Source organism: Macaca nemestrina, chromosome 3, assembly GCF_043159975.1.
Source record: "Macaca nemestrina isolate mMacNem1 chromosome 3, mMacNem.hap1, whole genome shotgun sequence".
NCBI classification, from domain to species: domain Eukaryota; kingdom Metazoa; phylum Chordata; class Mammalia; order Primates; family Cercopithecidae; genus Macaca; species Macaca nemestrina.
In genome coordinates this window covers 122,808,970-122,881,058 of record NC_092127.1, presented here as the reverse complement: position 1 = coordinate 122,881,058, position 72,089 = coordinate 122,808,970, and the positions used below count along the sequence as shown (strand labels likewise).

The 72,089-nt window shown below is 33.9% G+C and overlaps 1 long non-coding RNA gene and 1 other non-coding gene across 2 annotated transcripts; both read right to left on the bottom strand.

Moving 5' to 3' along the window:
* Positions 1–30,662: 30,662 nt before the first annotated feature.
* LOC139362195 (uncharacterized) lies at positions 30,663–69,145 on the bottom strand. The gene is made up of 3 exons (XR_011620583.1): positions 68,968–69,145; positions 57,768–57,845; positions 30,663–31,005 (listed from the first exon to the last, which is right to left on the bottom strand). It is a non-coding gene; the product is annotated as an uncharacterized lncRNA (long non-coding RNA).
* LOC112423453 (U6 spliceosomal RNA) lies at positions 34,645–34,747 on the bottom strand. Its single transcript, XR_003013933.1, has one exon. It is a non-coding gene; the product is annotated as a U6 spliceosomal RNA (small nuclear RNA).
* Positions 69,146–72,089: the final 2,944 nt, after the last annotated feature.

The window sequence follows — 72,089 nt, the reverse complement described above, 5'->3', positions numbered from 1 at the left end:
TAATTACTTTCTTATAAGTGTCAGTGAGAATGGGGCAGGAGGTTTAGCAGCATTTTATTTATTTTATGATTTTATGTCACTCACATTGCTACTGCAAAGCATTCTGCAAAGTGTGCTACATTTTTGACACTCAGACCATCTTATGTTCTCTTCTAGGTGATATAATCTTCATATTTTATTTACTTTAACACATTGAGTAGCTCGATACACAAATATTCAGGGTTCTCAACCATCATCCTTTATCATCTACCCTCTATTCGTGCATTCTCTTTCATTTCTGACCAATCAACTTAATCTATATCTTCCAAAAATTGTCTATCTAAATGAACTATTCCCTGCATGATTTTCTACATTCATTCTCATAAATATTTTATACAAAAATACATTTTTAGCAGACAGAGAAGAGTTGACACTGTTCATATTGTATTTTAAAGAGGGCCAAAGAGGAAATAATACATGTTTGTATATGGAATTGTATGTACTGCACTGTTCAGGAATATACCCTTTGCTTCAGGTAAGTGTATACAAAATTCAGTTTTTATTCTCTCATATCATCTGAAAAAAAAAAAAAGGAATAATATAAAGAAAATAAATCTTACAATGTTAGTTTTTTTCAGAACAGTCTGTCTACACAGTTTCTTTGTGACTCTTGAAATTCTGTCTTCTGATCATTTTCCTTTATGTCTACTGTGATTTAACTCCTATATTACTATGCTTATATTGTATCTGATAAACTGTTTAAATAAAGAATACATTCTTAAAATACATTATGATTAAATGCTCAATAAATGCACATAACATTTTAATTAAAATACGTTGGAATTTATTCTAATTTCAACTAATCTTCATGCTAAATCCTTTCTCTCAAAAAAAAATGAACTATCTCATTTCTCTTAAAATACTTAATAGCTTTTTGTTACTTGAAATTCTTGTGAAGACTTTGTTAATTTTATACACCATGCTACAGAACATTAATTGATAAATTATGAAACATTATCATAAGTAATTAAAACTAAACAATAAAAGTAAAAACATAAAATCTGTTTTGTGATGGTGTTTCCTTTTTCATATTATTGCTTTTATCTTACTAATTCTAAGAATTCCTATTTTTCCATGAGACTCCTAAACATTAAAGACAATGATACACATTTCATTGCATACTTAATTATCTGACTTCAGCTCCATTTTCTTGCTACCTGCTTAATTTGTCTGCTGTTCAGTTTTTCTGACTCATTAAATGAGCCAGATAGGGTAATTAAAAAAATCTTTCCACTACTTATGAGGGTTTCTGGATACAATACTTCATTGTTACATGTGCTTTAATTTCCCCACCTACATATAATACATCCCTGTTATCATAATTGTGAATATAAAATGATCAAATCTATACTAAAATAAGTACTTATAACAGAGCTGTGAAAAAAAAAAGTAAGTCCTTAACAAGTATTTTTTCTTCTAAATATCAGAAAGAAAAATAACTTACTGAAGCATGAAGCCAGAAGATAACAGAGATAGGATTGAGACTCAAATCTGACCCTTCCATGTCCAGGTACTTTTGCTAATTCACAAATACTTACAATCAATGATGACTGTAAGTGAGGTCATAGATCAACATAGAATTATGCTTTTGTCTATTGGTTATGATGTATCTATTTACAAATACGCAAATAAGGACCTAGAAATTATTGAACTGGCTTGGTTAATGTAATTCATATCACTTAAAATCCCTATTCGTGAGTCAAATTGACCCTAGTGCTCTGACATGAAAATTGCAAAATATATGTTAGCATTTTAGGGTTCCTTTTCATTTTTTAGGCATCAGGCTTATTGTGTGCAAAGATGATCACATTTTAAATAATTGGTTTAGATCAGCTTGTTCAAAATGATAAAAATAATTGCATAGGTAGATGTGACATAGTAATATATTAAAACATCCTTCTTGTCTATTTTTCCATTTCATTCAAATAAAGAGAAGTCCTGCCAGTGTACTCTAAGAGAATCTTTATCTCAAAGATGCACAGATTTGTTACACTTGCAATAATTACATAATATAGGCCCCCACTCTAGAAATCTTAACACTTTTTTATTTATTTAAACTATAGTTCATTTATTTTAGGTGTGGACCATCTACCAAATATACAACTTTAATTTAAATATAATAAAATTATTTATTGAAAAATTGTACAGATTGTATATTTCAATTCAATTATTCAAGTGTTTTAAATGCACATCATCACATATCTGTGCACATAAATTCTTCACTATAATGGGAGGTTCAGGCTGGTTTCTGTCATAGCACTCACAATAGTTAGTCTGATCTGTTCTGTCTAGTACAGTTCCACTCCTACTTCTCAGGAACAAACATTCTGTGATCACCATCAAGTTATCGTTGCTACCAATATATGTAATTTTTATGGAAACTTAAGTCTTCAGTTCCTTTAGGATACCAACATTATTTCCATTTTCTGCTATCATAAACACATATGATTTTTAAAAATAAATTAGAGCATTACTTTTGAAACTGGTTTAATATTTAAAGTTCTACTCTAGTTGGATGATAAGCAGCTGACTTCCTTGATACAATGGCATGCTTGTCTGCCTTCCTGGAATCCAGATGATGCAGTTATTTGGCTTACTGTGGCAATACTGAATGATAATTTGGATTGTGGCTTGTTGTGAAAATAATGTGTAAACAGTGATTTGCAAGTGATCTAATTTTTTTTTTTTGTTTTTATTTCCAGCACTTTAGATGCATTAGTTTCTGTAGAATCACCTTTAACTCATAGAAATGAATAATTTATGAGCCTTTATACCCCAACCTGATTTTTAAAATAATAGCAAACATTTACTGAGCACAGCTATGTGTCTCACTTCAATTTTGATTATTTTATTGTCTTTTTTTACAATAACCCAGTGAGATACATAATGTCTTCCTTTTCAATTTGTAAATTAAACATCTGAGTGTTAAGGAGGTTAGAGAGCTTAACTAATGTCAAACAACTAGAAATTTTCAGAACCTGGATTTCTATGCAGGTAGTCTAAAAGAGGCCTCTTTCTTAATTATTTTGTAACAAGTAATCAAGTGGGACATTACTACAGCCCAAGATATCAAGGTAATAATATAATAGGTGTAGCAATTCCGTTGTATTTTATACGTGGATGTTTAGTTGCATTGTATAAAGTAGTTAATACTGTATGATTATTACTTAGTATAAACTATTAATACTTGGGTCATGTAGTTACAAAGACTCCATGAAAGAGCATTTATAAAAATAAAGTTTGTAAGAGAGCCTGTTGTCGGGTAAAATGCTGATTTTTTCCACTGGACTCATGTCTTTCCACTTTTAATATACAGTTATTCATAGAAACATCAATGGTCACTATTTATGGAGAAGTTTTAGAGAGATATTTTAGAAATGCTAAATGTCATTATAATCATTTACTCCCATTAGATTGGAGCTTTCAGAAAAAGAAGGAAAGCAAAGGTTACTTAGAGTTTATAAATGGAACAAAATGTGCTGCTTAAAATATTGGAAAAGGAAATGCTTACATTTTAAGTTTATTAAAATGACTGTGTAACTTGAAGAATACGCGTCTGAAAGTGAACTGCCATCATCACAGCTATCTTGAATCCATTTTCAAGCAATGTACACTCTATTCTAAGCATTGGGCAGAATCCATTGGAAAATGTTCTTCCTGTTATTTTCTTCTGCTTTCCAGCATTTCATTCTATCTTCAGTGTTACTGGAATTGCAGAAATTGAATATGTTGCACAGCTTTCTCTATTCTATGCTTTTAACAAAGGGTTAAATAAGACATGGGAGACAGGCAAACGGTGATAAATAACCAGACATCATTTTAATAATCTCACTGGGGAATACAGCTTACTTTATGGCTAAAGGGTTGGTTACTGCTATCTGATTCTCATGCCTCCCTTCAATCTAGACATTGGAATAACCTACCTAAACAAAAGTTTGCATCAACAGAACTAAAAAATTTAACCTAAATCACTTCCTTATCATAATTCAGAGACTAGGGAAGAGAAAAAAAAAAAAGTACAATTTCCTGAGGGTGGCCCTTTTTAATAGTGTAACTCCATCTCATTGGAGGTTGTCTAAAAATAAAATACATCCCGTTATGATTTGGATGTGTCCCCAAAAGTTCATGTAAATTTAATACTCAATGCAACAGTGTTGAGAGATGAAACATTTAATAGAAGATTAGGGTATGGTGGCTCTGCCTCCATACTAGATTTATGCTATTATCTCAAAAGTGCATTTGTTATAAAAGTAAGCTCAGTCCTTTCTTGATCTATATCTCATGTAGGCTCCTTTGCCCTTCTGCCCTCTGTATTGAATGGCACAGCATGAAGGCCCTCACGAGATGCTGACACCATGCTCTTAAACTCTCCAGCTTCCAGAATTGTAAGCCAAAAATAATTCTATTTATTCTAAATTATTCAGTCTGTGATATTCTGTTACAGCAGCATAAAATGATAAAGTCAAATGTCAAATTATAAAGAAAGAGTGAGAGAGCAGAAACAGGACACTCTGGCAGGGCAAGGTGGCTCACGCCTGTAACCCCAGTACTTTGGGAGGCTGAGGTGGGCAGATCACCTGAGGTCAGGAGTTTGAGACCAGCCTGACAAACGTGGTGAAACCCCATCTCTACTAAAAATACAAAATTAGCCAGGCATTGTGGTGCATGCCTGTAATCCCAGCTACTCGGAAGGCTGAGGCAGGAGAATAGCTTGAATCTGGGAGGTTGGGGTTGCAGTGAACCGGGATTGTGCCATTGTACTCCAGCCTGGGCAACAAGAGCAAAACTCCATCTCAAAAAGTAATAAATAAATAAACAGGACATTCGTTTTCTAAAAAAGTGCAAGGTTTTCATTCAACAAATAGAGTTGGAGGGAGTTGGTGCAGTGTGGTGAAGTTTGCTATGGTAGTACGAATGGAAGCAAATTATGTTGAATTTGTTCTCTGGAATAGGGATGAATGAATAGGCACTGGCCAAATATTTTAAAGTATATTAAGATTAATTAAAACTAAGTTATTACTTGTTTCATTAGTTATTAAGAAAAGGAAAAGTGTGAGTACCTAACATAGAAACAAATAAATGACTTTAAAACTGTCTAATATTTAACATCATACTAAGTTTGAAATATATGTTTGAACCGTCACCGATATTTTAACAAAAAAGCTCTTATGTTGAAACTATGAAAATGGGCTGAGATAGTGCAATTTATTATTATTATAACGATATAAAATAAATATTTCTCTTCAAATTAAATTTTATCTCTTTTTTTTCTTTAAAATATATCCAAATTATCTGTTTATATTATAACAAAATGATTTTATGGGAGTTGGGTGAATTGGTCAAAGTAGATCAATCCATTTTGGTAAGCAATTTTCCATTTGTGAATTTAGTTTGGTATTATGCTGTAACTGGAAGCTTCATTTATTAAGAAGGTAAAAAGCTAAAGTAATATCAAAAAGGCAGACTGGAAAAAATATATTTAAAAAATTCTTTGAAACCAGAGCAAGCTTTGTAGACCATTGAAAAGTTTAGAGTATCATGGAGAAATGTTACACAATGCGCTGGTTATTAAGAGTTTTCATCACTCAACTAAATTTAGCAGACATTTTTAAGCATTACTAAGTGTCAGACACTGGGTATTCAAAGAACGAAGTACACTGTAAGAGAAACAAATGCCTATGTCGAGGAGGAATAATGAGAAAGGGGAATAATGGAAGCAGTTAAAACCCCAGGTTTCTGATCTGAATGTGTCATGGTTTTACTATTAACGGTAACAAACAAAAGGAAATATAGAGGATTGGAAGGGTGCAATACAATGAGTTCAATTTGGACACAGCAAGTCTAAGATGCCTTTAGAGATCTGTGTTAAAATATCCAGTAGGCAGTTTTTAAATTCAAGATAAAGATCAATTATAAATATTGATCTGGAGTCATCAGCATAAGAATTAGAAGAATGGGAGAGGGTATGAATATCTAGGATTGAGAAGGGAAAGAAAATCTATGAGTACTAATTTTTAGGAGAAAGTATTCAAAAGAAAAATGCAGAGAAAATCTGGGGAGAGTGGTGTCATGAAAGTCAGAAGGAATAGTTTCAGAAAGGAAAGTTTAAGAAATTCAAGTTGAGAGGCAAGTCAAGTAAGACAAGAAAGGGGAAGAAATGTCCGTTATATTTATGAATTAATTAATTACTGGCATTGCAACTTCGAATCTGGAATCACGAAAAGGCTCTCTGTGCTGTGGTTACACTCTAGCACAGATGTTTAATTATGACTGCATTTTCCTGTGCAAATAACATCATGTTGTTTCTGTGTCCAAAATGGACAATAGAATGTTCTATATTAGAAGCAAAACACAAAACATTTTCTAACTATTTTGTAAAACTGATAGATTAGCATTTGGAATGAGGTAGGGTTTTGCTGATGATGGCATTTTATTATAATATCTGGAATAGAGGCTCAGTTTACTTCAATTGTTCTCATTGCTTTTACTTATCAAGTAGTCATGATATCTGCTCTTTTTGCTTTCTAAAAGTTTTGTGAAGATTTTAAGTGATCATAATGCAGCCGAAGAATGGCTTGTAAAGAACAACTAAAATAATTTTGAGATTTCAATGGGTAAAACCAAAAGTGATCATTTAAGGAGAGAGTGGAATAATTCAAGAATTTGTCTATTCTTTTAGAAAGAAAAAAGGATGCTAATCAACAGGATAACAATATCTAAAAACAGAAAAATATCCATCACACAAAATATTTGTTTACACAATCTTGTTATTATTACAATTACAATCTTATTATTCCATAATAAGGTTGTGCAATATGTTACCTTAAGAGGTATTTTGGAAGAAAATTAGAGGGGGAACCATGTCCATTTTAGGTGCTGTCCATTTATTTCCTGGAGTCATGTGGAAAATCCAGCACATGGCCAATGGTTAATTAGCATTTGTTGAATGAAAAGATTGTTATGCTTACTGTCCCAAGAGGGTACAACAAAGTCTATCTGTCCTGTGACAATTAGGATAAATCTTATTATACACTTTACCTTTGTCATTCCTCATTCTCTGAACTCTCATCCCCATAAGACTTCGTTTGTTTGTTTATTTATTTACTTAATTTGCAACTCAACTCCCACCTCTCCTATATTTAAAAAAAAAAAAAAATTCTACCATGCCATCTGTAACTCCGGGTATATTTTTTAGCAAAATATCTTATATATATTCAATTTATTCCCTGAAGGCTTTCTTCACCTTATTACTCTAATTGAACCATGTCTCTCCTGTGACAACATGACTTCTCATGCAGCCCTCCCAAGTAATGAATATTTTTCTTTTCACACATCTTGTTGTACTGAACCTCATTTCCACCTCTAGAATCTAGAAGTTTCCTGTTTGCTTCCTAAAATGTCCTAGGTTTGGATTTCATGGCAGCAGACTATACCACCCATTTACCCACTATAGAGGATATGCCTCTATTCTCACTGTGGCCATTCCTCCTATATCTCTAGCTCATTCTCCTTCTAGTTCATTCCATAAAACTATTTTTGGATATTACTCCAGTATTCCTCAACCATTCACTCTTATGAGCATCTTCTAGACCTGCATTGCCAAATAAATTAACCAATAGCTATAGACACGTTTTATAAATTAAGTTTATTAAATAAGTTAATTTCTTAGTTGCAGTAGCCACATATCAGAAGGACATTAGTCACATGTGGTAGTGGCTATTGTGGCTATATTAACATTTCCATTACCACGTATATTTTTATTGGAGAGTACTTCGCTAAACCTCTTTATTTCCAGTAACTACATCCCCTTCATACCTCAAATTTAATGTTCGAATCTCCAGTTATTTATTTGGTTCTATCTTATTTCTTCCAGTCACAAGACTTTTATAATATATTACTGATTGATGAAAGCAAATGTTTCTTTCTGACACACAGTATATTCTTATTTCCTTGTGAGCTTAGGTTCATCAATATAATCACACCCTTACAAGCACCATCAAATTACTCATCCTTCTCTGGCATGGTCAAACTCGTCCAGCAAAACTTCAAAGACAAATACCAGCTCTTTACAGGACTTCTGCAACTGAACATGGTTCGCTGATTAAAAAAAAAAAAAATTATACTGAATAGCCTCACATTATATACATGACTATCAACCTCAAGTGGGTCCTTTGGGCTGCCTGGTATTTATATTCTATTTTTTAAATCCTTTCAGTCTATCATTTCTTGAGATGATAATTTCTTAACTTTCCTTCTCATATCTTCCCTTTTCCCCTGTTAATATGAATGGGGACTGTTCAGGTACCCAGGCGATGTCACCCTGCATTCAATTCTCACACTGCTATGAAGAAATACTCAAGACAGGTTAATTCATAAAAGAAAGATGTTTAATTGACTCACAGTTCTGTATTGCTGAGGAGGCCTCAGGAAAATTTCCAGCATGGTGGAAGGCAAAGGAAAAACAGGCAGCTTCTTCACAGGGTGGGAGAATGGGTTGAGTGCAAATAGAAGAAATGCCAGATGCTTATAAAACCATCAGTTCTCATGAGACTTATGCACCATCATGAGAACAGCATAGGAGAAACGGCCCCCATAATTCAATTACTTCCACCCGGTTCTGCCCTTGACATGTGGGGATTATAGGGATTACAATTGGATGAGATTTGGGTGGGGACACAGAACCAAACCATATCACACACTTCTACTTATATGCCATTTCCTGAAACCAAATCAAATACATTGCTTCAGTACTTCTTATTGCTATTCTCTCTCTCCAGAGTAAAAATTATTCACATCTAAGACTACACGAAATTCAGCCATTCTTAAACAAGCAAAAACACAGCAACAAATAAAACGTGTTCTAACTTTCATTTCTCCATTCTCTTTTAAAACTTTCCATCTTTGAAAAACATTAACAACTCCTGTCTTCCAGTTTCTCCCTTTTCATTTTTTCTTGAATGTGATAAATTCTAGCTACTGTGGCCACCATTTCTAGAAACCGCTCTTCTCACACTTGTTCATCACATTGCTAAATACAAGGGTGAATTATAATGCTACTATTTCTTAGCCTATTAACAACTTTTACAACATTTCTTCAAGTTAAACACTTGCAGTATGTAAATTTTGGATCAAAAATCTCTCCTTTTTGTCTCTCCACTTCTCCTTCTCATTCTCCATTGAAGGTTTCTTCTCATCTCTCAGTCCTCAAAACTTTGAATTGCTCCAGCTCCAGTCCTTAAAGCATCTCTTTTCATTATTTCATAATTTGTTAACATATAAGTCAATGGCTTTAAATATCAAATATATAATAACAAGCCTTATACTTTATAACTTACTGAACATAGCCTCTTGCATAACTAATAGGCAACTCAAACTTAAGATACATAAAAGATGGACTACTGATCCTTTCCCCAATCCTGTTCCTCATATTATTTTTTCAGTTTTAGCAAAAATTAAGCCCACCTATTTGTGTAGCATTTTCCTCAATCTTATTTCCAGAAACCACCTCACCTCAATACTCTCAAATTCAAATGTCCACTTCTTCAGTCATTAACTTATCTTTACTTCATTTGTCTTAATGGTATGACTTCCATGAAAGGAAAATAAATCTTGGGACTTCAAAATCACTAAGCTAAAGGAAAAAGTCAGTTGGAAACTGCTTAGGGAAAACCTGCTTCCCATTCTATCAAAGGTCATCTCTCTGCTCCCTGAGATAAAAGTAAATCTGATTGCTTCTTTTGAAAAGGCTAATCAGAAACGCAAAAGAATACAACCATTTGTCTCTTGTCCACCTATGATCTGGAAGCCTCCTCCCCTTTTCGAGTTGTTCCGCCCTTCCAGACTAAACCAATGTACATCATACATCTACTGACCGATGTCTCCTGTCTCTCTAAAATGTATAAAACCAAGCTGCTCCCCGACAACCTTGGAGACATGTTGTCAGGATCTCCTGAGGCTGTGTTGCTGTGTTATGTGTGTGCATCCTTAACTTTGGCAAAATAAATTTCTAAATTGACTGAGACCTGTCTCAGATATTTGAGGCTCACAATTCTATTACATATAACTCATTGACCTAACCAAATATTTAATTGTAACATATATCATATCTTATTTTTCCTTATGAAGAGCCGCTTTCAGTTGTGCTGGCCAAATGACTGTCATTTTTGATTCCTGATTTTTTTTTTCACTTCTCACATCCAAATAGTTCATAATTTTGGCACTATTTAAAAAATATCCAGAATCAAAACAATTCTTGCTACTTCTATTACTAATATCACAAGCCAAAAGACTAAAATATCTTAACTGAATTATTGCAACAGCCTCTTAATTATATTCATTCTTACATACTTGCTTCCTATTCTACCACCAACTCCGAATCTATAAAGAACATGGAAGTCAGAATAATATGCTGCATATGTTAGGTCATTGTTACTCTGCTCTTCCTTTACACAAAATCCTAATGACCTACAAGGTTCTCATGTTATAGCTGCTGTTGACTTTTTAGCTTTATCTTCCACTACTCTTTCTCTTCCTTCACTTTTTTTCCCAGCAATGCTGGCCAACTTGCTGCTATTGAACATACCAAGATCTCTGCTTCAGAGATTTTGAATCTGCTGTACCTCTGCTTGGAAAACCATTCTCCCAGGTAACTACAAGGATTGCTGCCTAATTTACTGGAAGTTTGTTTCAATGCTGTCTTCTCAGGAGTTATCTTCCAAATATCTCATTTTAAAAATAAACTCTCCTATTTCTTTCTCATCAGCATCATTCATACTTTATTTTGTCCCAATGACTTTTTATAGTCTGACATATTATACGTTTCACTTATTTATTTTATGTATACCTCCCTTTAGAATTTAAGATTTATGAAAGCAAAGTTTTATGTTGTTTTGCTTTATTTTGTTCTCTTCACATAACATTGTACAAGGGAAAGAGAAAGTGGAGGAAGATTGCCAAATAAAACTATCCAAGAATCATCCCCCAACAGGAATACCAAATTGAACAACTATCCATATAAGAAAGCACCTTCATAAGAATCAAAAATAAGGAAAGAAATCACAGAACCTGGTTTTAACATCGTGTCAAGGAAAGAAGGACTGAAGAGGGTAGAAAGACAATCTTATATTGCCTTCATAATCCTTTGCCCATCCCTTGGCAGTGCCTCAAGGAGAGAGAATCTGTGTATTTAATGTGGAGGGAGAGCCAAATGATTCTGGGATTTTGTATTGGAACTCAGTGCTACTCTGTCACAATGGAAGGCAACATAGGGCAGAATTTCACCAGAGCCCATGGAGGGAGCATTTAAACCAGCCCTTACCAGAAGGGAATCCTCTGCCTCAGTGGAAGGAAGCTGAGTTTCAACTAACTCCACCACCAATGGACTGAAGTGCCCTAGGGTCCTGAATAAATTTGAAAGGCAGTCAAGCAACAAAGGACTGCAGTCCTTGGTGAAGTCCTCATGCTGATCTGGCCTTGGAGCCAATGGACGAGGAGTGCATATGACACAGAGACACCAGTTGTAATGGCCAAGGGAGTATTTTCATTGACCCTTTTCCAACTCCAGGAAGTACAGCTAAGGGAGAATTATTATTATTATTATTATTATTTCCACTTGGGGAAAGGAGAGGGAAAAGTACAGAGGACTTTGTGTTAAAACTTGAGTACCGGCTAAGCCATAGTAAAATAAAGCACTAAGCAGACTTCTGAACTTCTCAATTCCAGGTTCTAGCTCGTCCATGGCATTTTCTAGATAAACCCTCAGCCGGAAGGGAACTCACTGCCCTGAAGGGAAGGACCCAGTTCTCTCAGGATTCACCACCTGCTGACAAAAGAGCCTTTGGGCGGCCTTGAATAAACATTAGCAGTAGCCAGGTGGTAGTCCTCACAGGACTTAAGTGATACCCAGTACCATGGTGAACTCAGGTTGACCCATCACAGACCCAGTTGCAGTGGCCACAGAACTGCTTGCATCACTCCTTCCCTAACCCCAGACACCACGGCACATACAGAGACAAACTTCTTTTGTTTGGAGGAAAGTGAGGGAAGAAAATAAGAAGCTTTGCTTTGTAATCCAGGAAATTATCTTGGATTCCATCCAAATCCACCAAGGTAATACATCTAGGATTCTGTAAGAGTCACAGCATTACATGGCCTGGGATATCCCCTAGAGCTGATAGCGCTGCAGTGAACAAGACTTAACTCATATTGTTCAATTTCTTTTGAATATCTGGAAAGCCTTCTCAAGTAGGATGAGTACAACTAAGCCTAGACTGAGGATTACAGTAAATATCTAAAACTTCAATGCACAGACATCAATGAACATCCACTAAGCATCAAGAACATCCAAGAATAAAAAGGACCTCCACCAAATGAATTAAACCAGGCGACAGTGACCAATCCTGGAGTGATCGAGATAAGTTGCCTTTTAGACAAAGAATTTTAAATAGCTGCTTTGAGGAGGGAAGCCCAAAGAGCTTCAAGATAACATGAAGAATGAATTCAGAATCTTATTATTCAGATTTAACAGAGATTAAAACAATTTTTTAAAATCAAGCATAAATTCTGAAACTGAAAACTCAATTGGAAAAGTGAAAAATGCACAGGATTCACTCAGCAGCAGAACTAATAAAGCAGAAGAAATAATAGGTAAACTTGAAGACAGGCTATATGCAAATACACAGAGGAGAAATAAGAAAAAAGAAAAAAGTAATGAAGGATGCCTACAAGATCAAAAACGTCTTGAAAGGGCAAATCAAAGAGGTATTGGCTGTACTATTTAAAGAGTATATATATATTTATATATAATATATAATAATTCATAAATATAATATATAATTATATATTAACATATATAATATACTTATATATTATATATTCATATATTATAATATATAATATTATATATTATATATTACATATATATTTTATAGTATATTTATATATTATATATTAGTATGTTATTATATATTATATATAATATATAAATATAATATATATATGGAAAGATCGATCAGGTAAAAAAATGTATTCAAAGAAATAACAGAAAACTTTTTAGTTCTAGAGAAAGATACAAATATTTAGATACAAGAAGGTGATAGAACATCAAGAGACCTTAACACAAATAAGGCTACCTAAAGGCACTTAACTATCAAAGTCCTAAAGGTTAGGTATAAAGTAAGGATTGAAAAATGGCAATATAAAAGAACAAATGACATATGAAATAGCTCCAGTATGTTGACAACAGCCTCCTCAGTGGAAACCTCACAGTCCAGGAGAGAGTGACACGACGTATTCAACTTGTTAAATATAAGAAACAAGCAAACAAAAAACTCCACTCTTTTCTTCTATAATGTTATATCTAGAAAAAAATATATATATATATGTATCAAACATGAAAGAGAAATAGTCTTTCCCAAACTAATAAAAGCTGAGAAATTTCATTAACATCAAACCTGTCCTATAAGAAACGCTAAAGATAATGTATTAATCTAAAAGAAAAGGATGCTAATGAACAATAAGAAATCATCTAAAGAAACAAAACAGACCGGTAATAGTAAGTACTTGGAAAAATACAGAATATTGTAACATAGTAACCGTGATGTGTAAACTACTTATATCTTGAGTGGGAAGAATTAAAAAAAAAACATAAAATACAATACTGACAAGAACTTTTTCAGAGATAGAGAGTATAAAAACACAAATGGAAATAAACAAAAAGTTAAGAAGTCGGAGGAATGGAGTTGTGTAAAGTTGTTTAGTTTTTCAGTTTTCCCTTTGTTGATTCGATTGTTTGCTTTTTGTAATGAGAGTTGAGTTGTCATCAATTTAAAATAATTGGTTATAAAATGTTACTAACAATCATGGTAACTTCAAATTACAAAAAAGTACAAGAAATACACAAAAGTTAAAAAGATAGAAATTAAAACATACTGCCAGGAAAAATATATGCTTACAGAAAAGAAGACAGAAATAAAGGAAGAAAGAAACAAAGAATCAAAAAATAACCAGAGAACAATAGCAAAATGGTAGTCATAAAGCCTTACATATCGATAATAACATTGAATATAACTGAACTAAATTATCCAATCAAAAGATAAAGTGGCTGAATAAATAAGTCTATTGTATAAATTCCATGCAATGGAAACCAAAACAGCAGAAGTAACTATACTCATATCAGATAAAGATATTTCAAGATAAAAACTATCAAAAGAGACAAAGAAAGGCAGAATTATATCACTATAATAATAAAGTGGTCAACTTATCAAGAAGATATAGCAATTATAAATATATATGCACTGAACACTGGAGCACAAAGATATATAAAACAAATATTAAAATTAAAGACAGAGACATTAATACAATACTAGCTGGAGACCTGAACACCCTAATGTCTGCAGTGAAAGGTCCTCCAAACAGAAAATCAACAAATAAATATTGGACTTAATCTACACTATAGATCAAATGAACCTAACAGATACTTACAGAATACTTCTTCCAACAGCTTCAGAATATACATTGCTTTTCTCAGCACATGGATCACTCTCAAATATAGAACATACATTAGGTGATACAAAATATTCAAAAAAATAAAATTAAGATATGTGTCTTATCTGTCCACAATGGTATAATCAGTAACAAGAGGAACTTTGAAAGCTGTACAGAAACACAGACGTTACACAAAATGTTCCTGAATGACCAGTAGGTCAATCAAGAAATTATGATGGAAGCTAACAAATGTTTTGAAAAAAATAGTAATGAAAACGCAACACACCAGAACCTATGGGATACACAAAAATCAATACTAAAAAAAAAGCTTATAGCAGTAAATGCCTACATCAAAAGGGAATGAAAACTTCAAATAAATAACCTAACAATGTATCTTACAGAATTAGACAAAGAAAATCAAGCCAAAGTTAATAGCAAAAAATAAATAATAGAGATCAGAGCAGAAATAAACAAAATTCTAAAATATAAAAGATTATTGAAAAAAGTTGGTTTTTTCAAAAAATAAACAAAATAACTGAAACTTTAGCCAGACTAATAAGAGAGAAGACCAAATAAATAAACTTAGGGATGAAAAATGAGACATTATAACTGATAACCTAGAAAATCAAAAGATCATTAAAGATAAGCAATTATATGCCAAAATTGAAAAACCTAGAAGAAATGAATAAATTCTCAGTCACATACAATCTACCAGTATTGAACCATGATGAAATCTAAAAGCAAAATTAACCAACAACAAGTAACAAGACTAGAGTCATAATAAATCTTCTCCCATCAAAAACAAGTTCAGGATCCCATGACTTCACTGCTGAATTCTACCACACATTTGAAGAAGAACAAATATTAATTCCACTCAAACCATTCCAAAGTATCTAAGAGGAGAAAATATTTTGAAACTCATTCTATGAAGCCAGTATTATCCTGATACCAAAACCAGACAAAGATAAAACAACATCAATAAAAACTATAGGCCAGTATCTCTGATGGACATAGATGCAAAAATTCTCAACTGATTGCAGCAAATCAAATGCAACAATATGATAAAAAGCTCCTTTATCGTGATCAAGTGGGGTTTATCCAAGGACGTTATCACTAGAGCAGTTAGACAAGAGAAAAAAAATGAAGGTATTCAAATTGAATATAAATCAAATTATTCGTTTTTGCAGATTATATGATCTAATGTCGAGCAAAATCGAAAGACTCCTTCAAAAAACTATTTGAACTGATAAACAAATTCAGAAAAGTAGTAGGATACAAAATCAACATGCAAAAATCAGTAGTATTTCCATATGCCAAAGGAAAAATTTTTAAAAAGATTATAAAAGTAATTCAAATTTAAAAAGCTACAAATAAAATACCTAAGAATAAACTTAACCAAAGATGTAAAATATCTCTACAATGAAAACTATAAAATACTGATAAAAGGAATTGAAGAGGACACAAAAATGCAAAGATATTCTATATTCACGAATTAGAAGAATTAATATTGTTAAAATATCCATACTACCCAAAGCAATCTACATTGAAAATACCAATGATATTCTTCACAGAAATAAAGAAAAGTATCCTGAAATTCATATTGAATGACGGAAGACCCAGAATAGCCAGAGCCATCCTAAGCAAAAAGAACAAAACTGGAGGAATCACATTACCTAACTTTCAATTATACGACAGAGCTATTTTAACCGAAATAGCACAGTACTGGCGTAAACCAGACACATTGACCAATGGAACAGCATTGAAATTCCAGACATAAATCCATACCTCTACAATGAACTCCTTTTCAACAAAGGTGCCAAGAATATACATTAGGGAGAGGACAGTCTCTCCAATAAATGATGCTGAGAAAACTGGACATCCACATGCAAAAAAATGAAACTAGACTCCAAACTCTCATCATATAGAAAAATCAAATCAAATTTGATTAAGGACTTAAATCTAAAACCTGAAACTATGAAAGTATTGAAAAAAATAGTGCAGAAACTTTCAAGGACATTGGTCTGGACAAAGATTTCTTGAGTAATATCTGAAAAGCACAGGCAACAAAAATAGACATGGACAAACAGGATCTCATCAAGCTAAAAAGTTTCTCTCCAGCAGAGGATACAGTTAATAAATTGATCAGACAATCTAAAAAATGAGGGAGAATATTTGCAAACTGCCTATTTGACAAGGATTCAATAACTGGAATATACAAGGTAGTCAAACACCTCAGTAAGAAAAATAATATAATGGGCAAAATATGTGAATAGACATTTCTCAGAAGGAGACATATGGAACGGCCAACATGTATATAAAAATGTGCAATATAATTAATTATCAGATAAATGCAAATAAAAACCTACAATTAGATATTATCTTATCCCAGTTCAGATGGCTTTTATCAAAAAGGCAGGCAATAATGAATGTTGGTGAGGATGTGGAGAAAGGGGAAACTTCATACACTCTTGGTGACCATAAATTATTACAGTCACTGTAGAGAAGCAGAACGGAGGTTTCTTAAAAAACTAAAAATAGAACTACCACGTGATCCAGCAATATTACTGATAGGTATATACCCTAAAGAAAGAAAATCAGTCAATTGAAGAAGTATCTGCATTCCCATGTTTATTGTAGCACTATTCCCAATAGGCGAGATTTGGAATCAACCTAAGTTTCCGTCAACAGATGAGCAGATAAAGAAAATATGCTACATATACATACACAGTGGAATATTATTCAATCATAAAAAAATAATAAAACCACGTCATTTGCAACAGGAAGGATAGAACTGGAGGACATTATATTAAGTGAAATAAGCCTGGCAGAGAAATACAAATGTTATATAATTTCACTTACATGTGGCAGCTAAAAATTAAAACAATGGAGTCATAGAGTTGGAGAGTACAATGCTGTTGACCAGATGCTGGGAAACATAGCAAGGTGGGAGATAAAATGGGATGTTTAATGGGTACAAAATGTAGTTAGAATAAGATCTAATATTTGATAGCACCAACAAGGTAACTACAGTCAATAGTTCAGTGTATGTTTTAAAATAATGGAAGGGAAAAATTACAAAGTTCTGAACTCAAAGAAATGATAATTGCCTTAAGTGATGATACCCCAATTACCCTGATTTGATTATTACGTGTTGTATGACTGTAACAAAATGTCACATGTAATATATATGTGTGTGTGTGTGTGTATATATATATATATATATATATATCTGCTATGATAAAAATTAAACAATTAAAATTGTATCTGGTATAAAATAGGTTCCCAGCCAATGTTTATTTTAAAAGTAAATAAATTTATAAATAACAGTGGTGTAAATATGTGAGAGAAACGGAAATCTATGTAACATTTCCAAATGGATGTAAAATTATCTCTTGAGGGAAACTCACGTCTCTCAGCTTTATCACTTGATTTCTTAACCTGCAAAAAATATAAATAAGCTGCTGAAGTTCAATAGTCCTAACCTATGTCCATGTAAAAACATAATTTCTCCGCAAAACAGGACTGACGATGAGTAAATTTTCATATAATGCATATAATTTAACTCACATTCTCTTTACATTTCATTAAAAACAAACATAAATGCATAATAAGCACAATGTTGTGCAAATGTTTGCTGAAAGAGCTTTTTCTTTCTTTACTTTTTAAACTTCTATTTTCACATAAATCTATAATTCAATGTAGCAGTCACCTAATTAAGGTTTTATTGGGCACTATTTTAAACATGTTATGACAATTAAGAATGACATATAATGCATGTAATATAATCATCAGTTTGATTACTACACCGTTATTTTTCAACTTTATTAAGTTACAATTGACAAATAAACATTGTATATATTTGAAGTGTAAACATGACATTTTAATGTACATATATAATGTGAAATGATTTCCATAAATCAAGCTTATCAACCTAGCCATCACTTCACATATTTACTTTTTTGTGTGTGAGAATACTTAAAATAAATTTTTAGGCAAATTTTATACATTACTAAAAACTGTAATTAATACAGTATAGTGATAATAATTATACTATATGTTTCAATGAATTCAAACAAACATAAAACATAAGTATCTTGATTAACTTCTAAGTAAGATTTTGGAAGCTTTTTTTCTATTTTAGAATATATATGCTAACATTCCTATTTTAATGATATCCTTCTCCATTTTCACATGTGCAAATGCCAAATCCTTGAAAAATTCTTTGTTTTCTGATGATCTTCTTCTTACTGTTGCTACTGACTTTTCTGATTAAAACAAATTAACAACATTAGTTATTTCAGAATGTCCCTACAACTTTTGTAGCCTCATTCCTTCTTGTTGTTTTTGGCTTTTTAACTTTTCAAAACTAGTTGATGTCAATAAATGGGAATCAAATCATAAATGTCTTTATATCTAAACATATGAATTTCAACATACATTGAGTGTAAAATTTTACATGTAATTATAAGTGCCACATGTCACCACTAGATATGTGCCTTTTGAACTAAGTAGCTAATCACAAAATCTCCTACTTAATAAAGATAATCACTGCCAGTTATTTTATCAGCCACAAGTTTTCTGATATTAAGGTTTAAAAGTACCAATTTTAAAAATTCACTAATAGTTAAAAGATCTTATGGCTATAAATTTTTATTGTAGAAATTACTTAAAATCAGTATCCTAAGGTAATTTCATAATAAATGATATACTTTCTAAAGGTCAATGAATATAAATAATTAAATGTCTACATCTATAGATAGACAGGGGAAAATGTATAAGAAGAAAGGAAAAAGAATGGAAACAAAGCAAAGTAATTTCCATCAAGATATTTCAGGCAGAAGAAAAGTCAGTTGAAAGGGTTTGAAATTCATAAAAGAAGATAATACTTGGGAAATGAATTGTAAATGAGAGACTCTGTAGGAGACTGTAATAGTAGTTAAAGTGATGAAACATTGATTTAAATCTCTAAGAAGGAAGATGAATTCAAATTGAACAATTTGAGATATTTTTATTTAATAGAATTGAAAGAAAGATGGTCAAGAATGACTCTGGAAGTTCTAACTTTAGAAATTTAGTAATATCATTTATAGAAATAAAAAGGAAAAGAAAAGATTTGAGACCATTTGAATCTCATGTTTTTCTTATCATTTTAGGTTAGGTTTTTGTGCAGCATCCTGATGGAACTTCAATATACACTTGATACTGTGAGTATGAAATTTTCAAGGCAAGTTGCATCTGCTGATGACTCTCTTAGCAATATAACCAATCCAGACCTTATTTTCAACTCAAGAAATTTATATGCCACTGCTTATTGGATATTTTCACTGAGATGTCTCACAGACATCTAAAACTTAACATTCCCCAACTTGAATTTATTACCATTGCTTGAAATCTACTCCTTTTCCAATATCGCTTAGCTTGAAAATAACACTACCATCTCTGAAACAACTAAAAAAAATGCTACGGATGGCAGCTGTGGCCTGTTTGGAGCTGCTGCAGTCATAATGCTGGCTTCAGTGAGAGAGGTGCAGCAGAGGCTGTTCACTCCATGTAGCCAGAGAGAGCCCTGCCCCTGTCTGAGTTGGCCGGACGGGGAGCCTTGTACTCCCTGGGTGCAGCTGTGGCTGCTTAGCCACGGAAATGGACCGGGGCATCCCTGTGCTCTTGGGGGCTGCTGCAGCTGTGGGCTCAGACACCTCTTCACTCTTGGGAAGGGACTGGAAAGGACTCTCTTTCCCCTCAGGTTCAGAGGTGCCTGCTCCCATGGCCTGGACTTTCCCCACTCCCAACACCGACTCTGATCTCATAGCAAATTTGAGGCCAAGCTCAAAGCTGTTGCAACCCGGCCAGGTGTGAGCTAGCTCCGGGCAGTGCTGACTCCAGACTTTGGGTGCTGACAAGCACCGGAGGGAATCCTGGGCACCATTATCAGTGGTAGAAGGCAGACAGACTCCTGGGCGGAAAGGGGTGGGTCCCTGCTGAAGCCCCACCTTTAAGCTGGAGAAGGCCTGGGAGCAGGCTGCCAGTCCCCTCACCTGAGTGGAAACCTATGGTGCTTTTTCTGGGCCCGCCCATGGCCACCCAGCATGCACTTCTCTAAGCCCTGGATTCAACCAAACTTGAAGAGACACTGGGACGACCAGCTGCACAGAGTACCTAGTCATTCCAGTGTCTCCTTTCTGCGGAGTGCTGAACACTTGTCAGGACAATCTAGCTGTGGAGAGGAGCTACCCACTGCAGATCTCCTCTGAGCTGTTCCATCACTCAGTAAAGCTCCTCTTCACCTTGCTCACCCTCCACTTGTCCACATACCTAATTCTTCCTGGGCACAGGATAAAAATACGGGAACTGCTGAATAGTGGGGCTGAGAAAACTGTAACACGAATAAGGCTGAAACATGCTCCTTGCTCATCACGTTGCTGGCAGCATGAAGGAGAGAAGAGCTGCAGCCCTTCAGGGAGCCGAGAGGTGGAAGCTCCCTGAGCCAGGACTGTGACACCCTGTTTGGGGCTCATTTATACTCTAATTCTACTTACTAAAATTACTGAAAGTTTAGAAGTCCAAATGTCTTTAACAAATTTATTTCTATTCCATTTTGCGTGATTTAACAATCCCTCTGTCTCTTCTTTATATCTTTTTCTTTTTAATATTTATAAATATGTAATAGTTGGACATTCCTCTTTGTATCTTGTCTCTTGACTTTTGTAGCAATGTTATTCTGGAATAATTTTTGTCTTGCCTATTTATTTCTAACACATGGATGACACCTGGAAGATTGATTAAAAAGAAAAAAAAAAACAGACATAAAGAAGACAGAATAATTGTTAAATGATGCAAAAAACAAAATAGAAATAAATTTGTTAAAGACAGTTGGACTTCTAAATTCTTAGCAATTTTAGTAAGTGTAATCAGAGTATAATTTTGCAGAAAGATGTCAGAATGTAATGAGTTACATAAAGAAAATGAAGAAATAAAAGCTATTTTATCAAGAAACAAGGCAGAGAAGAAATAAAAGAATAAAATTATGACAAGATTGGAGCAAATATTGATAAATTTATGAATTAGAGAAATTTGCAGAGGTCATTATTAACAGTGTATTTTTGTATAAAGTAGCATAGATTTTCTTAAGAATAATGAAATTAATTGTAGAATGAGAAATTAAAGATAGCAGTTTAGGTTTTAAAAAGCTTTCAATTTTTCAAAAATGCCATCTGAAATCAAGGTTAGTATATTATTTCATGCAATTATAATGTACCTAACACTAACTATAAATATTTATTCTAATATTTCGAATCTCTTTCAATGTATATAGTATTAGGTTGGTACAAAGTACTTGTGATTTTTACCATTGGAATTAATGGTAAAAACTTTTGCACCAATCTAATATATCCCTTATAGGACAATTTTGTAACTTATCACTACTGAATCCCTAGTGCCTAACATCAAGTTCCAAGTACATTTTTCTGAACAAAAAATGATGTAGATAAGCCTCTTCAGTGTGTATTACCAACACACTGGATTTTAACTTATTATCTAGTAAAAAAATAATAATATTCAGTGATTTCCCAGTGACTTCAAGTTTCTAGGTTTAATTACATTTATAAAACATTACTTGTTGGTCTAGCCTTTAGTTATAAGATTTGTTTCTTCAGGCAGTATTATTTTCCCTTTTATGATAATCTCACTCTCATCTCTATCCTTTTTAATTTCATGTTGCCTTACATTGTTATCTCATTTGTTTAAGCTCTGATTACTTTATATATGTAGGTTCAGATTCAGCTAAAATTTTTGGAATATCTACTATTTGTTATAGCTCTCTAAAGATTTAGATCATTTAAAATTGTAAGATAATAAATCACAAGTGCTGTAACTTTGTTTTCCTCTATTGAAATTTAGCTCAAAATTTACAGAGACACAACTAGAACCTTTAAGGTCTCAGACCACTTTGCAGTTATGGAATCTCAACCCAATGACGGACAAAGACAGAGAGAAAAGGTGGCAGCAGTGCCTGTGGTAGATAATGATGGGCCTGTAGAACGACAGTAACCCAAAGTGCCTCAAAACTATAATAATTGTACTCAAAGAGATTCAGAGATTCCTGTCAGAGGCCATACAGTATCTGATTTCTGTGATCCTGAATGTTTATAAGATTATGTTTTCTGCATTCTCAGGACATTTCAAGTTTCCAAAAGTAACTGGTTGGGTGAAAATTAGTACATTGTTTATTCATTATAATTGAGAACTATCATAGTGAGGTACTCAATAAAAATGGGTTACATTACATCAACATGGGTGAGATATATAGAAGGAAAATTTCATTTCTCGTAAGCATTAAAATTTTTAGAGAGACATATCCCGAAATATAACCCTAACATGTAGATGAGAATTTGAAACTAGATATTATGTCCAATGGAGTTTGTTAGATTATTAACTAGTTTTAAAAAATACCATAGTTTATAATTATTCTATGGATACTCTCCCAATACAAAATACAATATGAAGTATATAGGATAGGAGAGATTTAATACCCAGCTATCAAGTTGAACAGATCTATAAGATCTATCAGTAGTTTTCAAAGTGAAGTAGATAATATGCAACAGAAAATCAGTAAAAGAAAAGGCAAAATGTTCTTTTATGTTATGCTCTTCAACAACATAACCGGAAATATTCACAAATCCAATAACGTCTTGGTGTCTTGTTATACCATTAATTTAAGAGTCAACTTGTCTAATATTTTTAATGGCAAAACTACAATTACTTTTGCACCAACCTAATAGGAATAACTAGAAAAATAAATAGATGCAGACCCGACATTATAACTATGATAACAGTTATAACTACTATAACAATTAGAATGTCAGGTCAGCATCTATTTATTTTTCCTGTTATTATTATTAGGTTGTTGCAAAAGTAATTGTGGTTTTGCCATTAAAAGTAAAGGTTAAAGCAAGCCTGAAAAGAGAAAGTATAAAATATAATTATTAATTTAGAAAGCAAAAATATTAGACACTGGAGAGACACAGTTATGATTCTTTTGTGAAAAAAATGGATCACAGAATTATTACTATATAAGAATATCTTTATTAATTTTATTATAACAAATATAGTCAATTATCACAGGTAAACAGAAGAAAAGGCTTGTCATAGTAAACTTGGGAGAATATAAAAAAATGACGAGTTGATGGGTGCAGCACACCAACAAGGCACAAGTATACATATGTAACAAACCTACACGTTATGCACATGTACCCTACAACTTAAAGTATAATAATAATAATTAAAAAAAAAATTGGAAAGATTATATCACATACACACATCTATATTTATACACATATATGTGTGTATATTCGTATGTGTATATAACTCCATGTACAATGACACATATTTCATTTCAGGAGTAGTCTTTATGCATTTCCATCAAGACATAAAACAGATTATGACTGGGTCATTTCAGTTTGTTTCAGTTATCTTAATATTCATCATCTCACAAAAAATAATTGACATTAAGATAGCTGAATTAGAAACTGGAGTTAGAATCCAATAATCTGTGAAAATCTGTACTTTAGAAACCCTTGCAGGTGTGTAATGTCAAGGCATACTAAAGTTTGAGAACCAATGTTATGTAGAAAAAAGGACAATCATGCCATTTCTCTTGTTATAACTGCTTTCTGGATATTCAATCCTGATTCTCCATATAAGTTGTATTTTTCCACAAATATCAATCACACTAAAATATTATTTTTGCCTTTCTTAATTCATATCCTTTATCTAGGAGAATTCATCCACTCGCTTGGATTCAATATTCATCAACATCTGTTTCCTTTAGATATTTTCCCTACTCCTCCTTTCTCCATTCTTTCATCTCTGTAGACAGCACCTACATTTTTTCAGTTGATCAAGCCAAAAATCAGATAGAGATTATTAACTATTTTCTGTCTTCTTCCATTTCTCTATGGCCTACCTATGTTAACACTTGGACACAGGAAGGAGAACATCACACACCAGGGCCTGTTGTGGGGTTGGGGGAGGGAGGAGGGATAGCATTAGGAGATATACCTAATGTAAATGACGAGTTAATCGGTGCAGCATTCCAATATGACACATGTATACATATGTAACAAAGCTGCACGTTGTGCACATGTACCCTAGAACATAAAGTATAATTTAAAAAAAGAAAATGTGTTACATATACTCAATGGAATATTATTCAACCATAAAAGAGAAGGAAATCCTGTCATTTTCAGTAACATGGATGGAAATGGAGGCCATTATGTTAAGTGAAATAAGCCAAACAAAGAAAAACAAATATTGCATGATCTCGTTTATATGTGGGAACTAAAAAAGTAGAGCTCATGAAGATAGAGAGTAGATTGGTGGTTACCAGAGGCTGGGAAGGGAAGGTAGTAGACAAGGATAAAAGGAAATAAAACAATATGAATGTATTTATTACCACTAAACTGTACCCTTAAAAATGGTAAAGACAATACATTATATGTATGTATACATATATATCCTCAATAAAAAATAAAAAATAAATATTATCCTGAGTTATACAAAAATTTAAAAAAGAAAGGAAGTTTTAATGATTTTCTGTTTTATAACCTTAATATATTTCCTTGTTTCTTCAGACCTAGTATTACAAAATATTTAATCTTCACCACTACTAACATTCAAAAGCTTGTAATTACAGGGAAAATGTACACCAAGTGAAATGCACAATTTGACTCTAAAATATAAGTAGATTTAACATCAACTGCTCATCAAATGCTTTTCAATTATAGCACTTTTCCCTCACCTCCAGAAATTTCTCTTTTGCCCTCTTCAGTCAGTCAGCCACATTTCTAGAGGGTATGTGCAGCCATCCTCCTCGAGGGTACATCTGTTCTGATATTTTATTTTTCACACCAAATTAATGTTGTCCCTTTAGAACTTCATATAATTAGGATTTTACAATATACACTCTTGTTTTTGAGATTCATACCTGGTTTTTCATGTAGCAGTAATTTGTTCCTTTTATCTCTAAGAAGTATCACATTGTATGAATATACAACATCCTCCCCACCTTCACATTGCAACCAGAACCACAACTAATGCCAAAATATCACTTTAACTTTTTGTCCTACAAGCATCTGTGGTGTTCAGTAATTTCTTAATCTGAGTACTTTTCCATATATAGTGGAACCCAGTATGACATAATGATTAAGTGCATTAATCTGGGAAAATAATATCTTAATTTGAACTCTCTTTCTCCAATTACCTCTATGATCTTAGACAGGTAATATAAGTTGTCTGTGTCTCAGAATTCTTAACATTAGGATGGATATAATAATAAATACCTCGTTAAATTATTGGAATTTACAAAATTAACAAAATCATAAAGCAGTTAAATAGCATGACATATAAATGGACTCAAAGTATTAGCTACATTATTATTTGTACTGTCTACTTATCTGTGTTTAACATTGTTTAATAAGTTTCCTCTGGGTACCAACCACGGTTTTTATATAACTTGATATGGTAGGTGTCAATACACATTAATTCAAGGAATGAATAAATTACATTACTATGGAGAGCACACTATTATACAAATCATTGCAACCCAGCATGTATTTCTCATGTTTCACTGTTGAGAATGGAATTTATTTAACTTATTGTGACAAATACTGTAATTGTCCCTCAATACCCATTCTCTTATTCTATAATCCCCCGAGGTTTTTGACATAGCATACGGTACCCATTTGGCATTGTATTTCCTAACTTATCTTTCAACAGTTGAAGCTTTATGACTAGGTAACTAACTACCAATGAATTCTAAAAGAATTGGGAATTGCAACTTTTGTATGTCATCCTTACAAGAAGATTGTTTGACCGCTACCTCTTCTTTCTCAGTGTCACGGTTCGAATGTGGATGAGGTCCTTGTGAACTGTTTTAGCCTTGCAGGTGAGGCCAGTAAGTTAGGGGAGTACAGATCAAGAGGCAAAATGGGAACTGGGTCTCTGCATGACCACTTAGAAATTTTTTTTTGTGGGTGTGCAACTTGGACTATTTACAAACCTTTAGACTGTTAGTTGAAAGATGAAATGCTGGTTTACTTTGACTGAACCATTCTATTTTATTTTATTTTATTTTTAAAGTAGTTTAGCCTGTACCTTAAATAGTACACTAATTCCAGGAGAAAGGAATGTAAATGGCCAAAAGAATCACCAAGGCTTCTGAATAAATGAACTATAGATTTAGTTGTCAGGACTGACTTCTAAAATGATGCTAGAGAATTGGGCCACTGGATCATTACTGAATTTTCTAAAATCAGAAAACTACCTATGGAAATGACAGTTGTAACCACAAGTCCTAGCTCCAGATCCATGGGCAGATAAAGCTATAATCAGAAAAATTCACACCCAGGAAGCTGTTATTATGAAGAAATTGACAATGAAATCTCAGATGTCCTCACATTGGACTTGCCAGCATTAATTGAAAAATTAGCAGAAGAGTGACATCTGCCTCACTCTGTATTCTAAATAGCACTTGAATGTCCCTGAGGATGAACACTTAATTATCCATAACTGTTGTTGCAAAGGTGTCTGTGGAATTTTGTATTTATATTTTCAGCCTCTGCAAGGCAAGAAGGCCCTTGACATTGAACAGAGTTTGAAAAAAATGTTGAACACCAATGCACTTGATTCTGTGCATAGGGTATGCGTTTCAATTGCAAAATTTTAAACCGTGTTACCATAGGAGTGTGACTGAACTCTCTGAGTCTAAAAGATAACTGCCTAATGTCATAATAATCCCAATGTAGTGAGTGATTACTGCATATGGATAAGTTAAATGAACTATATAAATGACACAAGGAACAGGGGAAATAATTTGAGTACTTTGTTAAATATTATCTACACTATATGTGAAACAGTTTGTATAACTTCAAGTAGACTGGAAAATCTTTATACCTAAAAACTTAAATATCCAAGAATCACTTTCCTTAACATGAAAGGACATATTCTGTGTGATTTCATTTTTTTCTAAATTTATTGAGACTTTATGGCCCAGCACACAATTTGTCTTGCTGACCACTCTGTTATATTAGAAAAGAATTTGTTGTATAATTGTTGTTTGTAGTAAACAACAACTATAGTTTGTTGTAGTTTGTTTATAAATATAAATTAGTTTGACTTAGTTTTTCATCTTCTTCAAGTTTTCTATATCTTACTCAATTTCAATTTGTTCTGTGAAATATTACTGCCCTGTAATTATCTGTTTTTCTGTTCTTTCAGTCTGTTTATATATATATAAAGAAATTGGAGCAAAGAGAGGTAAACCTTTGCAAATATGCTTTGAGTTTCTGGAGACAGATATTGCTAAAAAGGAAATCTTTGCTGTTATTTTTCAGTTGGAGGAAATAATAAATTGCTCCTTTTCAGTGTTTGATCTCTCCATTTTAAAAAAAAATTTCCTAAAACCAATTTTTTTTCATAATCAAGATTCTAGGTAGGGCTAACACTTTATCAGAAAGGAGTTTAGATGAGCTTTCAACATGCAGAGAAATTTGAACGCTTCTAGCCAGCGGGAAAATGTAAACAAAGAAAATGATCCAGGGAAATACACTTAAGGTGTGGTTTACCTTGAGTATAACCCAGGGAAACAGGGATGTCTTAATGGAATATATACTACATAAAGGTTTGGGGAAAGACTGTGAACATTCTTCAATGTCAGAACCAGAAATTACAATCCTATTCTGCAAGTGAAAATGTGTCAGAGACCATTTTAGATAGAGCAGGAGAATGACATGATCACTTCTGAAACTCTGGAAGATTATGCTGACAACATTTTACAGGATAGTTTTATAACAGAAAATTCTAGAGAAAGAGTTTCAGGGTCATGTGGCTGACACAGGAATAAACCACTTTTGTGAAGCAGCCGTATCCAGAGGAGATAAAATAGAAGTGGATGAAGAAGTCTTCTGCTTAGTTCACGACTTTCTCTATTACATGATCATGCCATTCACTGTTATTTAATGTGACTGCAAAACATATTACGATAACCATAGGGGATGTCAGTGGAAACTGATATGTAAAAGCACAAAATGGGAGTTACAGTTTCTGTGCTCGATTACTAAGAAACATAAACAAAAGCTATCAGAGATATCTCACAAACTGGAGATAATAATGTAATGATCAGTTTGGCCACAGTAAAAATATATCGTTGTGTGTATGTTTTAACTTAAATTTTATATATGATAATACCACTGTGAACTGTTAAAAAAATTCGGCCGGGCGCGGTGGCTCAAGCCTGTAATCCCAGCACTTTGGGAGGCCGAGGCGGGCGGATCACAAGGTCAGGAGATCGAGACCACAGTGAAACCCCGTCTCTACTAAAAATACAAAAAATTAGCCGGGCGCGGTGGCGGGCGCCTGTAGTCCTAGCTACTCAGGAGGCTGAGGCAGGAGAATGGCGTGAACCCAGGAGGCGGAGCTTGCAGTGAGCCGAGATCGCGCCACTGCACTCCAGCCTGGGCAACAGCGTGAGACTCCGTCTCAAAAAAAAAAAAAAAAAAAAAAAAAAAAAATCCATGTAATTTTTTTGAAATGTCATTTAAAATGACACTACCCTGTCATAAATTTCTGGTGAGCCTTTGCCTGAGGCATATTTGACATAATTTAAAAAAATAATATTGTAAAGAGTTCATTGAAATTCATTTTGTTTTATTGATATTACAACTCTTTTAATGTGATGATAAACACATTTAGAAAGTTACAATGGTACAGACGTCTAAGTCAAAATTAGAGTTTAAACTAAGGTAATGATAATGAAATTTTAAAAGTGTGGGCGGATATGAAGACCATAAGAAAGATAGAATAGATAAAATTTTAAATGATTCACTAAAATTTGGGAAATAAATATAAGAACACATTTCTAATAGATGAAGGAAATATTGATTCAACTGGCCTAATAACATTATGTGTGGATTATATCTGGAATGACAAAAGCTCAGCTCCTTAAAGCGGGAAAGTTCAGACTTACTAATATTCCAGATGATCCAGAAATTGGAAGAGAAGGAAATGTGATTATTAGGAAGGTTTAGTTAAAACTGGAGAAAGAGGGAGAAGAAATTGGGAAACATCTAAACCTATTAGTAACATAAATAGTATCTACCAGATGTGTATTGTGAATCCTATAGCAATCACTGTAATAAATATATAAATAGATAGATAGAGTTGTTCTAAACTGTTATAAAGGAAATACATTTGAACGCTAAAGCATTTCTCACATAATTCAAATGAAGATAGAATAGGTGGTGTATTAGCATTCTCCAGACACAGAATCAATAGCATTTCTTTCTTAATTTCTTTTTTCTTTTCTTTCTTTTTCTTTACCTGAGAGAGATTTATTATAAATAATTGGCTCACAAGATTGTGGAGGTGACAAATCTCCACCAATAATGGGTAAAAAAACAAAGGCTTATGCTGAAGGTAAGAACAAATACTGTTCTTGGTTTTGAATTTGAAGACAATTTGGACTACACTGGAAAGTAGAGGGAGATTGAGTCATGTCCATGGTGTTGACTGAGGCATTCATGACCCTGGGATTGAGGGAAGTATCAAGCTTGAGGGATAATTCTCAGAAGGTTGGTGTCCATGAATTACAGTATTGGAAGTTATTTTCCACAAAATAGTAGCCTTTCATTATTACCAAACATCCAGTAAAGTCTCATTATTACTTAACTGTGGCTTCCTGATGAACTGTGGTGGATTAAAGAGATAGGACTTTCTCACATAAGGTTAGAGGAGAAGATCCTTCTCCCTTCTCACCTACCACGGATGCTGCTGTGAACAATGTCCTTAGAAAAGCCTCTGAAGGATACAGTAATCTCATAGGGCTCAAGATGGCCAGGTGGCAGGGAGGCTAAGCAAGAGAGCAGAGGATCCCATTGGTGACTTTCTGTGCTAGGCACTATGCGAATATCCCCAAAATGACTGAGAAACTCTCTGAGGAGGGCTATTTCTGGGGGAAAAAAAAAAAAAAAAAGAAAAGAAAAAGGGAAGAAAACTTGTATTTGAAGTCAAAAAGTTTAAACCTTTTTTATTATTATAAATAATAAAGTATAGAAGGTAAATGATTTAAGTTTTAACAGTGAGGTTAGTGTACATTTTGATTTTAGAGCTTCAGTTTTATCCTGGTATGTCTGAAAATATGATCTCTAATGTGTTATCCCATAGCATTAAAAAAAAAAAAAAAACTAGCTAAAATGTGAATGCATAATAGAAATGAAACTCTTTCATCTCATTCAGAAGATCAGTGTAAAGCCGATGTATGGTGCTTTACCATTGGTAGGATAAAGGGTGAGCTCCTCCTGCCGAGCTTCAAGCCTCTTACTCTGAACAACGGAAAGAAACTCTCCATCACCACTGGGCTGTTAGAAGTAGTTCTCCATAGGAAGCTTTAGAAAGACACCATTCAGACCAGGCTGTGGGACACCTTTATGCCTTGTTAAAGAAACATAGGTATTAAAAGATTAAGGTAGCATTGAATAAAAGGAAGTTTAATATCTTCCTCGGAATTTTTTTAGATTACAGAGACTCTATTTCCTCTATGCATGGTATTTTCAGAGACTTTTTTTTTTTTTTTTTTTTGCTTATTGTATGTGACATTTTATATGTAGACCTTATATTGCTGTAGTCTTGTACAAAGTGCTAAAACATTTTCCCTTATAATATTTGGAGTGGAATGTTCTAGCATTTTATGCCGTGAACACCTGCAGGAAACTATTCATTATGAAACAAGATAATAAGGTACCAAGACGCTATGAAAATGTAATCTGAAAGTTTAAACTTAAGATAGGTTAATTTTTACAATTGTTAGAGCTATTGCTATATTCTTAAAAAACTATTTTAAGCCGTTTAATGATATGAGTAAAATTAAGAATATGACATAGAGTGAGCATAGAATTATTTTATGAAGTGACAACCACACTATGGATAATTTTGTTATGATCTGACTCTGACTTACCTCTCCAGTCTTGACTTTTATTATTCCCTTTTCTGTTGTATATAACATGGCATCTGAATAAACATTTTGCCAAAGAAGATATATGAACGACCAATGGATATATGAAAAGGTGCTCAACATCCCTAGTCATCAGGGCAATACAAATCAAAACCACGGTGAGATGTCATCTCACATCTGTTAGAATGGCTATTATCAAAAAGTCAAAAAAGAAAAAAAAAACTGTCGAAGAGGATGTAGAGAAAAGGGAACCCTTGTACATTGTTGGTGGGAATGTAAATTGGTATAGCCATAATGGAAAACAGTGTGGAGGTTGCTCAAAAATTAAAAGAATAACTACTACATGCTCTAGCAATTGCACTTCTTAGTATATATTTAAAGAAAATGAAATGAGTATCATATTCATTGTAACATTGTTCACAATAGCCAAGATATAAAAACCCAACTGATTGTCACTGGACTGATGGATAAAGAAAACGTGATGCACATACAAATGCACACACATTCTAAAATATTATTCAGCCTTAAAAAAGAAACAAATCTTATAATTTGCAACAACATGGATAACATGAAGAACATTATGGTAAGGGAAATAAGCCTGATACAGTAAAACAAAATACTTCATTATTATCATATCACTTATTTTAAAATAAAAAATAAATTGAACTCATAAAATCAGAGTAGAATAGTGCTTACTAGGGGCTGGGGCCTGGGGGATTAGAGAAATGAGAAAATTTTGGTCAAAGGGCACACATTTTAGTTATAAGATAAATTCTAGAATTCAAATTGAAGCATAATGACTATGGTTAAAAATAATGTATTATATTTTAAAAATTTGCTAAGATTGCAGATCTTAAGGATTCTTATCGCAAAAATGTGGGTATAAATATGTGTGGTAATATGTATGATAATTAACTTGGTGGTAATAATTTCATAATGTATATGGATATACTAGGTATATATATTAAATGCATTGAATATATATAATTAATTGTATTTGCCAATGATAACGCTGTAAAGTTGACACAAATAGTAAGAACCCAGCCCTAGGACACTTCTTTAAGAAGATTCTTGAACAAATTATATTTCCTTTTTCTTTAACCTTTAAGCCTTTTGAATTGTCTCTTTTACCTTTGCTCCAGTTGGCTCCATTTAAAATCATAATTTAGGATGATTTTCCAGGAAACTTGCCCTCCCCCTCCCAACCCTAGATAAAATATTCCTTTTCTATGTATCTTTGGTTTCATGTACTACCTCTATCATCACATTCATTGCTAGTTTTATCACACATTCTACACTTAATTACGTATTGCTTGTTTGACATCAAGATGATTGAAAAATACAAAGATTATTCTCACTGGGATTTTTTTTTTTGTGGGCAAAAATAGATACTAAGTAAACAAACAAATGAGAGCATATTGAAGGCAATAATTATGATTATTACATCAGGGAATTACTGTAATTCTTCTGAAAGCACTAATTACAGTTACTGGCTGTTACTTTTGTGTGGATGGAGGATAGAACATGAGAATGATAGCACTTAGTGTAAGTGGTCAAGGGAAAACATCCCTGAAGAACTCAAAATTGAATAAGGAGAAAGACCTAACCATGAGAGAATGTGAAAGAATAGTAAGTGGCAACATATAAATATTCCTAAGTTTACACAAGCTTGGTATAGAAATAGAAAGGAATAGAAGGAAAGTTTGCTTGGTTTAATTAGCAAAGAGGACAGTGGAAGCAGATGAGGGGTCAGAAAATATAATGCTTTCTAGGCCATGGTCAGAAGCTTTACTTTTATCACAATTATAATGAAAGATCATGTGAAAATTTTTAATAGAGAAGTTGTGAGAGAGACAAACCATTGTTTTTTAGTATTCTCTCTCTCTCTCACAACACACAGACACACATGCAAGCACACAGACACCTTCTTCCACTTGGTAGCAGAACCTTTGCGTATTACTTGTGTGTTTGGTTATTGGGATTTCCCAATCTGCCTTATAGGTAGCTTTGGACATAGAAGTTTGTCCCAGTGGCTTACGAGTAAAAGTGACTTGTGCAATTTCCAGATCATCTTAAAATTCAATAGTAATTATAATTCAGTTTATAATATAATATTATTAGATAATTATTGGATATAATTATTAGATTAATAATTGGATATTATTACTGAATTAAAATTCTGAATATTTTTCTCCACTGGCAAGTGTTGACATCTTTGTTCAAAATCAGTTAATGATAGATATGTGGGTTTATTCTGGACTCTCATTTCTATCCTATTGATTTACGTGTCTGTCCACGTGCTGGTACTACAGTAACTAGATTACCACTGTTTCATAGTAAGTTTTGGAATTAGGAAGATGAATCTTTCTGGTGTGTTTTTGTTTTACCTTCCAAGATTGTTTTGTCTATTCTGGGTCACTAGCAATCCCAAACAATTTCGGAATCAACTTGCTAATTTCTCCAAGTAAGTAAGCAGTGATTTTGATAAAGGTTTCATTGAACCTATATATCAGTTAAGAGTATTGCGATCTTAATAATGTTAAATCTTCCAACCTATGAAAATAATTTTTTTAATAATTTAGATTTTTAATTTTTTTTGTCAATGTTTTATACTTTGTTCAGAGTATGGGTTTTGCACGTCTTTTGTTAAATATTTTTCTGTACATTTTATTCTTTTTGATACTATTGCAAATGAAATTGCTTTCTTCATTTTGTTTTTGGAGTTTTCATTACAAGTATTTAGAAATACAGTTCATTTTTATATATTCATCTTGTATACTGAAACCTTGCTGAACTCACTTATTAGTTCTAGTATTTTTTATTGGTTGCTTAATTTTTTCTTGTATACATCATTATGATATCTACAAATAAGTATACTTTAATTTCTTTCTTTCCAATCTGCATACATTTTATTTATTTTTCTTGTGTAATTTCCCAAGCTAGACTCTTCAGGAAAATGTTGATTGAAGTGGTAAGAGAAAACGTCTTTGTCTGATTCCTGATTTTCATGGGAAAGCGTCACCATTAAATTCAGTGTTAGTGTAGGTTTTTGTAGATGCCCTTCACCTGGTTGAAGATGTTCCCTTTTATTCTTAGTTTGTTGAGGGTTTTTATTATCAAAAAATATGGAATGTTTCACAAATTTACATGTAATCTTTGTCCATGGTCCATACGAATCTCCTTTGTATTTTTCGAATTTTAGTATATGCTGCCAAAATGAGTACAATGTAACATGGTTTTAATTTCTTTATATTTTAAAGCTTATTATATTGTATTAATGATATCCTTTTTACTCTTTCATGTCTTCCTTCAGTTAGTATAAACTCATTTACAGCAGAACTCAAATCACTGCAGTCATTATTAAATCTCTAGTTGCTAGCTCTGTGACTTCACATTTTATGTGTTCAATCAATAGTTACTGATATCAGTGATGCGATATTCAGAAGGCAAATAGAATAAGCTTTAACTGATGGAATCATTGGAAGACCATGATGTAATTCAATTTCTGCCATTATTATATAACATGACCCTAATAAAATGATTCCTTCTTCTAGGCCCAGTTATCACATCTATAACTTGTGTTTAGAGCTAAATAATCTCTAATTTACTTTAGATCTCTCATATGGAGTCTTAATTCAGTTTTTATAATTTGTTCTTCATTTTAATATACATTTTATGACTTGTATGAATATTATTGCTTTTACATTATTAGGGGTTACAAAAAAGAATCAGAAAAATATTTTTTGATAACTGACTTTTGACTTCCATCATACCATATCCTTACAAAAATTTAATATCACCTAAGTGCAGGATTAGTTTATTCTGTTTGTACTGATGAAGTAATGGAGCATCAACTATAACTTTTTTTGCATAATACCAAATCTGGAATATAAGCCCAAATTAATGTTTTTATTTCTTTTTCTACATTACAGTGCCTCTCACTGATAGCAAGGGGAAAATTTCCCATTAGATGTACATTTGGCGAGAATAAAAAATTTAATTGCTAATTTAGTTTTTTTTTAAGACTAATCAAATGAAGTAGTGAGAGTGAAGAAGGAACAAAGATATCTGTAACTGGTTGTGATCAACCAATTACAATCACTAGTGCACTCGGACTAGTCGAAGGGCATGACAAAGATGACTTTCATCATATAGGTCCTTGACTTTTCAGAATATCTAGGTTAAGAATATTTGGTTTGCCTAACTGTAGGTTAAAGAAAAAAAAAATCAAAGATTTTCCTAGCTGCAAGGTTTCTCTGTGTGTATGTGTGTGTGTGTGTGTGTATATATATAAAATATATGTAGTATTTTTAATTATTCTGTTTTTCACATAAAACAGATATTAAAAATGCATATGTAGTATTTTTAATATCTGTTTTAATTCACATAATTATAATTTAATTCACATAATTAAAACAGATATTAAAACATATATAATATATGTAGTATTTTTAATTATTCTGTTTTTCACTTTTTTCTAGAACTACTTATTTTAAGGGTCAGCTTCTTCAATCACAATTTTTAAACAGATTTATTAATAAATAAACATTGTAGGAATTCCCTGTGTGAGCTATTTATAATACTTAATTTTTAGAAAAGGATAAACTCTTCCTTTTCTTATATTTATTTTCTAATCTTTAAAAAATATACAAAAAGGACACCATGATCTAAAAGGAGGCATTGACCGAACTGCTACAGGAAAGCAGATTTTTAGGTTTTAAAGGAACAAGCTCAACTTAAGAGATTTCTGTCTGAGTGACCTAGAGCTACCTTATTCTTTTTTATTAGGATCACTGGAGACTTTGTTTAACAAATTAAAAAAAGAATCAAAATGAGTTAGTTACATTATTTTCACAATTCAAAATGAATTGTGTTATGCAGGCATTTCATACTCTTACTAGTATACTCTGTATTATAAGAGTGAAGAAAACCCATTGCTAGGAAAACACAAAAATTATATTATCCACAGTTCTTAGCTTGAAATCTAAGACAAAAACTTTTCAATTTCCTGATAGCATGCTTATTACCTGATAAGATAAACTCTGGTATTTTCCCATTTTTTTTAAAAAAAGTTTTCCAATGCTTACTGCTGTTGTTCAGAAAGCTTAATTGTTATTGAAAATTGATAGAAAAAATAAAAACCTTCTGTCTTAAAATGATTGTAGCCCTAGCTGACTTTTCTTTATTATTGCATCTGGAGAACAGCTCCTTGCTGATATTCTTGGTAGTTACTGTTCATCACATTTTGGATGTTGGCAGAATAAAAGCCTTCCTTTCACACATCTTAGATGTCACTTATGCTTCATTTCGCTCACTCTTGGTTTCAAGTCTTTCACACCAAAACAAATGGCTTATCTTTCTCTGTTTCTTCCTGCACAATCTTGTAAGATTTTCTCTCTTCTTGGCTGGCTATAATATCCTCTGTTTTTGCGAGATAGGCTTCCCAGTTTCCCTGGGTGAGTAGAAACCGCTAAGGACCTAATTGACTTTTTTCTGTTGTTGCCAGAGAAGCTGCTACTGTTGCTGAAAACATGTACCTTTTGTCACTGACTCTACCATTGCCAAAATGTTAGTATAGGGACCATCTACATTTGTTCACTACTGGACATTTGTATGTATGTAGCAGCCATTTTTGGAGGAACACCAGACTTCTCCATGATAAGGAGAAGAGGAGATTTGAAGCCACCAGTACTGTTCCTGTTAATACAGAGTAATATTTCATCCTAATTATGAAGAACATTAGTATATATTATTCATTTTTAATACATAAAGTTATGGAGAGTTAGAATTGTGATTGACTGGAGAGACAGAGGCCGATACTTCATCTTTATAGATATGAAAACTAAGGCAATTATTCTCTTGTTCATCTTGGAAATAAGTTCTTTTCACTACAGTATATTGCCTTTTCGTTGTCAAGTGGGCCTTTAAGAATTTTAGCACAAATCTTTAGGAAGAAGTGGAATATTTGAATATTTTAATGGTGAGAATTAAAATGAGTCTAGTTATGATCCCTAAAGATTATGGATAAATCAATATATGATTATTTTATGATAGAACAAAAATGGGTGAGTATAAAGGGGTGAAATATAATTACACAGAGTTTTTGTTTTTTTACAATTTGTGAACTTATAGTGTGGAAACAAGCATGTTAAATAATTAGTTTATTCGCCGGGCGCGGTGGCTCAAGCCTGTAATCCCAGCACTTTGGGAGGCCGAGACGGGCGGATCACAAGGTCAGGAGATCGAGACCATCCTGGCTAATATGGTGAAACCCCGTCTCTACTAAAAATACAAAAAACTAGCCGGGCGAGGTGGTGGGCGCCTGTAGTCCCAGCTACTCGGGAGGCTGAGGCAGGAGAATGGCGTAAACCCGGGAGGCGGAGCTTGCAGTGAGCTGAGATCCGGCCACTGCACTCCAGCCTGGGCGACAAAGCGAGACTCCGTCTCAAAAAAAAAAAAAAAAATAAAAAAAAAAATAATAATAATAATAATTAGTTTATTCGTTTAGATTTGAACTCACTTAAATTTAAATTTCAATTGGCATAAATCCAAGGAATGTTTTTTTGTGCAACTGCTAAAAAAAAATTAAAAAAAAATAAAAGAATAAAAAAAAAAGAAAAGTTTTTCCAAAGGAGCCTAGAATGTGAAAGGAATAAAACACCCTCCCACACACATGCACACATACATTCATGCTTTAAAAAGTAAACAAACAACAATCCTTAGCTATTATATGATTTATTGTCATTTTATAAGTATTAAACATTCTGGATTGATACTTGTCTTAATTCTTTTAAACAGTGTCAAGTTGTGTAGTAGGAAGACTCCAAGAGCTATCTGCATAGTCAGTCTAAGCCTAAAATTATCAGAAACCCTCTATGTTTGATTTATTTTTCATCTCTCAGTGTATTTTAGAATGAAATAAACTACCTTTTTATTAAAATAGTTCAATCCTATATCACTCAATGTGTTACAGTCTGCATTATGTTTTTAGAGCTTGATGAAAGATATAAATTGTCAATAAATATGATGTGGCCAATATTAATATACTTAAATAAAACTAATTTATATAAAAATTTAAACAAATGCATGTTAGTAGAAAACAAATAGACATTAATAAACAAATATATAATTGATTGTAAAGCAAATACATAAATGAGACCTTTTCAGAGATTGGCAAATGCTTTAATAAAATAAAATGGGAGAATATAATAGAAATTGGTTGGGATGGATCAAGTGAGGTGGGGCATTTTAAATTTGGTGATTCATGTTATATCAGAGTTGGAAATGTAATATGACACCAGAATGTTAGAAAAGACTTAGCAAGCAAAAATCTGGGAATTAGTATCCGAAATGCAATAGGAATTTCAAAGGCTAAGATAGAACAACACTAGCTTGTTTGAAAAATCTAGTGTGGTTTAGTATTGAGAGCTGCTATGGTTTCTATGTTTGTTCCCTCTCAAACTCATGTTGAAATTTATTTGTCATTATGAGAGTAGTAGGACATAAGACCTTTAAGAGGCATTTTGGCTATGAGGGCTCTATTTTCATGAATGAATTAATGCCATTATTTTATTATTAGGTTCATTATTCAAGATAGCGGATTTTTATTGAAGGACAAGTTTGGTCTCCTTTTATGTATGTCTTGCCCTTTCTCTGCCCTTCTGCCTTCTACCATCGGACATGGAACAATACAGCAAGAAGGTCCTCACAAGATTCTTGCCCCTTAATCTTGAACTTCTCAGCCTCTTGAACTGTGAGAGATACATTTCTATTTCTTATAAATTACCCAGTCTCAGGTATTCTATTACAGCAGGACAAAACAGTTTAAAACAAGAGCCCTAGGAAGGTGGCTTGAGACAAGGTTGAAGATTTTGTCATAACCCACAATATGTAGGAGCTAAAAGGTCATGGTGAACTGTTGGGCAACTAAATGCAATGAAAAACTGCAGTAGTGATCAACTAAAAGATTATCATTATCTGACACATGCTTTAAAAATTTTCTGTGGCTGAATTATGGAAAACAAATCTTTAATATTTGTCTTCATATAGTTGATATAAACTGACAAGTATTTTTTCTATGACTGCTTTACGTTTTTCTTTCCTCTCAATCTCTCTCTTTAGTGTGTGTGTGCGTGTGTGTGTGTGTGTGTGTTGTTATTTTTGAGTAATCTTTGAGGATGCCACTATAGTAGTTAGAAAGTTCTTATGCACCCTCAGGAGGTTCTAAGCTATGACCTTAAACTTCTTCCTATGGCACAGGGTAAGCAACAGAATAATAGAACGTTACAGAAAATCCAGTTCAGTTTGACTGACTGCTAAGTTGCCAATGAAATTCAGTGAGGAAATTGGTATTTCAAATAAATATCACAGAAAAAATATTGACTGCTATTTGAAAAAAATGTAAACATTAGCCCTTTACTCAAAAATATTTAAAGAAGAATCATAGTCCTAAATGTGAAGTGTAAAACAATAAAACTGTTGGATTAAATTATAGGCAAATATTTATATGATCTTAATGCAAGCAAAGACTTTTTAAACAAGATTCCAAAAGCACAAGTGTAAAAACCTTAACTGAACTTCAATAAAATTTATGACATCTATACACAATTGAATATGTTGATAAATAGATGATAAATTCAACAAGTTTCCCAATCTAGAATAAGTAAAGTTTTTCTAGGAATCAGAGAAAGATAAAACTCTTGTTTTTTTTAAATAAGCAATAACTCAATATGTATTTTTACAGTCATAATCAAATAGTGAATAAACATAATAAAATGTATTACCATAATTAATCCTCAATAAAATGTAAATTAATTCCACAATGAGAACTGCTACTCACTTAATGGCTAAAAATGAGAAGACTGATTATACCAAGTGTTGATGAACATGTGAAATAACTGAACTCAAATATATATTGCTATTTGAGTGTTAATGATATTAAGATGTTGGAATACAGTTTAGTATTATTTACTTAATTTAATTAAATGGTTACCCTATGACTAACAATTTTATTCTTAAGTTTATAATCAAGTAAATATGGTGCATATGTTTATTAAAAGACATGAATACAAAATATTTATTGCTCATTTTACACTTGAGACAAAAACTGGAAACAGCTCAAATTTCCATCAATAGGACAGTGGATAAATTATTATATTTTAACAAAATGAATTCTACCTATAAATAAAATAAGATTGACCTATTAATAGATGCTATAGCATTGATGAATCCCACAGACATCATTTGGAGCAAAAGGAGTCAGACAATAGTCAATATGATTATATGTACTTGAAATCAAAAAACAGGATACTAATTTAGGATAGTAGAATTCAGAAGAGTCATTACTTTTGAGAATATACTGATTGGCAGAGGGTAAAGAGACTTGTTGATACCATATGCTTTATGATTACTTAGCTGGAGATTACATGTTAGTTCATGTATGTGTAAAACGTCATTACATTTAAGCAATTATTATTAGTACACTTTTCTTTATGTGTCTGATACATTAATAAAAAGTAAAAAATTTATAATTTTTTACATTCTCAAATGATAAATTAACAGATTTCTTGATTAACGCATGCAATAAAATAGAATGAGTTAATGCTGAAAAACAAAACACAGCAATATCATTTCTGTTTGAAAAATAGTAATTTCAATTTAGCTTTATGTAAACAAAACGACGACAGCAACACAACAATCATGACAGAGAGAGAGAGAGAAAGAAAGAAACACTGCAAATTTTCTGAGAAAGGACCAGGGTGATAACACTACTAATTAACCTATTTTTGGCTTGACAAGTGAAAACGAATTTCCATATCCATGGATGTCAGCCACTGGCTTATTAAGTAGTATGTAGTTGGAAAACAGCCAAGATTAGGAAGAGAGATGAGAGAAAAGCCTTATTAAATAAGACATCCAGGAAAGATAAAGTGAGAAGAATACAGTACAGAAATGTACAAGATTACTCAACATCACATGTACAAGTAGAAAGCATTGATTTTTTTTTTATTTGATTCTCTTCTAGATATTTTCCCTTTATATACTTCGTACCAAATTAGTAATCTTCCAATCTTTAAAAGCAGATGCTACAATTAAGGCTATATTTCATGCTTTTTTCCCCCTTGTGTCTATGGAAGTTCACACTATTTCCTTCAGAAATCTTGGATGTATACCATATGGTCCTGGTGATTTATTGGACTTGAATTACTCTACTTGCTCTATAACTTTCTCATTTAAGACGTCAATCTTTGTCAAGGGCACCATCTGATGCTCTGTGAAAACTGCCTTAGGAATAGAAATTTTTCCAAAGTTCTCTCAAGTATTCTAATACAAAAATCTCTTTTTTTTTTCTCCTTTCTATTAACAACTTATAAAATTCTCTAGAAGGACTTAGAAGCCTCATTATAGTTCCTTTTTTGTTCCTTAATGTACATATGTCACACATTTTTTGAACTTCTCTGGTTTTCTTAATTGAAAAATGTCGGAGTTGGTGAGCCTTGTGTTCAACTTTTACTACTGTCTGATTTAAATAATATCTATATAATGCTGCATCTAGTCCTCAGGGAATTTTAAATCAAATAATAAATGAATTAAGTAACAATAATTTGAATAACAAGTAACATCCTCGAATTTGAATAGTTTTTAATCTTAAAATGTTTTATAGGGTTCTAAATGTTTTTAAGTTGTATCTTGAAAGCTAGGACAAATCACTGGTTACAATACATAAACCAACTGAATAAAAATAGAACTCATTTTATCTTAGTGAGATTATCCTCATACTTTATTTTAGTAACTATTTTGTATATAATATGTCCTGAATTTGCACACAAACATTTTTAAAGAGGTTTTTTTATATAGAAGAAAAATATCTTCTATGCATTCATCCATCATGTACACATTTATATTCTTATTTATGTTATTGAGCATTGGCAAAGATTAGATGTATTGCCTTCTTTCACATGACTTATCTATATCCCTATACTTTCTGAAGTTAAAATATTATACACATATTTATTTTGTGTTTTGTCTTCCATGTAAGTGTGTGAATGTTTACGATGAAGGGTAGGCATTGTGAATTTTAGTTCTGATTCGATTCCCATTCCACCCTAATGGCTTACCAAATTACTCCTTGTCAGCTTTTTTCTCTTTCTGAATACTTAAAAAAATTATGGCTACAAACAAATTTAGTTGAGGCTTGCCTATACCACTTAGAATGAACTTTTGTTGGAAATGATACTGTGTTAGATAAACATTTTTAGAAACATATGGATGAAATTCAAGTGTGGCTTTTACTTTCCTTGAAGCCAAAGAAAACAGAGCATAAAGTTATACTAAATTCCAAATTATTCAGCGTCCCCCTATCCTTTCTATTAATTGCCAGCTTTAAAAAGAAGTATTACAAGCTTTTTGCTAGAGATTGTTCTATATTGCTACGAATGCTTCTAAATTTTAAGGGGAAACACCTTTGGCACGTGCAGGGTTCCAGAAGACCCACATGCAGAGGAAGGGCATATACATTTTCCTGAGAAGCGTAGTGCCTTAATCTCTGCAGAAGTGAGCTTAGTTAAGAGATTTGCTTTCTGATGTCAATTATTAGCCAGTCCCAGAAAGACAAAAATTACATGATTCCACTTGCACAAGATATCTAATACAGTCAAAGTCCTGGAAACAGAGCCAAGAGAGAGCAAAGAATGGAGGTTGTGAAGGGCTATGGGGAAGGGAAAATGAGATTTGTTATTCGTTGAGTATAAAGTTTCTGTTATAAAAGATAAATAAGTTCTAGGGATCTGTTGTACAACATTGTGCCTATAGTTAACAATATTGCATCATACGCTTAAATATATTTTTATTATTATTATTATACTTTAAGTTCTAGGGTACATGTGCATAACATGCAGGTTTGTTATATATGTATACTTGTGCCATGTTGGTGTGCTGCACCTATCAACCCGTCAGCACCCATCAACTCGTCATTTACATCAGGTATAACTCCCAATGCAATCCCTCCCCCCTCCCCCCTCCCCATGATAAGCCCCGGTGTGTGATGTTCCCCTTCCCGAGTCCAAGTGATCTCATTGTTCAGTTCCCACCTATGAGTGAGAACATGCAGTGTTTGGTTTTCTGTTCTTGTGATAGTTTGCTAAGAATGATGGTTTCCAGCTGCATCCATGTCCCTACAAAGGACACAAACTCATCTTTTTATGGCTGCATAGTATTCCATGGTGTATATGTGCCACATTTTCTTAATCCAGTCTGTCACTGATGGCCATTTGGGTTGATTCCAAGTCTTTGCTATTGTGAATAGTGCCGCAATAAACATACGTGTGCATGTGTCTTTATAGCAGCATGATTTGTAATCCTTTGGGTATATACCCAGTAATGGGATGGCTGGGTCATATGGTACATCCAGTTCTAGATCCTTGAGGAATCACCATACTGTTTTCCATAATGGTTGAACTAGTTTACAATCCCACCAACAGTGTAAAAGTGTTCCTATTTCTCCACATCCTCTCCAGCACCTGTTGTTTCCTGACATTTTAATGATAGCCATTCTAACTGGTGTGAGATGGTATCTCATTGTGGTTTTGATTTGCATTTCTCTGATGGCCAGTGATGACGAGCATTTTTTCATGTGTCTGTTGGCTGTATGAATGTCTTCTTTTGAGAAATGTCTGTTCATATCCTTTGCCCACTTTTTTGGGGGGTTGTTTGTTTTTTTCTTGTAAATTTGTTTGAGTTCTTTGTAGGTTCTGGATATTAGCCCTTTGTCAGATGAGTAGATTGCAAACATTTTCTCCCATTCTGTAGGTTGCCTGTTCACTCTGATGGTAGTTTCTTTTGCTGTGCAGAAGCTCTTTAGTTTAATGAGATCCCATTTGTCAATTTTGGCTTTTGCTGCCGTTGCTTTTGGTGTTTTAGACATGAAGTCTTTGCCCATGCCTATGTCCTGTATGGTACTACCTAGGTTTTCCTCTAGGGTTTTTATGGTATTAGGTCTAACATTTAAGTCTCTAATCCATCTTGAATTAATTTTCGTATAAGGAGTAAGGAAAGGATCCAGTTTCAGCTTTCTACTTATGGCTAGCCAATTTTCCCAGCACCATTTATTAAATAGGGAATCCTTTCCCCATTTCTTGTTTCTCTCAGGTTTGTCAAAGATCAGATGGCTGTAGATGTGTGGTATTATTTCTGAGGACTCTGTTCTGTTCCAAAACTGGAAAAATTCCCTTTGAAAACTGGCACAAGACAGGGATGCCCTCTCTCACCACTCCTATTCAACATAGTGTTGGAAGTTCCGGCTAGGGCAATCAGGCAAGAGAAAGAAATAAAGGGTATTCAGTTAGGAAAAGAAGAAGTCAAATTGTCCCTCTTTGTAGATGACATGATTGTATATTTAGAAAACCCCATTGTCTCAGCCCAAAATCTCCTTAAGCTGATAAGAAACTTCAGCAAAGTCTCAGGATACAAAATTAATGTGCAAAAATCACAAGCATTCTTATACACCAGTAATAGACAAACAGAGAGCCAAGTCCTGAATGAACTTCCATTCACAATTGCTTCAAAGAGAATAAAATACCTAGGCATCCAACTTACAAGGGATGTAAAGGACCTCTTCCAAGAGAACTACAAACCACTGCTCAGTGAAATAAAAGAGGATACAAACAAATGGAAGAACATACCATGCTCATGGATAGGAAGAATCAATATCGTGAAAATGGCCATACTGCCCAAGGTTATTTATAGATTCAATGCCATCCCTATCAAGCTACCAATGAGTTTCTCACAGAATTGGAAAAAACTGCTTTAAAGTTCATATGGAACCAAAAAAGAGCCCACATTGCCAAGACAATCCTAAGTCAAAAGAACAAAGCTGGAGGCATCACGCTACCTGACTTCAAACTATACTACAAGGCTACAGTAACCAAAACAGCATGGTACTGGTACCAAAACAGAGACATACGCTTAAACATTTTTAAGAGGCTACACGTCATATTAAGTGTTTTTGTTACAATAAAACAAAAGTTTAAATTTTAAGAAAAAGAAGAATGGGTTTGACTGACAAAACACTGACATATTTGTGAAAGGGAGCACAATGATACTGAGTGAGACGCATGTATTTATTTTAAAACTCAAAAAAAACTGGGTGAAGGAAATGATCTATGGTTCTTCTATTATAGTTCAACTCTATAATAATATGGTGACATCCAAATTCTTTGGTGTAGCATTCAAGTACCGAGACCTTGTAGTGAGACTGACTTGCTTTAAATTCTAGCTCATTTCAGTACTAATTGTAGCATCTTAGTTAAGCTATTAAATAACTAACTATGTCTTCTGTGCCTCAGTTTTCTCATCAGCATATGGGAATAATAATAAAATATAATAGATGGGATTGTGATGATGATTAAATAGATTATTATATGTGAAGAGTTTGGAACATTTCAGCATGATGTAATAGCCAATCACTGTTAGATACCTTTATTATTAGTGATTATCAAGCCCTGCATGACTTCATTTTTGCGTGTCATGCTAAGTGTAGCCTGCATGCTGCCCCTTCTTTCCTGTTCTCTGATTTTTCATTCCTGAAAATATGCCGAGTTCTTGCACATGTAAGTATATTAAAGTCCCTCTGGGACTGAATGCCATACAACCCTACCCCACCCTTGCCAGCCCACCCTTCACGTTCTTAGCTGTGTCCCTTTCTTTCATTCTCCCTTCCTCTTTCTCTTCTTTTACAATTGATATAATTTGATAACTTACTATGTTCCAGGAAGTCTATACAGAATAAAAGATAAAATTTTGACCAAAATGATACATAGACTGTGCTCTCCTATTGCATTTTAATAAGCATGATGGACAACGGTCAATCGATTATACAAATAAATGTGAAGCTGCAACTATGGTGAGTTCTTTAAAGGATAGATAACTAAAATTAACTTGGTAAGAATTAACATTAAAGGTTTTCATGAGAAGATGATAGAATGGAGAACTATCGGTTTGATATGCTGTAACTATAGCAAAAAGTGAGGAACAGGGAAAGAAAAAAGAAATTTACAGTCAGGCAGAAAAAATATTGTTCTGTTGTAGAAGAAGTTGTGCTGAACAGACGAGAAATAAAATAAAGCAGGTGACACTGGAGAAAAGAAAGGAGGGTGGGAGGCCGGGCGTGTTGGTTCCTGTCTGTAATCCCAGCCCTTTGGGAGGCCGAGGAGGGCAATCACCTGAGGTCAGGAATTCGAGGCCAGCCTGGCCAATGCAGTGAAAACCCATCTCTACTAAAAATAGAAAAATTAACTGGGCATGGTGGTGAGCACCTGTAACCTCAGCTACCTGAGAGGCTGAGGCACAAGAATCCCTTGATCCTGGGAGGTGAAGATTGCAGTGAGCTGAGATAGTGCCACTGCATTCTGACCTGGGCAATAGAGAGAAACTCAGTCTCAAACAATAATAATAATAATAGTACTAATAATAAGAATAATAAAGGAAACAAAGAAAGGGAGTACGGATGTGTTAGACGTGAAACTAAAAGAAAACCATGTAGGGCTTTGTAGAGTACCATAAAGAGATTCCTTTTTCATTATATGAACAAAAATGAGAAGCCACTGAGAATGTTAACATAGGAAGCTGACACAATTAGATTTACCTATGAAAATATTGTTTTATCTACTGTGAGAGTGTAGTATTAGTTAGAAGAAGACCAAAGTGGAGCCACATAAAACTTTTATTTTAAGCGGAGATAAATTTCTAAATTGGTGTCATAGGTAGTAGTATGGATGAAAATTCAGGAAAATGAATATTGGAAGATAATAGAAAGTCAAATCATTAGGATTTATTGGCAGACTGGGCATGTTAATTGAAAGAGGATAATGTGACAGTGATTGTTCCAGAGTTTCTAGCTACCATAACCATGTGAATTATAGAACCATTTCTTGGGATAGGTAAAATAGAAGGAGGGACACATTTGGGTGTGTGGTAGAGATATATATGAGTTCAATGTCAGATGATTCGTCTTTTTGACATTTACAGAGCTATAATAGGCCAGGGGAGATGTGACTTATATGTCTTCAATGAATGGAGGCCTACCTTGCTTCCCTGCTAAATTATATCCTGTCCTATTAATTCTATGTTAATTCCTCTTTTCTTTATTTTTTGTCTTATCACAGATTAGTTACGGTGACTTAAACTGTCTATAGAATGATTTTTCTATCATTCTCTTTCTTCTCAACAAAAATGGATTTATCAAAAGCATTAAATTACTTCCAACTCTTTTCTTCCCTTTCTCATTCCTTTAGATTAATATTCATTGAGTAGCTAATATGTTTCAAGAATGTTGCCAAGTGTTTGGAATATAGCAAGTGTACTAGATGAATTCTGGCATCAATTGAGTTTCTGGGAGCCAGTGCCATGACTAGAAACCAGGTATTTTTACATTTGTTGGTACTTTTCCAAACACCATACCAGCTCCTCATATTGACACAGATTTGCCTTCTAATCAAACAAGAAAACTAGGAAAATAAATAATCTTGGCAGAAGTAATGGCAGAAATAATAAAACTAACCAGTGTAGTCAGTGAGATTTGAGTCTACTTTCAAAATTTACACAATGGATAAAGGGAAAATAGAACATTTATTTTTCACCCTTTCAGAGAAAGAGTGTATGTACATCTTTGGAATTGTGCATTCTTGGATGTAGAAGAAATCAAGTAAATTATTTTCAGGGTCCAGTGTTGTAATTAAATTTGAAAGAGTTTTAATCTATATCAAATTTTGATAAAAATTCAATTGCTTTTTTTTTTTATTTTGTGAACTCCAGGAATAGGTATTTATTGTTTTTTAGATGCTAATGACCCAAGAAGAAGTGATGATAAATGGACTATTTTCTCATTGTTTTGAAAGAAAGTGAATCAAGAATGACACACAATCTTTGCCTCTCCTCCCCTCCCCTCCCCTCCCCTCCCCTCCCCTCCCCTCCCCTCCCCTCCCCTCCCTGCCCTGGCCTGCCCTGCCTTTCCATGCCCTTCCTTTTTCCTTTGTCTTCCTTTTTTGTTTGTTTTATACAGAGTCTCTTGCTCGGTCACCTAGGCTGGAGTGCAAGGACACGATCTTGGCTCACTACAACCACCGCCTCCCAGGTTCAAGTAATTCTCCTGCCTCAGCCTCCCAAATGTCTGGGACTACAGGCACGTGCCTCCACGCCTGGCTACTTTTTGTATTTTTAGTAGGACAGGGTTTTGCCATGTTGGCCAGGCTAGTTTCGAACTGCTGATCTCAGGTGATCCACCCACTTAGTGGATGGGATTATAGGTGCTGGGATTATAGGCGTGAGCCACCGCATCTGGCCACACATAATATATCATTATACGTGCGTGTTAATTCTGTTCTTTTATTTCTTTTACTTGAAATTGAATCATAAACTGAGTCTGGTTTAATATATGTTTGTCAATATATGTAACTTATTTTGTTGATTTTGTTTGTTTTGCATTGGTTTTGTCTCATGTGCCAACACACTCTCTGAAATAGAGAAGTTTCTATAAGATGCATCTTTTTTTTTTTTTTACTCTTTTTTGAAATTTATAAGGTGACTTAGAATCACAAGGAGAACACCTAGAATATTGAAATTGCTTTGTTTACTCACTGGAAAGGAAAAGAAATCAAAATACGGTATATCTGCCCTCCCTACCTTTCTCTCCACCCGCTGCGAGCTCCATAGCTCCAGCTAATCAACATCAGATTGTGACCTTGAAAACTCCACCTATCAGTTTGTCCTATTCATATTAACTTCATCATTACTGTTGAACCCTTAATTTTTATTTTGCTGTATTCACAAACTAGAATATATAGACTATTTTTTTAAATTTGTTGTAGCTGTGTCAATAGTAATGAGTATGCATGATGCATTGCACTATGAAAGGGCTTAGTGTTCAGCTGAAGGGAGGGCGAGAGATAATTCTTTCCTATTTTTAGTCAATGGAGTAGGCAGAGGCTGATCTAATGTAGAAGAGAGCTTCACATGGAGGAAAACTGGTTTATTCATCAAACTCAAGTTTTTGATGAGAGCAATAAATAAATCTATTCACCCCTCATCTTTAGAGGATAGGTGTGGTGCTCTGGGAAATGACTTTAATAATTGTATCCAGACTTTCTTGCTTCAACTAGCACATTGAATATTAGTCCCTGTGGAACTTCTGCAATTACTAACTGTCATGTGAAAATTTCTACCATTTTTCATAGAAAGAAAAGAAAAATATATATATAGCAGACTTACTGAAACTGACAATTGGCAGGCAGGTGAAAATGAAAAGAGCAGGATTTGGACTTAGATTATGGAATCATTTCGGGTTGGGGATTAGGATCAGGGAGATGCATATACTTTATAAATATTGACCTATTTTCTCTTTTTTAAAACCATATTTACCATTTAGGAATAGGAACAGTTATCCAGTACTATTTATTTGTCAGTGAGTGTTTACCATGCAACTGAGGATAAAAGAGACAATTACAAAAATAAAACCTATAAACTGGTATCATTCTTTTTTCCAGAGGGGTTACCCTCTGTAAAGACTTTTTTATTTTTATTTTTATTTTTTTTGAGAGGAAGAAAGATTTTCCTTTCAGGGACTGAGTGAGATACAGTGTAATTACATTGGGAAACCAAAATTACATTGTTTAACTTGGCAATTTAGAACTTTGATAGAGTAAACTAAATCTGGTCTCTTGTCAAATACGTGAAAGAAATATCATTTTCTGGTGACAGCTCCAGTTTTAATTGACAGATAAGTACAATTTGAACCTAAGGTTTTTGGGGCACCTTGTCAGGTATTCCCAGAAAGATGCTCTGTTCTCATAGTTGCTAAATGCATGGAATCATTTTGATGTCTATTTTTTCTGTCAACTTCTCCATCCTTCATTTCTTAAAAAATGTGCTAAAGAAACTTGGATTATGTTGTTAAAATATTTCTTAATTACTATGAAAACTCTTATGAAAAAGAAATGTTGACTAACAGATACCATCTATATAGTGTTATGTGTAATACTAAATCCATACTGACTGACCATGTTTAGATTTAAATTTACACGTAACAGAGGATCCAAATTACTTGTTGTACCAAATAAGTCACTTTCTTACTCTAAGGAATTTGTTGAGTCACTTGATGTCTCTAATTCATTTTTTTTTTAACTTGCAAAATATAAAACAGCATAGTATACAGTAGCCAAGGGCATAGAGCTTGGAACTAGGTTGTTTTAACGCAAATTGGCCCCACTATTCACTCGTTGTTTAGCCATAGAAAAATTACTTAATATTTCCTCACTTTGCACTCCATATCTGTAAAATGAGAATGTAATTACAATTCTATGAAGACAATGAACTTTGTCTCTTTTCGAGTCAGAAATATCAAAGACTTACTAGGTTTGATATATCCTGATCTGTCTGTTCTTTTTCAAAGTTACAAAATCAAAACTACTTTGATGCCTCCTTTTAAAAGAATTACACTTTTTAAAGGAGGCAATGATCCTTCCTTTAATATTTTTTGGAAGCTCCACATACAAATATGAGTTTATCAGTTGGGTGCGGTGGCTCACTCCTGTAATCCTAGCACTTTGGGAGGCCAACGCGGGTGGATCACGAGCTCAGGAGATCGAGACCATCCTGGCTAACATGGAGAAATCCCATCTCTACTAAAAATAAAGAAAATTAGCTGGGCATGGTGGCGGGGGCCTGTAATACCAGTTACTCAGGAGGCTGAGGCTGGAGAATTGCTTGAACCTGGGAGATGGAGGTTGCAGGGAGCCAAGATCATGCCACTGCACTCCAACCTAGGCGACAGAGCAAGATTCCGTCTCAAATAAATAAATAAATGAAAATAAAAGTAAAAATCAGTTAAATAAATTTTTGGAGGTTACAGCAAATAAATGACGACATATGATTTCCAGCAATACATTTGTTCAGGTTTATTTATTTATTTTTTTTCCATTTGATTGGAAACAACAATACAAAGGGAAAAAAATGTAACAAATTTTTTCTTTTTTTTTTTAATTTATTTATTATTATTGTACTTTAAGTTGTAGGGTACATGTGCATAACGTGCAGGTTTGTTACATATGTATACTTGTGCCATGTTGGTGTGCTGCACCCATCAACTCATCATTTACATCAGGCATAACTCCCAATGCAAGCCCTCCCCCCTCCCCCCTCCCCATGATAGGCCCCTGTGTGTGATGTTCCCCTTCCCGAGTCCAAGTGATCTCATTGTTCAGTTCCCACCTATGAGTGAGAACATGCGGTGTTTGGTTTTCTGTTCTTGTGATAGTTTGCTAAGAATGATGGTTTCCAGCTGCATCCATGTCCCTACAAAGGATGCAAACTCATCCTTTTTTATGGCTGCATAATATTCCACGGTGTATATGTGCCACATTTTCTTAATCCAATCTGTCACTGATGGACATTTGGGTTGATTCCAAGTCTTTGCTATTGTGAATAGTGCCGCAATAAACATACGTGTGCATGTGTCTTTATAGCAGCATGATTTATAATCCTTTGGGTATATACCCAGTAATGGGATGGCTGCGTCATACGGTACATCTAGTTCTAGATCCTTGAGGAATCACCATACTGTTTTCCATAATGGTTGAACTAGTTTACAATCCCACCAACAGTGTAAAAGTGTTCCTATTTCTCCACATCCTCTCCAGCACCTGTTGTTTCCTGACTTTTTAATGATTGCCATTCTAACTGGTGTGAGATGGTATCTCATTGTGGTTTTGATTTGCATTTCTCTGATGGCCAGTGATGACGAGCATTTTTTCATGTGTCTGTTGGCTGTATGAATGTCTTCTTTTGAGAACTATCTGTTCATATCCTTTGCCCACTTTTTTGGGGGGTTGTTTGTTTTTTTCTTGTAAATTTGTTTGAGTTCTTTGTAGGTTCTGGATATTAGCCCTTTGTCAGATGAGTAGATTGCAAAAATTTTCTCCCATTCTGTAGGTTGCCTGTTCACTCTGATGGTAGTTTCTTTTGCTGTGCAGAAGCTCTTTAATTTAATGAGATCCCATTTGTCAATTTTGGCTTTTGCTGCCGTTGCTTTTGGTGTTTTAGACATGAAGTCTTTGCCCATGCCTATGTCCTGAATGGTACTACCTAGGTTTTCCTCTAGGATTTTTATGGTATTAGGTCTAACATTTAAGTCTCTAATCCATCTTGAATTAATTTTCATATAAGGAGTAAGGAAAGGATCCAGTTTCAGCTTTCTACTTATGGCTAGCCAATTTTCCCAGCACCATTTATTAAATAGGGAATCCTTTCCCCATTTCTTGTTTCTCTCAGGTTTGTCAAAGATCAGATGGCTGTAGATGTGTGGTATTATTTCTGAGGACTCTGTTCTGTTCCATTGGTCTATATCTCTGTTTTGGTACCAGTACCATGCTGTTTTGGTTACTGTAGCCTTGTAGTATAGTTTGAAGTCAGGTAGCGTGATGCCTCCAGCTTTGTTCTTTTGACTTAGGATTGTCTTGGAGATGTGGGCTCTTTTTTGGTTCCATATGAACTTTAAAGCAGTTTTTTCCAATTCTGTGAAGAAACTCATTGGTAGCTTGATGGGGATGGCATTGAATCTATAAATAACCTTGGGCAGTATGGCCATTTTCACGATATTGATTCTTCCTATCCATGAGCATGGTATGTTCTTCCATTTGTTTGTGTCCTCTTTTATTTCACTGAGCAGTGGTTTGTAGTTCTCTTTGAAGAGGTCCTTTACATCCCTTGTAAGTTGGATTCCTAGGTATTTTATTCTCTTTGAAGCAATTGTGAATGGAAGTTCATTCATGATTTGGCTCTCTGTTTGTCTGTTACTGGTGTATAAGAATGCTTGTGATTTTTGCACATTAATTTTGTATCCTGAGACTTTGCTGAAGTTGCTTATCAGCTTAAGGAGATTTTGGGCTGAGACAATGGGGTTTTCTAAATATACAATCATGTCATCTGCAAACAGGGACAGTTTGACTTCTTCTTTTCCTAACTGAATACCCTTGATTTCTTTCTCTTGCCTAATTGCCCTAGCCAGAACTTCCAACACTATGTTGAATAGGAGTGGTGAGAGAGGGCATCCCTGTCTTCTGCCAGTTTTCAAAGGGAATTTTTCCAGTTTTTGCCCATTCAGTATGATATTGGCTGTGGGTTTGTCATAAATAGCTCTTATTATTTTGAGTTACGTTCCATCAATACCAAATTTATTGAGCGTTTTTAGCATGAAGGGCTGTTGAATTTTGTCAAAAGCCTTTTCTGCATCTATTGAGATAATCATGTGGTTCTTGTCTTTGGTTCTGTTTATATGCTGGATTATGTTTATTGATTTGTGAATGTTGAACCAGCCTTGCATCCCAGGGATGAAGCCCACTTGATCATGGTGGATAAGCTTTTGATGTGTTGCTGAATCCGGTTTGCCAGTATTTTATTGAGGATTTTTGCATCGATGTTCATCAGGGATATTGGTCTAAAATTCTCTTTTTTTGTTGTGTCTCTGCCAGGCTTTGGTATCAGGATGATGTTGGCCTCATAAAATGAGTTAGGGAGGATTCCCTCTTTTTCTATTGATTGGAATAGTTTCAGAAGGAATGGTACCAACTCCTCCTCGTACCTCTGGTAGAATTCAGCTGTGAATCCATCTGGTCCTGGACTTTTTTTGGTTGGTAGGCTATTAATTATTGCCTCAATTTCAGAGCCTGCTATTGGTCTATTCAGGGATTCAGCTTCTTCCTGGTTTAGTCTTGGAAGAGTGTAAGTGTCCAGGAAATTATCCATTTCTTCTAGATTTTCCAGTTTATTTGCGTAGAGGTGTTTATAGTATTCTCTGATGGTAGTTTGTATTTCTGTGGGGTCAGTGGTGATATCCCCTTTATCATTTTTAATTGCGTCGATTTGATTCTTCTCTCTTTTCTTCTTTATTAGTCTTGCTAGTGGTCTGCCAATTTTGTTGATCTTTTCAAAAAACCAACTCCTGGATTCATTGATTTTTTGGAGGGTTTTTTGTGTCTCTATCTCCTTCAGTTCTGCTCTGATCTTAGTTATTTCTAGCCTTCTGCTAGCTTTTGAATGTGTTTGCTCTTGCTTCTCTAGTTCTTTTAATTGTGATGTTAGAGTGTCAATTTTAGATCTTTCCTGCTTTCTCTTGTGGGTATTTAGTGCTATAAATTTCCCTCTACACACTGCTTTAAATGTGTCCCAGAGATTCTGGTATGTTGTATCTTTGTTCTCATTGGTTTCAAAGAACATCTTTATTTCTGTCTTCATTTCTTTATGTACCCAGTAGTCATTCAGGAGCAGGTTGTTCAGTTTCCATGTAGTTGAGCGGTTTTGATTGAGTTTCTTAGTCCTGAGTTCTAGTTTGATTGCACTGTGGTCTGAGAGACAGTTTGTTATAATTTCTGTTCTTGTACATTTGCTGAGGAATGCTTTACTTCCAATTACATGGTCGATTTTGGAGTAAGTACGATGTGGTGCTGAGAAGAATGTATATTCTGTTGATTTGGGGTGGAGAGTTCTATAGATGTCTATTAGGTCTGCTTGCTGCAGAGATGAGTTCCATTCCTTGATATCCTTGTTAACTTTCTGTCTTGTTGATCTAATGTTGACAGTGGAGTGTTGAAGTCTCCCATTATTATTGTATGGGAGTCTAAGTCTCTTTGTAAGTCTCTAAGGACTTGCTTTATGAATCTGGGTGCTCCTGTATTGGGTGCATATATATTTAGGATAGTTAGCTGTTCCTGTTGAATTGATCCCTTTACCATTATGTAATGGCCTTCTTTGTCTCTTTTGATCTTTGATGGTTTAAAGTCTGTTTTATCAGAGACTAGTATTGCAACCCCCGCTTTTTTTTTGTTCTCCATTTGCTTGGTAGATCTTCCTCCATCCCTTTATTTTGAGCCTATGTATGTCTCTGCGTGTGAGATGGGTCTCCTGAATACAGCAGACTGATGGGTCTTGACTCTTTATCCAGTTTGCCAGTCTGTGTCTTTTAATTGGAGCATTTAGTCCATTTACATTTAAGGTTAAGATTGTTATGTGTGAACTTGATCCTGCCATTATGATATTAACTGGTTATTTTGCTCGTTAGTTGATGCAGTTTCTTCCTAGCCTCGATGGTCTTTACATTTTGGCATGTTTTTGCAATGGCTGGTGCCGGTTGTTCCTTTCCATGTTTAGTGCTTCCTTCAGGGTCTCTTGTAAGGCAGGCCTAGTGGTGACAAAATCTCTAAGCATTTGCTTATCTGTAAAGGATTTTATTTCTCCTTCACTTATGAAACTTAGTTTGGCTGGATATGAAATTCTGGGTTCAAAATTCTTTTCTTTAAGAATGTTGAATATTGGCCCCCACTCTCTTCTGGCTTGGAGAGTTTCTGCTGAGAGATCTGCTGTTAGTCTGATGGGCTTCCCTTTGTGGGTAACCCGACCTTTCTCTCTGTCTGCCATTAAGATTTTTTCCTTCATTTCAACTTTGGTGAATCTGGCAATTATGTGTCTTGGAGTTGCTCTTCTCGAGGAGTATCTTTGTGGCGTTCTCTGTATTTCCTGGATTTGAATGTTGGCCTGCCCTACTAGGTTGGGGAAGTTCTCCTGGATGATATCCTGAAGAGTGTTTTCCAACTTGGTTCCATTTTCCTCCTCACTTTCAAGCACCCCAATCAGATGTAGATTTGGTCTTTTTACATAATCCCATACTTCTTGCAGGCTTTGTTCATTTCTTTTTGTTCTTTTTTCTTTTGGTTTCTCTTCTCGCTTCATTTCATTCATTTGATCCTCAATCGCAGATACACTTTCTTCCAGTTGATCGAGTCGGTTACTGAAGCTTGTGCATTTGTCACGTATTTCTCGTGTCATGGTTTTCATCTCTTTCATTTCGTTTAGGACCTTGTCTGCATTAATTACTCTAGCCATCAATTCTTCCACTTTTTTTTCAAGATTTTTAGTTTCTTTGCGTGGGGTACATAATTCCTCCTTTAGCTCTGAGAAATTTGATGGACTGAAGCCTTCTTCTCTCATCTCGTCAAAGTCATTCTCCGTCCAGCTTTGATCCGTTGCTGGCGATGAGCTGCGCTCCTTTGCCGGGGGAGATGCGCTCTTATTTTTTGAATTTCCAGCTTTTCTGCCCTGCTTTTTCCCCATCTTTGTGGTTTTATCTGCCCCTGGTCTTTGATGATGGTGATGTACTGATGGGGTTTTGGTGTAGGTGTCCTTCCTGTTTGTTAGTTTTCCTTCTAACAGTCAGGACCCTCAGCTGTAGGTCTGTTGGAGATTGCTTGAGGTCCACTCCAGACCCTGTTTGCCTGGGTATCAGCAGCAGAGGCAGCAGAAGATAGAATATTTCTGAACAGCGAGTGTACCTGTCTGATTCTTGCTTTGGAAGCTTCCTCTCAGGGGTGTACTCCACCCTGTGAGGTGTGGGGTGTCAGACTGCCCCTAGTGGGGTATGTCTCCCAGTTAGGCTACTCAGGGGTCAGGGACCCACTTGAGCAGGGAGTCTATCCCTTCTCAGATCTCAACCTCCGTGTTGGGAGATCCACTGCTCTCTTCAAAGCTGTCAGACAGAGTCGTTTGCGTCTGCAGAGGTTTCGGCTGTGTTTGTTATTGCCCTGTCCCCAGAGGTGGAGTCTACAGAGACAGGCAGGTTTCCTTGAGCTGCTGTGAGCTCCACCCAGTTCGAGCTTCCCAGCAGCTTTGTTTACCTACTTAAGCCTCAGCAATGGCGGGCGCCCCTCCCCCAGCCTCGCTGCTGCCTTGCCGGTAGATCACAGACTGCTGTGCTAGCAATGAGGGAGGCTCCATGGGTGTGGGACCCTCCAGGCCAGGTGTGGGATATGTTCTCCTGGTGTGCCTGTTTGCTTAAAGCGCAGTATTGGGGTGGGAGTTACCCGATTTTCCAGGTGTTGTGTGTCTCAGTTCCCCTGGCTAGGAAAAGGGATTCCCTTCCCCCTTGCACTTCCCAGGTGAGGCAATGCCTCGCCCTGCTTCAGCTCTCGCTGGTCGGGCTGCAGCAGCTGACCAGCACTGATCCTCTGGCACTCCCCAGTGGATCAACTGAGATGAACCCAGTACCTCAGTTGAAAATGCAGAAATCACCGGTCTTCTGTGTCGCTCGCGCTGGGAGTTGGAGACTGGAGCTGTTCCTATTCGGCTATCTTGCTCCGCCCACCCAGGCTCAACAAATTTTTTCTTATAGCAGTGTCACCAAGTGACCATAATTGGAAGAACTCACCTCACAAGAAAAAGTCCATTACCCATCTCTGTTGCTGAAATTTCCTTAATATTGCCTTCTGAGACGCAGGCGAACTTACTGAAAAACACATAATATATTTTGACCATCCAATAAAAAATGTCACCAGATTGAATTATAAGAAGTAAATCATACTTTAAATATCAGGGACCACATTATGACCTCTTATTCTCGTTTTGTATTTAATTGGCTGAAAACGGCATGAAAGTGAATTGCCCTTCATCACCGTGCAGTCTGCTGGCATCTGGGCTGCTACTAATTGTGGACAATAAAAGTGACACCAAAAGGCAAATTCTGTCTCCACAGTCATTTGGTCTCTGCTATAACTTTTAATTTTGAATGGTAATTTTAGTAAAAAATTGTCTTAAACTTTAAATGCTGGATAGGCTGCTGCTTGAAAAACTTTACTTTGTATAAATTTTAAAGTGTTAAGTTTGCAGAAATTTTGAAGTGTTACAATAATACATGCACTATCCTATTATTTTAATCATTTAAAACACTGATTTTAGTTTAAAGACATGTTTTTAAGTCAATTAAAGTGATAATAGTTTGAACCATTTTGTAGCAAGCAATGCTGAAAAAAAAAAAAAAAAGTTACTTTTTAAATTCAACAGACTATCCCCTAGGACCACATGAAGCATAAGAGACTTTATACGCTTGCCAGGCAATTTTCAAGTTAATGTGATATTAATATTCCTCGAAGAGCTTATATTTCTTGATTTTTTCCTCAACTTTTCTCACATAATTACTACTATGTTAAATACTCCCTTTATATATATATATATATAAAATGAGCAGAAGAAAAAATTCAGATTAAATCAAGATATAAAGCTAATAAAGTGATTTTGTTCTTATGTGTAATTATGAAAGTATTAAAACCTTCTCCACATTTTATACTTTTTAAATCTTTCAGTTTGAAAAACAGTGGTTGTAATAGCAATAAATACATGAATTTTTTAAGAATCCATGACAGAAATATGTATTCAAATTTTTATGGCTAAATATTGCAGTTGAAATAATATAAAAGAAACTAAAGTATTTTGAAAAACTGAAATATGTGAATGAAATCTTCAATTTTGTCTTCTATGCACTGTTAGATATTTACTTTTAATTAAGCTTTTTATCCTAGTATATTTAAATGTATTGTTAAATGGAATTTTTTATATAATAAATGTGCTCACAAAATAATCATTATATAAAAAAGAAAAAAGCAGGCCACAAGTGCTATTTTTAAAAATCTTTCAAATTTCAGTATAGTTCCTGTCATATAAGATACTCAACATATATTAACTATAGAATTATAATTTTTTTCAGATTAACTAAAAAGAAATACATCATATTATGACAATACCTAGTGAAAGCTCCTCAATTAATATTTTACAATTAAAAGCTAATAGGGGAACAATGAAGGAGTGGTGAGGGGCTCATATTTTGCTTAATTTCTTAGATTGGTTTTTCCACTTATTAATTTTACAAATTTAATGATCCAATTGTGGCTGTCATCATAATAGCCACTTAGAATTTTGTAAAGATTATTTGAAAACATTATTTAAAATATATATAATGCCAGGAATATAAGACGTATTCAATATAAACTATTTCATATTACAATATATTTCTCAAATTATTTAATCTTTTCATTCATAAAAATAATATCTCTTCTTGTTTTGAACATTCTGTTTTTTCTATCACTCAGAAGCTTTATTATTTGTTTTTTTAGAATCCCATATATTATTTTTTAACTTTATTTCTAGTTGGTTTTTATTGTGCTTGCTGTTTTGAATTATATTTTTATTGTGAATTCAGGTTGAGTAATGTGAATACAAAAATTATACGAATTTTCATATACTTATATTGTAACCATCTACTTTTCTAAGCTTGCTATTTAAGTTTCTTCATAGTTATTTCCATTACTTATTCATTCCTATTTTAGTTTTATGTTGTATGCCAGTGCTAAGACTTTTAAAGATAATATTGAATAAAATGTATACACTGAAGTATCTTTATTCTCATTAATGTAAGAATAATGACTCCACTATTTCAAAATAAATTAGGTATTTGCTGTTTATTTGAGATGCATTTGTCTACATGCTATGCCAAAATTTCTATTTCTCATAGGTAGTTTTTTTAAAAAAGTAGAGCTATACATTTAAAACAAGGGGTTTTAACACTTATGATAGAAAAGAATTTGTGCCGTCTCCGATTCTATATTTATATGCTTCACAACAGAATAGAAAAAACATGGTCAATGCTATTGACCATCTTTATGATAAGTATTAATTAGAGCATATTTTATTTAGATCTAGGAATTTTATTGATTATAGAATCAATAGTTCAAAACCATTAACTAGCACGACTTTTTGCTACACTAGTGTCTACATCACTAATCATAAACTGTGGTGCCATTATGAAATTATAAAACTGAAAACAGGTTTCTTTATAAAACTGGAAAATCCTTAATTACAAAATATTGCATACCTGAATTTATAGCCATGATGACTAGATTATTTCTAGATTATGCCAGAACTATTGTGTTGTACAAAATAAAATAAAATTTGACGAATTTTATTATAGGCCAGTGGTTTTCAAGGGTGGGACATTATGCCCCAGGTGACACTTGGTCATGTCTGGAGGCAGTTTTGTTTGTCATCATGGGTGGTGGAGTGTGCTCCTGATAAGTAGTGAGTTATGGAGGCAGAGAGACTGATAAACATCCACAATGCATAGGACAGCCTCTACAACAAAGAATAATCTGATCCAAATGTCAATAGTGCCACTTTTCAGAAACTTTGGTATAAAGAAAAATAACCTGTAATTTGAAGTGGCATTTTGTCTATTTTATTTAAGATTACATAGAAATTTGCTGAGTAGTTCCAACCAAACAGAAAATTTCTTTTTCCTTCCTTCCTTCCTTCCTTCTTTCCTTCCTTCCTTCCTTCCTTCCTTCCTTCCTTCCTTCCTTCCTTCCTTCCTTCCTTCCTTCCTTCATTCCTTCCTTCTTTTCATTCCTTCCTTCTTTTCCTTCCTTCCTTCCCTTCCTTCCTTCCTTCCTTCCTTCTTTTCCTTCCTTCCTTCTTTTCCTTCCTTCCTTCCTTCCTCTCTCTCTTTCTTTCTTTCCTTCTTTCTCTTTTCTTTCTTTCATAAGAGAGAGAATCAAACAGAAATAATTTCTATAACTTTCAAAATCTTGTGACTACTTAAACTAAAGTCATCTAACTATATTCCTTAAAGGACATAGTGAGGCTGGTCCACACTTGGCTTACCTGCCATGAGCTCTGCATAATCCGCTTGGGAAGGAAGAATCACACACATGTGGTATTGGCAGTTATTAATTTTGTCTTCATCTATTTTATTCTGTTATCGTTTGTAGACATTTTTTTCTAAAGTTTCACAAAATACATCTGTATTTTGCTCAGATAAGATTTCACAGTTGAAAAACATTCTACAGCAAACATCGTATCTTGTTTAAAAGGAAGCGAATAACCTACCTCAAGCATGGGGAGAAGCCTTCAAGAATGGTATGTAGGTTCACAGAGAGACCTGACAATTTGAATTACATTTTATAAACAGAGTGTTAAGTACTCAAATGGTGGAACCTCAGATTCTGCACTGTGTATCATCAGGGATGCTATGTCTATTTAAATAGACTAATTGTATATCAGGTTAGAAATACATAGAAAAAAAATGTAAGTTTTAATGTGCATAAAGGATGACATAAAGTCAATTGTACAATGATTTTAGTTTTACTCTATTAGGTATTGGCTAGTAAAATTAAATTCAAGCCTTTCTTACAACTGCAGATATCCCCGTAAAAGCTTACTGTTCTTTGACAACTGAGTTGTGTTTAATTCAAAAGGTGAGTAATACAACTGTTAAGATTATTTGTATACACTTTAGAAAATGTTTAAAATGGGAAAATCTTAGTAACTTACTAAATACAGCTGCCATATATCTTGGGTGCTCCTAAGAAGTACATTTTTAAATAGTTTATTAGATCTCCAGCTAGTTTTTCAGGTAACATGACATATGAATATAAAATATGTGAACAAATATACTCTGAAAATTTTTTAAATTTATTTTCCATATATTTAATTTTTTTCCTGAAATCTATCTTTAGAAAATTCAGTGTCTGTGAACTTCACGTTACAAGAGGTTTAATATATAATTATTTAAAACAATCACCCATATCCTTTTTTAGTCAGATTAAGGGACTAGGCTTATTGCAAAAATCATGATAAAAATGTTTCCTCAACCTGCATCCAATGCTGTGATGTATTTATCTTTCCCTCTTTCTCTGTGTGTGTGTGTGTTTGTGTGTGTGTGTGGGGGGGGTGGGTGTGTATGAGTGTGTGTGTGTCTGGAAGTAAGAGAGATAAGGAAGAGGGAAGATCAGTTTAGAAACTTTGCCCTAAGTAAGCATCAATCCCAGATTTATACTAAGTGAACTGACAATCAGAGTGATTAAACAGCTACAGACATGTCCCATGCAGACATTTCTATTTACCATCTTTCATATTCTCAGCTTCTCATCATACTGAGACCCTTGACCATTTTTTTTACTCCAGCCATCATTGCAGCAATCAACCCTTTGGAGATGTTCATTGATTTCATGTTAGCACAAGCCAGTATGACTTGTCTCATGACCATGGCTTTTCCCTCTCATCTTCTGCCCTCCATTATCCTCTTACCAGGGGGATTTCCGCTGTCAAGGGATGTGATACTGAAGGCCAGACTGGCATATATGATTGTATGTCCTGGACATGCCAGAAAATTAACATCCATCAAGGTAAATCTCTGACTGTGAGGAAAAAGATCATACAGATAAATACTTATTTATTCTTCACCCAAACTTTTGTGAGATGCAGAGTATTACATAACCTCCCAAGATATGGTTCTGTAAGACTGATAAATGAACTGAAAACTCTGTTAAATTATTTGTTATCGGTCTGCCCTTCTTTCCTGACTCATTTATTTTCCCCCCACTCTGACTTACCTATAGTTTTCCTCCCTAATACAAGGAAAATACAGTAACTTTGGTATTGGGCTTTCTGCTTTCTAGAGGATCCAAGTTTAAACAGTGCAAGTAACGAGAATCTGTGTGAGTACAGTCATGCATGGCTTAACTCCAGGTTACCTTTTGAGAAATGCATCCTGTAATTTTGTCGTTGTTTGAACATCATAAGGTGTTCTTACACAAATCTAGGTGGTATAGCCTACTATACATCTAGGTGATATGGTACACCCTATTGCTACTGAACTGAAAACTGGTATACTGTGTAACTGCATGAAACGTTGTAGGTGACTGTAATACTACTAAGTATTTGTGTATCTGACAACTTCTACACATAGAAAGATACAGCATTATAATCTTATGGCATACATAAGTAAAATTATATATATATGTAAAATTATGTATACATAAGTATAATACAGTAAAAATGCAGCATTATAATCTGTTTCATACATGGTCCATTATTGACTGAAATATTGCTATGCTGTATATGAGTGTAACTGAACTTCTCTTCCCACATGCAAGAGGAGGGAAAAGATAGAAAAATGCTAAGGAAAGAAAATGCCATGAAGAATAAATAGTATGATAGTACTTGAAAAAGTTAAAGGAATGGGATGGGTTGAGACAGTTTTTTTTTTTCCCCCTATTCAGAAGATAAGTATTTATATTCTGGTTATTTTTATTTTTATTATGTTTCCCAGAAAAGAAAACATTAGAACACAAACATCTGAATCAAACAGAAGAATTTTGAGAGAGAGAGAGAGGCTCATTTTCATAAAAGTCTCTTAACGACCTCTGTGTTCCGAACTCTAAAAGCATTCTCTTTTTACTACACTCACTTCCTCAGTAGCACTAGACTAATAGACCATTCTGCCATTCCTAAAGCAATTTTTTATGTAGAGCCTCTTCTTTCATACATTCATAGTTTTCCTTTTATATTACTGTCCATAGTCCTAGTTTGCTGGTAAACGTTTGAAAGTTAGAGTGAGTCAAATTTTGGTCATTGGGTTTTATTCTCTTTGTTCATTTAAAAATATGTTGAATAATACAGTATTCTCTATAAGAAGTATATAATATTAATATGTATATATATGTATAATTTGAAGAGTATTTTAAAATGAAAAACATGTTCCCACCAGTCAGCTTAAGAAATGAAAAGTTACCAGTGCCTCGCAAGTCAGTTGTGTGCTTTTTTTCTTTGTCTACGTCCTCCATGCGGGTAGAAGCATTATCCTAAATTTTGTATTAATTATTTTGTGTTAAGTATTCTCTTGTTTTTAACATATATCTGTATTCTTAATTGTCATATTATTTAACTTTGCCTTAGGTTACTTTATATAACTGAAATTAGATATTAAGTATTATTTTGTAATTTGTGTTTTGATTCAAGAGTGCATATTTGAAATCAATCTTTCTCTCTGAAGAACTGTAAGTCACTTTTTTAACTATTAAAACATTACGAATGTAATATGCTGTTGTATAAACACAAAAAATTTTATTTATTTTACTATGAGTAAACATTTGCCAGTTAAAATTCATTGTTATGTCAACAATACTGCTTTAAACATTCATATACTTGTCCCTCAAGGACATGGTGAGAACATTCATCTGGGTAAATTCCTAAGAGTAGAATGACTGAAAATTAGAACATGTGGGTTGTACTAGACAATGTGAAACTCTTTTTTAAACCAGTTGACTCTTTGTTTATATTCGAACTAACAGTAAAAGGAGGGTTTATTATTCCACATCCTGACCAATATCTGCTGCATGTGTGCATTGTCTTCCTTCCTTCCTTCCTTCCTTTCTTCCTTCCTTCCTTCCTTCCTTCCTTCAATATGGTGGATTTGAATGTTTTCATATGTTTATCTTAAATATTTTCACCCCTGTGAAATGTTTATTCATATTTGTGTTCCTTTTTTCAATTTTTTCTTTTCGTAGTGGCTTGTAAAAATTCTTTATGTCTTGTGATTAATATTTTGTCAATGTTTTCTGTTTGTAGTGGCTTGTAGAAATTATTTACGTTATGATTATTAATACTTTATTAGTCACATGTGTTGCAATATATTGTGCTGTTGTGTAACATGTCACTTATTCTATTTAGGAATTCCTTTATCAATTAAGCTTATTCTTTCTCATGTAAAATTAATTAAACAGTTTCATTATAGTTTGCTTTTGTTCCTGTTATATTTTTTATTTTTATTAACTTTTTTATAGTCTAAGGTAGTGATCCTTTTTTTTTCCTAACGTGATAAGATACATTTTTCATTTCTAAAATGTTATAGTTTATTGTATGAGTATAGTTTGTACTATGCATCAAATTGTATTTTTTAAAAATCAGGCATATTATTTTCTTAGGAAAACAGTTTATTTTTTCTCTGCTAATCTGCTATTGCATGTAATGATATTTCAAGTTTATATATATTAAATATGCATGAATACATATAAAAAAGGGTTCTGGGCTTGTTCCCAAACCCCACAATGTCTTAAATTTTGTAAACATAAACATAAATGCTTTAAAACTTTATAAGAAATGATTTGAAATTGCATGATTAAAAACCTCATAGTGTATGTATCCTCTTCATTTATCTTTTTATTTATGAGTATGTTATTTCCCAGCTCTTTATTATACATTTCTGAAAACATTTGTGAATTTCCATGAGGAACTCTGTTGGAATTTGGAGTGAGTTTGCATTGACCTAATATATTATTATAAAAAGACTTTATATTTGTCTTTATATTTATTATTTCCTTCCATTTAGCTTAAAATTCATTAATGCTTTCCAATACATTTTAGTACATTTATCCACAAAAACTGTTCCTTTTTTGTCAAATGTGTTTTTGTGTATGCTTGTATTGTTTTTATTTATACATTTATTTAATCATAACCTTGTACTAATTGTTGCTGCTATGTGGATATATAGTTTGCATTTGAAAATCTTGCTAATTTTGCTTACTAATTTTAATAACTAATTAGTGGTTTATTTGGGATTTCTTATATGGTTAGTTATAAAAAACATTCTTGATATTTAATCATTTTGTTTAAAACTATCAGATTCATATGGTTCAACCTAATGTATAGAAAATAATATTATTTGACTTTGTGACAATAACCAATATGTTTTTAAATCTCTCTTCTCTATATTATATATTTTTCACCATCCACACAGAACAAAATATAAGCACTTCTCTTCCAACTTTAATAATTCCTTCTTCTGATGTGTATAACGTAATTGTTAATCTATCTATTTAGCTTTGGATTTAAGTATTACATTTTACATTTCTTATTTTTATGATATTTGAATTTTCTTGTTTTTTAAAGTTATTTTATATCTTATTTTCAAGACTCCTTATTATATTATAAAACATATAATGTCATTTTTTATTATCTGTAAAAGAAAAGGTCAAAATTTGATGCATTCATTTGCATGATACTGCTGACTTTCATTTGTGGCATTTTTGTTTCTATGTATTTATTATTATTATTTACATTGAGTCCATAGTATCTAGAGTTTTATTAATATGTAAAGGTTAAAGTTGGATTTTGTGTTTTTCTCTGCCTGTTACCTAAGTGTTCTTCCAATGCAGGACTAAATAATGTAATTATTTGCACAAGAATTTTTAGACCACATAGGTAGCATAATTTAAACCGCCAACTTATGTAATAATAGACTTCAAATTATTAACTTTTAAAAAAGATGCTTTTATACTAATGTCAAGATATAAATGAGCAAGTTTTCCATTTTTGCAGCAGCAGCAGCAGCAGCAGCAGGCTTATATCTAGAAGGTGTTGTTCATTTAATGATACCTTTTATTGTAAGAAAGATCTAATTGATAGTTTAAATGTAAGATAGAACTTAATTTTATCACTTTGTTCCAGAACCTAATGCAACTCTAAGTAAAAGAACACATAGAGTTATCAGAATTTGGCAGACACTAAGGGGAAAATGTGATTTTTAAGGTTTGCTTTCTGCAAATGTTTTAACTTTCATTTGTTTTGGCCTCTGAGACTACTTTCTATCCAACATTATAATTTTTAAGACATAATTTTTACTTTTCCTATAAGATGTATCCTATAAGATACATCTTATATCATGTGCTAGTAAAAGAGATCCCTTCCCTTTGGTCGCTGGTTAGGTTTACACATCCTGTGGAATTTTAGTGTCCTTCAAACTTCTTTATTTCAGTCTTAGTTCTAGCCTCACCTTAAGGGAATTAGTGAACTTGATATCTAATAATCACTTAAATACTAGTATGGCTATATTCTGCTTCTGTTGGAATGGTCATGAACACAATATCTCACTCATGGTATAAGATGCATTAGAAAATAGTAAGTCAAAACCATTTATTCATGTCTTCAGATAAACTTAATTAAGAATTCTTCTCAATGGTCAGTTGATCAGAGCAAAGGACATAAAGGACCTGAGTTTCAAGTTTCACCCATAACTCACTTAGTAGAAAGCCTGAAACTATAGACGCCATTTAGCCTTTCTGTGCCTCATTTGACCTTCTGGTCTAATGAATATAAACCGATGTTAACCCCAGGAAGGTGCTGCAAGAACTGAATCATTCACTGTTACATGAAAAATAATGGTAAAAAAAAATCTGGACAGTGATATTTAAGTAGACATAACTTTTCGTTTGGATATATTTGTTTTAATTCAAAATTACACTGATACCTTAACAATAGACCTTATAACTTAGCATACCTTGTAAACTACATAACATAACTTACAAGGAAAGTCAAATAATGTGAGTAAGGGGGTGAAGGGGGAAAGACCAGGCTGGCCTTATTACTGAAAATTATTGTTTATTGCTTCATTATAAGAAATGGTTTATTTATATGATTTGTGAGTAGTTGGTGTATTTTATGGAAGTTAATATTGTTATTTCTAGATTCCTCCATTTGCTGTTTCTTAAGATTGACTAAGAGATCTCTGGCATTTCAGCAATATTATTCCAAAGAACTTACATTTTGAACAAGTCACTGCTTGTTCAATGTGCCGTATCTTTTTACTCTTCATCTTCAAAATGTAAATCTTTTTTGCTGCATTTTCTACGAATTACTAGGATTTATTCATCCAACTATACCAGAAATTTAATAATCTTAGCAAGAAAAACAGAAGAATATTAAGGTTTTTAATTATTTTTAATTCTTATTGGTATTTTTTCTAAGATAATTATGCTGGACATCAGAATGTCACATAAGAAGCCGCTTCTCTCTAAGGAATTCAAATGCTTATCCTTAGTGTTGCAGAATTAGTTCAAAGCAATGAAGTCCATTTTGTGTGTCTTGTTTTGTTTTGCTTTTCAGTCTTGCAGTTGGGGAGTTTTTCATGAGTCAAAGTAAAAGTAAAATCTTTTAGACAGACTAGTGAGCAGTCACTGATGTCAGTTATAGATGGTATAAGCTTGAATTATGCTACTTTGACATATTTAATTAACTAATATAGAAAACAATGAAAATTTCAACTGTATTTTAATATTAGAATAGCCTTGGCTCATATCTCTAATTTCATATTCATATTCTGGTATTTTGCAGATGTATTTTATAATAGAAATATACAATCTTCTGTAGTTTTTTCATTTATATTCTAAAAGGATATGACGTTCCTGTGGATTTGATGTACTATAGCTTAATTATTTCTTTGCTTCTGGCTATTTACACTATTTTTATGTTGTCAATATTTTAAATGATGCTATAATAAACATCTGTTTTAATTCACATGGGTCATGTCTTTCATGAATTCCTAGATACATTACTCCTGAATAAGCAAAGACAATTTTTTCTTCTTCATTCATGCTAATATTTCTATCAATCAATTGATTAAATTTTTCATCTTTTATATATGTATTGATTTTTATTTATTATTTTTATTTTTTGAGTCAGGGTCTCACCCTGTTGCTGAGGCTAGAGCACAGCTGCACAATTACGGCTCACTGTAGCCTCCACCTTCCAGGCTGACATGATCCTCCCACTTCAGCCTCCCGAGCAGCTGGGACTACAGACACAAACTCCTGAGCTTAAGCAATCCACCTGCCTCAGCCTCCCACAAGTGCTAGAATAACAAGTGTGAGCCATTGTGCCTGGCCTATTTTAAAATATTTTATATTTTTATTTTTTTAAATTTTTAGTTCCTTGTAGATTCTTGGCAAGACAGGTCTCATACTCACAGTGTTCTGCTAGCAGGTACCTGGGTTCCAGGCAGCCTGTGCTCAGAGCTCAAAACTCCTCCAGGTAGGCTGTAATGCTCCCTGACAGAGTAAGAAACAGCAGCTTTCAGGTCATGCTCTTCTCAGTCGGCCTATGAAGCAGTGATGTATAGCTTCTGTGCTCATGGCTATAGCACACTTCCTGCTTGCTCTTTGGTTCTGGCCAATGGGGTTCATCCTCACTCGAGATGATATCACAAATCTCATTGCGAGCTTCTCTGAGATCATCAACTGAGTTAGCTGGTTGCCTTCTGTGGAGTCTCCTATGAGGTGGGACTAGTAATGCTTCCCTTCATTCTTTTTTGTTTTGTTTTGTTTTGTTTTGTTTTGAGACTGAGTCTCGCTCTGTCGCCCATGCTGGAGTGTAGTGGCGCGATCTTGGCTCCTCACTGCAAGCTCCACCTCCTGGGTTCGCGCCATTCTCCTGCCTCAGCCTCCCGAGTAGCTGGGACTACAGGCGTCCGCCACCATGCCTGGCTAATTTTTTTTTTTTTTTTTTTTTTTGTATTTTTAGTAGAGACGGGGTTTCACCGTGTTAGCCAGGATGATCTCTATCTCCTGACCTCGTGATCCACCCACCTCCCAAAGTGGGCTTCCCTTCATTCTTTCTGGAGTTGGTGTGCATGCAAAGCACACTTTCCTGATGCCGCTCATTCTCATGTATTTCTCACCGCTCACTAAATCAGCTCCAGGCCTGGATAGGGGTAAGGGTTTCCCCCATGGCCTGGTTTTCACAGCTCTCCTGTTGGAGGGTGTGTCATTGTGTCAATCTCTCTCCACCTCACACTCTGGAGAGTCACAGTTTTCTATCTGGTTCATGGTGTACACTGCTGCTTGATGATTCTTTCAATGGGTCTGTGGTTTCTTTCCATTTTTCTGTTAAGTTACTGTATTGCTTCATGAAAAAGAGGTCACAGCGTGAATCTCTATACTTTATTTGGAGGCGTGCTAACAGTGCCTCCAGTCCGCCATCTTGGAAGAACACAAAAACAAAAACAACGTTTCTTTCTTTTTTAAAACAGCTTTGTTCAACACTCCTATTCAATATAGAATTAGAAGTTCGGGCCAGGACAAGAGAAAGAAAGAAAGGACATTCAAATAGGAAGATCAGAAGTCAAATTGTCTTTGTTTGCAGATGACATAATCCTATTTCTAGAAAATCTTATCCCAAAAGCTTCTTAATCTGGTAAGCAACTTCAGCAAAGTCTCAGTATACCAAATCAATGTGCAAATATCACAAGCATTCCTATACACCAACAAAAGAAAAGCAGAGAGAGAAATCATTAATGAACTACCATTCACAATTACTATAAATAAAATAAAATACCTAGGAATATGGTTACCAAGGTAAGTAGAGACTGTTTAAAGGAGAACTAGAAAACACTGCTCAAGAAAATTAGAGAGGACACAAATAGATGAAAAATCATTCCAAGCTTTAGATAGGAAGAATCAATATCATGAAAATGGCCATAATGCCCAAAGCAATTTATAGATTCAACACTATTCTCATCAAACTACCATTGACATTCTTCACAGAATTAGAAAAAAAAAAAAAAAAAAAAAACAGTTTTAAAATTCGTCTGGAACCAAAAAAGAACCCTAATAGTCCTAAGCAACTACAAAGCTGCAGTAACCAAAACAGCATGGTACTGGTACAAAAACAGACACATAGACCAATGAAACAAAATAGAGAACCCAGAAATAAGACCACATAACTACAACCATCCAATCTTTCACAAACCAGACAAAAACAAGCAATGGGAAAAGTATTCCCTGTTTAATAAGTGGTGCTTGGAGAACTGGCTGGCCATATGCAGAAAAATGAAACTGGACTGACCACTTCTTTATACCTTATACAAAAATTAACTCAAGATGGATAAAATTTAAAACCCCAAAGTATAAAAACTCCGGAAGAAAATCTAGGCAATACCATTCAGGCTATAGGCATGGGCAAAGATTTCATGAAGAAAATGTGAAAAGCAATTGCAACAAAGCAAAAACTAACAAATGGGATCTAATTAAAGTAAAGAGCTTCTGCATAACAAAAGAAACTATCATCAAAGTGAACAAACTAGAAAATGGGAGAAAATTTTTTCAACCTATCCATCTCACAAAAGTCTAATATCCAGAGTCTACACAGAACTTAAACAATTTTACAAAAGAAAACAAACAACCCCTTAAAAACTGGGCAAAGGACATGAACAGACACTTCTCAAAAGATGACATACATGTGCCCAACAAGCATATGAAAAAGAGCTCAACATCACTGATTATTAGAGAAATGCAACTTAAAACCAAGATGAGATACTATTTCACACTAGTCAGAATGGCCATTATTAAAAAGTCAAGAAAAAAATAGATGCTGGCAAGACTGTGGAGAGATAGGAAAACTTTTACACTGCTGGTGGGAATGTAAGTTAGTTCAACCACTGTGGAAGACAGCATAGTGATTCCTCAAAGACCTAGTACCAGAAATAACATTTGACCCAGCAATTGCATTACTGGGTGTACACCTAAAGGACTATAAATCATTCTATTATAATAATACATGCACACATATGTTCAATGCAGCAGTACTTACAATAGCAAAGACATGGAATCAACCCAAATGTTCATCAATAATAAACCATGGAATATTACGCAGCCATAAAAAGGAATGACATCATGTTCTTTATAGGGACATGGATGGAGTTGGAAACCATTATCCTCAGCAAACTAATGCAGGAACAGAAAACCAAACACTGCGTGGTCTGACTCATAAGGGGGAGCTGAAAAATGAGAACAGAGGGACACAGGGAGGGGAACAACACATACTGTTGTTCCTGTTGGGGAGTGAGGAGGGAGAGTATTAGTTAATGCATGCTGGACTTAATACTTCAGTGATGGGTTGATAGGGGCTGCAAACCACCCATGGCATATGTTTACCTATGTAACAAACCTGTACATCCTGCACATGTACCCTGGAAGTTTATAAAAACATACTTTGTTAAAATAAAATATATATACTATACAGTTCACCCATTTAAAGTATATAATTCAATGATTTTTAGTATATTACATTTTTTAATATGGTGATAAAATAT